The following is a 71546-nucleotide window of genomic DNA, read 5'->3' as shown; positions in this document are numbered from 1 at the left end:
CAAATTTACTGTAAAAAGTTGCTCTGTATTATTTAAGTGGACACCAACTAAAAACTGACTTATTGGTTACTAAAAAAAAAAAATAAATAAATAAAAAATTCGTTCTACATCATTGTTCCTGGTTATTGGTTACTAAAAATAGACTTAGGCCCTGTTCTTTTGATCTTTTGGGCAGAGCAGAGCAGATTTTATTATTATTATTATTATTATTATTATTATTATTATTATTATTATCTCAAAACACAGACAAAGTTATACAACCTACAATAACATAAATTAGTGGGAAGCCGAGATACAATCTGGGCCCCCACTCCTCTAGCTATAGCAAAGCCTACCCTAGTGAAGATATAAGCTGCAGCACGAGCCCCAATGTCTTGCGTCGTCGAGAACCTCTGAACCCGCTTCAGCAACACAACAACTTCCTTCTCTAATTCCCCAAGTGAAGAAAAGGAGAAGGGAATGAAGCCATATCCAATCACCCGACAACTAGCTTCATACTTCACCCGCTTCCGATGAGCCGCATCAGCCACAATCCGCCCAGGAACAAAGTCAGATAGCCTTGTCTGTGTCAAAGGAGAAGACCCTGTTAAGTCCACACAAACATCGCGACCACGATCCCGGGAATAAAGTAACACATCAGCAGGTCTGAGGGCCCCGTCATTCCCTCCAGACAACCCTATGTCAACCTCCTTTCTTGCCGAAATCCCAGATTTGTAGCAGATATCAACAAGGGTATCCCGGAAAACATTATGCCGATGTTTAATACCCATAATACCACCACACGACACCGCGTGATCACCGAAAAATATCCCCAGTAAAAACCCGAGAACAAGCAGAGCACGGCGTCGAGATAGAGAACAATGGAACACCCATCCTGTAGCACAACACACATCGGTAGGTCTTTGGGTTCATTGTCTGATCCAACCCAGAAATAGGGACTGCCCGAAGCCAAGCAGAGGTGTGATCTCCCTGCTGCGATTTCCACAATGCTGATTGCCGAGGAGACAAAGAATAGGCAGATTCTTCAGAAGCGGTAACCTTTGTGAAATATATATCTGCCAATTATTTCATGAGTTTAGGGAAGCGACCTCACTAGGATTACCCATAATGTCAGACTCCACTATTCCATTAAATAGACTCAACGCATCTCCAAAGGCTCGTTCAAGACCAACAATGCCAGCATGCCGTAAAAGCTTTGTCTGCAACCCAGCAGACTGCAACCGAGAAGCAAGAAAAGCATAATGACGAACATCACCTGCGGAATATACCCCAAGCCCTCCAAACACAAATGGTAAGGTGGCAAGTCGCCATTGCCAATCGCCAAACCCAGGCCCCGAAGCAGTAACAATACGCTCCAAGGAAGATCGAAGAGCCCCGTCGAATGTGCGCTGAGCCGTCTCAAAAGTACTAGGATTACAAGTACGCAATGCAGAGTAGAGTTTAGAAACTCCGGTACATGCCTTAAGTAATAATAGCTCACACTGAGGATCATCAAGCGGAGCAACCTTATCCATAAGCGCAGTGGTCTTGGTCACCCTCTACATCACAAGCTCTCCACCAAAACCGGAATCGGAACTAGCAGGACCACCAAGCAACTTAACACCGCGCAAAGGTCGAGCAATATTGGGCGGAAAAACACCCGCAAGCTTGCTTCGAGGGTCTTCTGTAGGCCAGAAAATTTCAGTTTTTTCCACATTAAGATGTAACCCAAAACGAGGCCCTTCCTCCATATTCAACTGCAGAACCTTCTCTACCACCAAAGTGTCACCAATAACAGTGCCGTCATCCAAATACCACGCATGAAGACATAAGTCAAAAGCATCTCTGATTTTACAAACCAGGGGCTGTAAAACCAAAGCAAAAAGTAGAGAACCAAGGGGATCACCCTGCTGCACTCTTTGACACGACCATAAGGATTGGTCCCCATAATACAATCTGGCTGGATTAGAATAGCAGAATTCAACCCATCGCGAAATGCCCGGACAACGACGATGAACTTCACGCAACATGACCGTACGATCAACAAGAATTGAAGGCATTTTGAAAATCCACCAGCCACATATAAAGACCAACATCAGAACCATGGTCCTCAATCAACTGATTCACAGCATGAAGAATTGCCTCACCACCTGAAGAAACCCCAATGCCAAATTGAAGACCATCAAAGTAACTTCCTAAAGATTAGCCAACCATAATAGCACCCACCTTCGAAACCAGACGCCGCCAAATAGTACCCACAGCTATAGGACGAATACCACCATCGGGCTTGACAAGTGGGGTAAGAGGAGCACTAGCAATATACTCTCCTAGTTCCATAGGACACTTTCCAGCTAGAGAGAGATTAACCACCGCGGAAATAGAGTCAACTAACTCATCTGATACAGCCACAGCAGCACCACTCAAGCAATCCAGAAGGTGCTGAGCACGTAAACCGTCCCTACCACATGATGTGCCACGTGGAAAACTTTTAATCCAATCCAAAACAACAGCAGAAGTAGTAACGAGATGAAGGCCATCAACAGGTATATCAGGTAAGGATGGAGCTGGACAAGTAGGGTGTTTAGACTGTAAATCCGCGAGAGTGGCGTCATTATAAGGAGCAACGCCTAAAGAAGAAATAACCCGGACTGCAGCAGTGTAATGGATGTCACAAATCTTCCTACGACACTGCTTGATATTACCTCCTCCAAATCAAGGTCCTCATCACCCACCACTGAAAAGTAGGAGAATCTTCTGCCAAAGTATCCCTCAGAAGCTGCAAATTACCACCTGGTGCACTCCAAGAACAAATAGCACGGGAAATACTCTCTTCTTAATGTTATTATTATTATTATTATTATTATTATTATTATTATTATTATTATTATCATTATTATTATCGTTAATGCTATTATTATTATTATTATTATTATTATTATTATTATTATCATCATCATCATCATTATTTTTTTTATTATCGTTATTATTATTTTTATTTTTATTATTATTTTATTTTAAGTATTATTAATATTATTATCGCATTATTTAATTATTATTATTATTGTTATTATTATTATTATTATTATTATTATTATTATAAGTATTATTATTATTATTAATGTTATTATTATTATTATTAGCAAAATTATTTTTATTATTGGCAAAATTATTATTATTATTATTATTATTATTATTGTTATTATTATTATTGTTGTTGTTGTTGTTGTTGTTGTTGTTGTTGTTGTTGTTATTATTATTATTATTATTATTATTATTAAACAGAGGAGATGATGGGCGTTAGAACGGTCGCACATTCCACACTCATTCAAACACATTTATAAGCAAACACCTCACAAACCAAGCACAATGATAAGTAAGGGTTCGGTCCACAAGGAACGGGGTATAATTGCAAAAGATCTTAACACTCAAGCTAATTCGAAGTCTTTTGTTGAAAGGGGTGTTCGTCAAGTGGACAACAAACTATTGTTCTAAATCAAGTAATTAAAAGCACTAGGGAATGGGATCCACTCAACCATGGCAATTAGGCATATTGGGAGTAAAAGTGACAAGAGATAGCAAGGACTATATGTAAGACCAACCTCATGCAATTAAGAAAACAACTCACACTCCTAAACTTAGGTCCCTCATTAGTTTAGCAATAGGAGATACATAATCAAATTGCAATAAGTAATGACATACTTAATCTACATTTCCATGTCAAACTAAGCATAACACGCCATCAAGCTCCAAATTCAAGGGTAGCTACTCCTATCATGAAGAATTAACAAGCAATCTCATACAATCAATTTAATCACAAATCAAACATCAATACTTCTCCCAAGTTTACTTAATTAACCATTAGGTTGAGTTTCACCCAACCCCTAGCAAAGAGGACTACACACAACTCATTTTGAGTGACATGCAAACCAAGATTAGGGTTCTAACTAGTTCAATAATTGGGGGAAAGTGAGTAACTAATGATAAAACTAACATTCAACAACAAACAATCAAAATCTAAAGAGATTAAGGTGACATGCAATAACAAAATAAAATAAGAAAATAAATAGAGAAAAGTGAAAGAAGTTACTAATTGAAGCTTCAAATGTTGAAAACAATTGCTGAAATGTGGAGAATAATCCTTGAAACTTGCTACTACAATGATTAATTTGAGGATTTCTAAGCTAAAATACCAAAGATGATTTTTTCAAACTAAGAGAAAGTTGCTAAGAACTATGCTACTGCTGCCTATTTTAAAATGAACTAAAGGGGTAGCATTTATACTCCCCGAATTACATAGGTTAATCCGTCAAAAGAAAACGGATTTGCAGCTAGGAGTGCCCCGCTCCTTATGCATGCACGCTCGCTCCCCTGCTCTTCAAAAGATTGGCCGATTCAAAACTCTAGGGAGGAGCGCCCGCTCCTCGCTCTTTCAACATAAGGCAGATTCGAGCAAATAGGCCAGGATGCGCGCCCGCTCCTCGCTCTTTCAACATGAGGCAGATTCGAGCAAATAGGGAGGAGCGCCTGCTCCTATCAGGATGCACGCCCGCTCCTCTTATCTCAGACTGAGGCAGATTCTAGCAGATCAACCAGCTAGGAGCGCTCGCTCCATTGTGACTACACGCCCGCTCCGTTGTGACTACACGCCCGCTGTAGCTGTTCTCATAATATAGGCATAATGTTGAAGCCTTGGAGGAGCGCCCGCTCCAGCTCAGGTGCACGCCCGCTCCTCACAGGTTCAGAAACATGGCAAAATTATGTAAACTTTGCAGGAGCGCCTGCTCCTGGGGAGGTGCATGCCCTCTCCACCAGGAGCGGCCTCTCCCTCCATCACTTTTTGCCTCTAATCTCGATCCATGAACTTCCTTGCTTTGCCTCACTTCACCATTACCTACAAATTAAGTACACAAACACACAAGGAGGGGGGCAAAGCTAAAACGTAACATTTATATACAAAAGGGGGATAGAAAGAGTGGAAAAGATTACAATATCGGGTTAAAATCACCACAATAAGTGGTCAAATAAATCACTTATCAAATCCCCCCAAGCTAGCCAATTGCTTGTCCTCAAGCAATTCACATAGCACAAAACAACCCGATAGATTAGTTTGCTCAAAGAAAAGCACATGCATAGATAAGAGAATCCTTAAGCAATAAAACTCGAGCATGAGGTATATGCCTAAGATCAACCACGGTCATGACTAGCCAAGGCCTAGCTAATCTTCCCGAAAATACTCATCTTAAGCCTATTTAACAAATCTTATCGCGTCCCCATCACAAAGTTCAAATCCCCCCTAATGGTAGTGTCTCATGACTCCTTGAAGGAGCCGGAAAAACATAACTATAGCGGGTAAAACACTCGACATCTCAATGAAAACGTACCATCTCCATATGCTTGTGAACCAACTCCCTCCATCGACGATGGCTTTAACTACTCTTTCTAACAATACACAAAAATATGAGGATCTCGACACCAAGTTAAGGCATAGAAGAAAACTAAAAGAGCTTGTATCTGATTTCAAGCTAAGATGTAATCCATTAGAAACAACCCTAAGTAGGGCTCTAACTTTGATCTCCAAATACAAGCTATGACCATACTCTAAGCAGAAATGCACCCCCAAGCTTGTTTATTTGCTAGGGCGGTGACTATTTTATCACATATTTTTTTTTTTCTTTTTTTTTACCCTTTTTTATTTTTGACAAGTGAAAGCTTCATATACAAAACCAACTATTATTTACAATAAAAAAGGAAAATACACTTAATAAAATGAAATTCGGATGCCTTAACTTGCATTATGCATATACATCGTATTAAACAACCTTCATTAATGACAAGAGTAGTTTAAGCCGCAATCTTAGGAGTTGGAGCTCAAGTTCTCGATCTAGGTACTAATTCAAGGAGGATCTTTGCCACTCATTCAAAATGTTGATGGCTTGAAAAATATAAAACCTCACTTTTTAGGACAAATGTGGGATCAAATACTACCTTTCGGGGTTCAAATTCCTTTGAGACAAGCGACACCATCTTACCACAAACCTAGACTTTAAGTCTCGTACATTCGGTAAGGTTATTCTCACGCTAGCCTAAACTAGCCAATTCTATGTTCAACCAAGGGCATCTAAACCATGCTCGAAATTTAATTACAAAAAGAAAGAAAGTATCTACCACATATAATCCAATATCATCATTGCAAACCAACCAAAGGCAAAACAAAATTCCGTTTTTCAAATCTCAATTTTCCATTTTTTTTTTGAAGTAGAAGAAAGGGGGATAAGAAAACTAGATAAAGAATTTGGATATTAGGGATAAGAAGATTTGAAGAAAGAAAGAAATTTGGATACTAGGGAAAAGAAAAGAGGAGATAGAAGAGAATTTGGATTTAGGGTTTTGGATTTTAGGGGAAGAAACAACCTCATAAATCATCAACATCATCATCAATAGAGACCAAATGCAAGCCAACCATACCATGCATTTAACCATCAAAATAACCAACCACAAATAGACCAAAGCTAATCATAGAAGAAAGACTCTCTAATGCACGCATATAGTAGAAAAGTGAGACAAAAACACCAATATGCAATCGTTCTAGCCTAGGCGTGCCATATCATCATGAATAGAACAACAATAAACCTAAAGTAGGCCCGCAATCTAGAACATAATACAATATGAATCCCACCACAAGTCCCAAAGGCTAAACCAAGGCTTACATGCCAAACATTCCACACACAAACTCAAACTTCTCAATACATGCACAAAATAGGGTCACGTATAAGCACATAACTTATCAAAACCAAGAACCACCCTATACACAAAGACCTCAAGACCTCCCCCCAAGCTAGACATTTGATTACCGTTCACGCATTTAAGTGTACACAATGAAAAACATCTCCCCCCAAGCTAGAACTCGACACCGGCCTCGGTGTTACAAATTATGGGAAAGAAGAGAAGGGAACGGTACATACAAATGTCTACATGCTACTCCCATCATCCTCTCTTGGAGGCGATGGAAAATAATTGTAGTTTGGGTCTACATCGCCGGTATAAGAGGATTGATCCACGTAGGGAGGAAGATCATAGTTGGGGCAACTTCGATAGTGACCGAAATCCGGTGCACTACCCGTGCCCTAACCACCATCATACCCGGGTGGAAACCCGAAGTATCCCCTTAAGGGGTGGTTATCGATCTCCTCGGGAGTCATATTACCACATGTCTCGGGGACGTGGTAATAAGAAGGGTCCCCCCTAAAATCACAACTCCCGGGTTGTGTATAATCATAGGGAGGATAGGATCGTAGCTCCGAAATGGAGCTACGAGGTCCTTGCCAATAAGAGTAGGTGGGTTGGTTGTTGTTCCACCTCGGAACCGACCCTTCTTGAACGGGGCGGTTAGGATAGTTGACATAGGGGAGAAAGTCTCCCCTCTCAACTTGCTCTAATAAGACATTTTTGCAACATAGCTTTGGTATTAATTTTCTTGAAGGATTCTTTGGTTGGTTAGATTGAGATGGTTGAAAGCCGACTCTAGGTCAAAAGAGGAAGAAGAAGAGCTGGAGCCACCCTTAAATCTAGGAACGGTGGAAATGCTATGGCGGCGGGGTTGGGATGGTTGGTCAAGATCGGGAACACCCGCGGTGTTCATCACCGCCGCATTGGGTAGCAAGCAACGGTGCTTACCCTTGACCAACCAAGAATATTTGGTCACACGACCACGGACTTCCACAAGCATGTGCATTGAAGAAAGTCCTTGAATGTCAAGGACATTGGAGTTGGTAAACCCCAATGCTTTGGCAATTATCGGGATCATTTCCCCACACTTTATCTCCCCCCTCAACTCCGTACTCCTCTTTATCTCTAAACACCTTTGGATAAACAAATATCCCATATTAACATTACCCTTGAGGTCCCCCTCAAATTATAAAGCTATAAAGAGGCATTTGATCTCCTCTTTAGTTAGCTTCCCTAGGTCTTGCTTCGAGAAGCAATCATACCCCATAATTCTCATGAATATACAGAGTATGGGGTGGACAATATGGCTCGTATGGCTAGACCGAGTGGTAAAGTTGGGATATTCCACGATAGTGTTCCACCAATTTTGCTCTTCATAGCTTGATAGGTAGAAACTATCGGGATGGTTAATTTGGTCAAAGACGGGCCACTCAAAGATTTCATTGAGGTGAGTTAAGGTTAGGGTCTTTTCTTGGTTGAAAAGCCTAAACTTAATCTCACACTCGAGAGGTTCTCCCTCACCGTTTATCCGGCGCATGGTAAGGGTTGAAAGGAATTTGAGTGTGATCGGTTCGTAGGTTAATTCCCTCTTCTTAAGCAAGTTTAACCATCTGAAATTGTCGGCCACACGCCGAACTCCTTCATCGACTCCTAAAAGTTGGCAAGCGTGCTGGTCATATAATCTCGTGGGAAGGATTTTTCGCTTTGAGAAAGCTCGGTATGGTATTTTCGGAATTTCTCGGGGATTCTAGTGGATGGAGGAGCATTATTTTGGTTTTGTTGATTTTGGCTTTCATTGGGTTGGTTTTCATTTATTTGGATTCCGTAAGTCTTTCTTTTCTTTCCTCCTACACCTCCAAATATCTTAGAACCATTTTGACAAAATTAAAGGTGGGAAAAAGGATAAAGGGGTTCACTCAAAAACACCTCACCACAAACACCAAAATCACCACACGACAACCTCCTTAACTTCAAACCCCCAATTAAAACCAAGTACCTGTTTCAACAATACCAAATATATATTCCAGCACAATCCACAAAGATTTCCAACACAAAATTCACAATCAACAACAGTTCCAACTAACACACAACTTCACACAATTCAAAATCACAAAGATCACAAAATTCAATCACTCATTAAGCAATCCAAGAATTACCACAAATATCAATCACCCTAACATATGAAGCACAAAAATTCTCCAATTTGCAACAAATCATGAAGTAAATTACACAATTCATAAAAAATAACCAAGAATAATGAAGTTTGAAGAAAAACCACTAGGGTTTAAGAGGGAAAGTGAATTAGGGAAGAAGGTTATACCAACTAGAGTATGAAAATACTCTAAATTCCTCGAAGACTATTCAAATTGCTCCCCTTTTGCTCCAATTTCTTCAATAAACCAAGCTTTCCAAACTTCAACAATGGTGATCTTCTAGGGTTTGAAAATTTTGTGCTTGAATTTGGACAAATTTGGTGTTGATAGATAGAGAATTGAGTGAAGAACAAGAATTTGTGAATTTTTAGTGAGAAATTTAATGAGAAAATGAAGATTTTGAAGATAAAAGTTGGGGGAAAATGGGGTTTTTAGAGAGAGAAGTAGATGGAAGGAAAAGAGAGAGTATGATAATGGTGAATGAATGGTGGGAAATGGGTGAAAAAGGGTGAAAAGTGATAAGAGAATCTTTTTTTTTTTTTTTTTTTTTATCCGGACTGGCAGGAGCGGGCGTGCAGTAAGGTTAGAGCGCCCGCTCCTGGCTTTTGAAATCTGTTCTGACTTCACCTAGCCGGTTAGGAGCGGACGTGCAATAGTGAAGGAGCGCCCGCTCCTTCCTTAGAGAAGTATTCTGACTTTGGCTTTATCAGTGAGGAGCAGGTGTGCAGTTGAGGGTGGAGCGCCCGCTCCTAACGTAGTAGAAGAATATGAAATTCCTTGCCAGAACGGAGCGGGCGTGCAGGTCACTAGGAACGCCCACTCCAAAATTGAATTTAGATTACTCTTCATAAATCTAATGAGCATTCTAAACTCTATCTCATTTATTGCTTTCTTTAATTCTTGCTTTGTTTAGTTATTTGCTTGATTAGTATAGTAGTTTTGGTAATTTGTTCTTCTTGTTGGGTTTTATTCTTAGTCTCTCTCTTGTTCCTCTTTGTTGGTTAATGTTTGTTGTTCTTGTTAGTTTAGTTTGTGTTAATGTCTTTGATTTTGTTAGTTTAATTATGTTAGAGTAGATTTTTAACTAGGGTTAGGGATGATTAGTGATTGATGAGCAAGATGAACACTTACTTGATGGTTTAATTGGAATTGTTGATGTATTGAACTAAAAATGAAGGTCTTAATGCTTGATGTCTTTCTAGCCCATTGATGTCATGATTTAATCGCTATTGTGCTAGTTGTGCGGGAGTGAGCTAGCTTAATAGAAGAATTTCATTGTTTAGTTGACCACGACCTCATAGGCAGGGTTGAGAGTTTAATGGCCTAGTGTGTGCGGAAGTGACCTAGGTTGTTAGGCAATTCTCCATATTATCGACTTGACCAATTAGATTATTGATGATTTTTTGCTTGCGATTGATTAGTGCTAGTATAGTGGTGTGTGCGGATTAAGTCTTAGTGATTTGGATGTGCTCATTGAGGTATGTGTAATGCTTGCTTTCGCTTTGGCCGGTTGAATGCATGATCTAATTGCTACCCATTTAGTTGCTTGGGAAAGAGCTAATTAGGTAGAAGTGAACCCTTTGAATTGATCACGAGCCCTTAGCCGGGATTGGGTTCTTGATTGTGTAGCATGCTCGGGAGAGACATAGATGATTGAGCTTCGCCCTTTTCAAGTTATTGAGAATGTTCGTGTTCATTGCTATGCTTGTGCTTGTCACATTGATTGCCTTGATTCCTCTTCCCTAGTGATTTAGTTTCTTAGTTCCTTTCCTTAGTTTTTAGTCTTCTATCCTTAGATTTAGTCCTCTCTTCCCCCATATCCTTTGACCTAGCTTAGTAGCGGTAGTGTATACAATAATTCGCCGTCTCTACGGATCGACCCTTTACTTATCACTAGACTTGTTTGGTGTAGGTTTAGGTATATAAATATTGTTTGGTAGAGGGTAGTTAGTCCAACGACCTAGCTATTCACCTCTCATCATGAGGGTGGAGCACTCGCTCCAAAAACTTCTGAACTTCCTGTTTCGATTTGCACTTCAGGGAGCGGGCGTGCAAGTACCTAGGAGTGCCTGCTCCAAGCTTTGACTCTTGATTCTGACTGCGAAACTTAGAATGGAGCGGGCGTGTAGATCCTTAGGAGCGCCCACTTTAAAACTTAGAGAACTTCCTGACTTGCATCTTCCACAATTGGAGCGGGCGTGCAATAGTGTTGGAGCGCCCGCTCCTTCCAAGACTTGATGAACCTGTTTTGGCTGAAGTAGTTTGGAGCGGACGTGCAAGTTCTTTGGAGTGCTCGCTCCTTATGATACCTGTAGCTTCTGATTTGTACGGAGCAGGTGGCTCGGGCGTACAGTGCACGAGGAGCGCCCGCTCCAGCCTGGCTTGAAGCATTCTGATTCTTTGCTTGAGCTTGGAGCGGACTTGCATAGTGGTAGGAGCGCCCGCTCCTAGCTGTTGACAGCTTTACTGTTTTTTTGTTTTTTTCGATTCTTTTTTGCTCCAAATTCCTACATCAAAAACCACAAGAACACATCTACAACCAAAATGTTAGCAAAATCAGTTCAAGCATGCTTTCTACACCATTTTTTTTTTCACTCACTTAATTAATTTTCTTATTCTCTCTCTCTTTTTTTTTCTTTTTTTTTTTATACTCGGGTTGCCTCCCAAAAGCGCTTCTTTAACGTCAATAGCTTGACGAACTCCACACTCAGGAGGTAAGATTACATTGTATCAACTCAACCAAACCAACATGAGCACCCTCAAAGTAATGCTTGAGGCGATGCCCATTGACTTTGAACGATCTTAATCCATCCAAATCTGAGATTTCAATGGCTCCGTGAGGGAACACTTCCTTGGCAATAAAAGGACCACTCCATCTTGACAAAAGTTTCCCGGAAAACAATTTCATTCGTGAGTTGTATAGGAGTACCTTTTCGCCGGCAAGAAATGCTTTCTCTTCTATCCTTCGACCGTGCCATTATTTTAAGCGAGCCTTGTAGTTGCTTGCACACTCATAGTCTTCCAATCGAAGCTCTTCAAGCTCATGTAAATCAAGCCATCTTTGTTCTCCCGCATTAGCCAAATCGAAATTAATCTTTTTAATAGCCCATTGTGTTCGGTGTTCAAGCTCCACCAGGAGATGACAAGATTTTCCATAAACAAGTCGATATGGAGTTGTGCCTATTAGGGTCTTGTATGCCGTTCTATATGCCCAAAGAGCGTCATCAAGCTTTCCTGACCAATCCTTTCTGTTTCTTGAAACCGTCTTCTCAAGGATTAACTTGAATTACCGATTGGACACTTCCACTTGTCCACTAGTTTGTGGATGGTAGGTAAGACCGAATCTTTGATGAACTCCATGTTTCCTTAGCATCTTTTGGAAAACACCATGCACGAAGTGTGAGCCATTATCATTTACCACCGCTCTAGGAATCCCAAATCTCAAAAATATGACTTTCTTGAACAATTTCATTACAACCTTGTGGTCATTAGTTGGGGAGGCAATGGCTTCACCCATTTTGAGACGTAGTCAACCGCCACAATGATGTATTGATTCCCATGAGAAGAAGGGAATGGTCCCATAAAGTCAATACCCCATACATCAAATACCCCTAGCTCAAGTATTGGTTGTTGAGGCATCTCATTTTGCTTGGATATGTTGTCGGTTTGTTGAAAACGGTCACAAGTCTTCAAAAACCCCCAAGCATCTTTAAAGATGTGAGGCCACCACAAACCGCTTTGTAAGATTTTCAAGGCTGTTTTGTTGGTTCCCATGTGGCCTCCAAAAGGGTCAGAATGACACATCTTTAACACATTTTGCACCTCCTCATCCAGAACATGTTTTTGGAGCAAACCATCCACTCCTCTTTTGTAAAGAATGGGGTCATCCCACACATAATGCCTTGCTTCTCTTTTGAGTTTCTTCCTTTGATTCTTGGAGAAATCGGGAGGAAACTCCCCACATGCCAAGTATTTCACCAAGTCGACGAACCAAGGAAGCTCTTTCTCATTCAATACATAAAGCACATCATCCCTTAATTCATCACAAATGAGGACCTAATCATCACTTGCTTACACATTTTTTAAACGGGAGATATGGTCCGCAACTAAATTCTCGGCCCTTTTCTTATCACGGATTTCAACATCAAATTGTTGAAGTAAAAGGAACTAACGAAGAAGACGAGGCTTAGACTCTTTCTTTGCCACAAGGTACCTAATAGCCGCATGATCGGTGTAGACAATAGTTTTTGGAACCAATGAGGTAGTTCCAAAACTTCTCAAAAGCATGTACCACGGCAAGAAACTTTTTCTCCGTTGTGGTGTAGTTCCGTTGAGCTTCATTCAAAGTCTTAGATATGTAGTAGATGACATGAAGCTTCTTTTCGATTCTTTGCCCCAACACACCTCCAATTGCAACATCACTAGCATCACTCATGAGCTCAAATGGCAAATCCCATCTTAGCCCTTGCACAATTGGAGAAGTGATCAAAGCCTCCTTTAATTTGTTGAAAGCATGAAGACACTTTTCATCAAAAATAAAGTCGGCTTCCTTTTGAAGAAGAGCATTGAGAGGTCTAGCAATGAGGGAGAAATCCTTGATGAATCTCATATAGAACCCGGCATGCCCTAAAAAGGACCTCACTCCTCTTACATTGATTGGAGGTGGCAATTTCTCAATTACTTCAACTTTTGCTTTATCAACTTCAATTCCCTTGCTTGAAATCTTGTGACCGAGGACGATTCCTTCTTCAACCATGAAGTGACATTTTTCCCAATTTAGGACCAAGTTGACCTTCTCACATCTTGCTAAACATTTGCCCAAATTGGACAAACAATCTTCAAATGAGAGGCCTCCTACCGAGAAATCATCCATGAACACTTTCATCTCGGCCTCAACCATATCTCCAAAGATACTCATCATGTACCTTTGAAAAGTTGCCGGTGCATTGCAAAGTCCGAACGACATCCTCCTATATGCAAAAGTACCATATGGACAAGTAAATGTTGTCTTCTCTTGGTCATCCGAGTTTATGGGGATTTGAAAGAAACCCGAATAACCATCAAGTAAACAATAATACTTATGCTTTGTTAGTCTTTCAAGCATTTGGTCAATAAAAGGGAGGGGAAAATGATCCTTGTTGGTGGATGCATTTAGACGTCTATAATCTATGCACATCCTCCAATCGGTCACTGTTCTAGTTGGAATGAGCTCACCATTCTCATTTTCAACTACGGTTATTCCCCCTGTTTAGGGACCACATGAACGGGGAAAACTCATCTAGAACTCGAAATGGGGAAGATGATGCCCGCATCAAGGAGTTTGGTGATTTCTTTCTTCACCACCTCCCCCATTTGAGGATTTAGTTTCCTTTGCCTTTCAATGGTAGGCTTAGCACCCTCCTTAAGTGTTATGTGGTGCATACATAAAGCGGGACTAATACCTTTGAGGTTATCAATGGATATCCTAAAGCACCTTGGTGGTTTCTTAAAACACCACATAACATTTGAGTTTGACACTCGTTCAAAGAAGAATTCACAATTACCGGATAAGTTGAGTTAGAACCTAAGAATACATACCTTAGGTGTGATGGTAGAGGTTGGAGTTCTACCATTGGAACACCCTTACTTCTCTTGTTGTAGCTATATCCAATGCATCATGGCTTGTGATTCCCATGCATACTAGCTCAATGCTTCCTTCCGTACTTCCTTCAAGCATTTCATCATACAATGTCATCTTCTTGCTTTGTTCCCCTATCTTTTCTTTGTTCAATAAAGCATTCTCAAGGGCATCGTTAGAAGTGAGCAAGTGCTCATGCATAGAATTCACAATAGAATCAACAGTAACAATCATCATAAAATTATCCAAAGTTGAGCTTGGATATTTCATGATTTCATTCAAATTAAATTCTATTACCTCATCTCCTACTTTAAATGTTATTTTAGCACTTTTAACATCAATCAAAGCACCCGAATTAGCAAGAAAAGGTCTACCAAGAATTATGGGAATGTTAACATCTTCATCCATCTCTAATACAACAAAGTCCACTGAAATGACAAACTTTCCCACCCTTAGAGGAACATCCTCTACCGTACCCTTTGGAAATTTAATGGATCAATCGGCCAATTGTAGGGTAATGTTAGTGGGTAAAATTTCCCCTATCTCAAGTCTTTGATATACCGAATATGGCATAAGGCTAACACTAGCCCCAAGGTCACACAAAGCATTATCAATTTGCATCTTATATATTGCACAAGGAATAGAAAAGTTACCGGGATCTTTCAACTTTGGTGGCATCTTGTTCATGATAATTGCACTACAATTCTCGGTGAGATTCACCGTTTCCACCAAATCACACTTTATCCTTCCACTCAAAATATCTTTTAAAACCTTGCATAGTTAGGCATTTTCTTGATAGCATCAGTAAAAAATGAAAGGTGAATTTGTTTCAATGTTTCAAGAAACTTTCCAAATTGCACATCTAATTTGTTTCTCACAAATTTATGGGGGATATGGTAGTGTTTGCAATTGTTTGGTTTCTCTTTCTTTTTCTCTTTATTCTTCACTCTCTTTCTCTATCTCCTTTTCACTTTCTTTTTCTTTTTCTTTCTCATGATCTTTCTCATTCTCAAAGGCTTTCTCTTCTTCATGCTCAAAATCACTCTTAAGAAGAGGCTCACTCATGTTCACTTTCTCATTGTTTTTCTTAGGGACACTCTCTTCCAACGCCTTCCCACTCCTAGTTGATATAGCATTAACGGGTCTCTTGGGATATAGTCCTTGGGGTGGAAGTTTGGAAGTGATAGCCCCTTCCTTTAAAGCATTGGACAATTGAAAATTTGTGTTTCAAGCATTTTATTATGAGTCATTACTTCACTAAATTTCTTATCACCAGAGGTCATGAAAGTGTTGAACATTTTAGTTTGGTTTTCCATCATTTCCTCTAAATTGGATCTATGTGGAGGTTCTTGTGCATAGTAGTTATCTTGAGGAGCTCTAGTACCTCTCACATTCGAATTGGAAGCATTTTGATTAGAAAAACCTATATTGTTATTGTTGCTCCAATTGTTCCTCTTATTAGAGTTCCCCCCTTGGTGATATTGGCCTTGATTCCTATAATAAATTCCCTTGGTTATTATAGTTATGGTTACCATAACCACCTTGTTGGTTGTATTTACCTTAGGGATTTTGATCCCTTTGGTTCCTATTCCCCCATTGATTTTGGTTATGGTAATCATAATCATTTCCTCTTTGGTTATAGGAATTTCCCCCTTGCCCTCTTTGATTGGGTGGTAAATATCTTTGGTTGTCATTCCTAGGTCTATTCTCGTAAGACAAAGCATTGACATGTTCGTTTTCAAGCTCATTACCCTCCTCATATTGGGGTTGGGGTTGGAAATCATAAGTGCAAGAAGAGGTGTCATGATCATATGATCCAGAATTTTCACAAAATAAGCACCCATTTGGCATGTTATTAGATGTAGAAGGGTTAGAACTCATACCTCTCCCCTTAGATTGGGAGGGATGCTCTTGGTGTGAAGAGGAGCACTCAAGCTTCGCCTTGATTAATGTCATCTCCTTGCCAAGGTTGGTGATTTGAGATGTCAAATTATTGATGGCATTGAGGTGATCAACGGAGTAAACCGCACTCCCTCCTTTGCTCGAAGACTCCATCTCTCCTTCTTGCCAATCCATGTGGTGTCTCAACACATCCTCTATGATTTCAATAACTTTCTCCTCTGTTTTGTTTATAATCGTGCCACCGGCTCCCACATCCAAACTAGTCTTCCCTTAGGGGCTCAAGCCTCCGTAGAAAATTTGAAGCACTTGGTATGTGGGAATGCCATGATGAGGACACTCCCTTTATTCTTTTTACCTCTCCCATGCCTCGTATATGGTTTCACTAGCTCTTTGAAGGAAACCTTAGATCAACACCCTTGCTTCGGCCATCTTCTTTTGAGAGTAAAATCTCCCTAAGAAAGCCGTGGTGACCTCATCCCAAGTTCTTATTGAATTGGGTCTCACCTCCTTTTCAAGCCATTTAAGAGCCCTTCCTATTAGGGAGAAAGGAAATAGCTTTAGTCTCACAAACTCTTGAGTGACCCCATTCACCTAGATCATGTTGCAATATTTCTCAAACTCGTTCAAGTAAGCAAGAGGGCTCTCGTGCTTTGCTCCACTAAATTGTCTCCTCTCAATTAAATTTATCATTGCGGGCCGAATCTCGAAATCATTGGCCGGGGTGATTGGGGGAGCAATCCCACTTGAAGCTCTATAAGCTCCCGGAGTTACCAACTCCTTCAAAGGTCTTTGAGGTGGTGGCTGTGGATCACCCATTTGATCTTGTTGTTCCTCGGAGTTGAAATCTCTAGTTAGGGAAGTAGTTAACGGCCTAGAACCGGCTCTCCTTCTCCTTCTATAAGTTTGTTCAATCTCGGAATCGTAAGGTACCAAAATCCTGTTATGGGTTCTGCGCATACACACTCAACAATTGCAATTAGTAACAAGGCTACAAGTGTAGCCAAAAAGAAACAAACTCTTTTTGTATTTTTCTTTTGATTGTGAACTCGACTCAAGTAATCAATTACCAATTAACAACACCGTTCCCCGGCAACGGCGCCATTTTGATGGGCGTTTGAACGGTCGCACATTCCACACTCATTCAAACACATTTATAAGCAAACACCTCACAAACCAAGCACAATGATAAGTAAGAGTTCGGTCCACAAGGAACGGGGTATAATTGCTAAAGATCTTAACACTCAAGCTAATTCGAGGTCTTTTGTTGAAAGGGGTGTTCGTCAAGTAGACAACAAACTATTATTCTAAATCAAGTAATTAAAAGCACTAGGGAATGGGATCCACTCAACCATGGCAATTAGGCATATTGGGAGTAAAAGAGACAAGAGATAGCAAGGACTATATGCAAGACCAACCTCATGCAATTAGGAAAACAACTCACATTCCTAAACTTAGATCCCTCATTAGTTTAGCAATAGGAGGTACATAATCAAATTGCAATAAGTAATGACATACTTAATCTACATTTTCATGTCAAACTAAGCATAACATGCCATCAAGCTCCAAATTCAAGGGTAGCTACTCCTATCATGAAGAACTAACAAGCAATCTCATACAATCAATTTAATCACAAATCAAACATCAATACTTCTCCCAAGTTTACTTAGTTAACCATTAGGTTGAGTTTCACCCAAGCCCTAGCAAAGAGGACTACTCACAACTCATTTTGAGTGACATGCAAACCAAGATTAGGGTTCTAACTAGTTCAATAATTAGGGGAAAGTGATTAACTAATGATAAAACTAACATTCAACAACAAACAATCAAGATCTAAAGAGATTAAGGTGACATGCAATAACAAAATAAAATCAGAAAATAAATAGAGAAAAGTGAAAGAAGTTACTAATTGAAGCTTCAAATGTTGAAAACAATTGCTGAAATGTTGAGAATAATCGGTGAAACTTGCTACTACAATGATTAATTTGAGGATTTCTAAGCTAAAATACCAAAGATGATTGTTTCAAACTAAGAGAAAGTTGCTAAGAACTATGCTACTGCTACCTGTTTTAAAATGAACTAAAGAGGTAGTATTTATACTCCCCGAATTACATAGGTTAATCCATCAAAAGAAAACGGATTTGCAGCTAGGAGTGCCCGCTCCAGAAAGAGGAGTGCCCGCTCCTTATACATGTGCGCCCGCTCCTCTACTCTTCATGAAGATTCAAAACTCCAGGGAGGAGCGCCCGCTCCTCGCTCTTTCAACATGAGGCAGATTTAAGCAAATAGGGAGGAGCGCCCGCTTCTATCAGGGTGCACGCCCGCTCCTCTTATCTCAGATTGAGGCAGATTCTAGCAGACCAGATAGGAGCGCCCGCTCTAGCTGTTCTCAAATTATAGGCAATATGTTGAAGTCTTGGAGGAGCGCCCGCTCCTCACAGGTTCAGAAACATGGCAGAATTATGTAAACTTTGCAGGAGCGCCCGCTCATGGGGAGGTGCACGCCCGCTCCACCAGGAGCGACCTCTCCCTCCATCACTTTTTGCCTCTAATCTCGATCCATGAACTTCCTTGCTTTGCCTCACTTCACCATTACCTGCCAATTAAGTATACAAACACACAAGGAGGAGGGCAAAGCCAAAACGCAACATTTATAAACAAAAGAGGGTTAGAAAGAGGGGAAAAGATTACAAAACTGGGTTAAAATCACCACAATAAGTGGTCAAATAAACCACTTATCAGCTGAGCAAATTTAGCAGAGCAGAGCAAAGCAGATCAAATTTCAACAGACCAGAGCAGCTCAAAAGAACAGGACCTTATTGGTTATTTAAAAAAAATCCCTTCTAAATCATTGTTATTAGTTTTAAATCCCTTCTACATGGTTTTTTTGAGCAAAAAAAAAAAAAAACTCTTCTACATCATTGTTTTTTACGGTCTCTAAAAAAAATTAAAAAAATAAATAAATAAATAAACAAAAAATTACTCCGTATATATAAAGAAAACAACCTACCTCATACTGGATATCACATCATTTTAAATGTTCTGATTTCTGACACACACTCGTGAGGCTAAGTTGGAGTTATAAATTCAAATCTAACTTATGCAAAGCTTGTAATAAATTTTAGCAAACCATCATTAATACGGAGTAATCTCTAAGAGTACTCAACTACAGTAGCTTTCAATGCCCTCCAATAGAAGATGTGAAAGCGAATATTATCAAAATAAATTCCTATGATTGAATGGAATCAACTGTGAAAGACCAACCATTCACAATCTTAATGAAGGTTTTCTTTCAAAATTTATTATCTCTATTGGTGCATTTTTCTTATTGTATTTTTAAAGGATCCAGGAGATAAAACTCTGGTTCCACCACTGACCTGTAACCTCTCATAGCGGTCGTAAGGAGGCAGTCCAACTTAATCTGTGGTTTATACACACGGGTGTACAGTGCTCATCATACACCCGGATAAATAAAAAAAAGGCGGAAAGAACATCCTGTGTTTCATAAAGAACATACATGTATTTGACAAAGAACATGGTTGTATTTGACAAAAACATGCATTACCAAAGAACATAAAGATATAATAAAAAGAACGAGATAAAAGCTTGATAAAATTTTCTGAAAAATTACACATTATTAACGGGAAAAATTTAGAAGTGATAAATAATCGAGTAGGGCCGGGCCATATCATAATTTCTCGTGCTCAAACCCGTAGAAAAGTAGCGGGTTTTCGGGCTTTTTTCGAACCCGGATCGAGTTTTAACTAAAAATGCATTTTTAGATTTGCCCAAACCCACCCTGTTTCGGGCCGGATCGGGTCGGGATGTGAGTCATGCCAATGTTGATCACCTCTTAAAAAATCCTTACCAAAGATATCATTTCCCCAAAAAATAGTTTTCTATTTCTCCAAAAAAAAATTCAACTTCCCATAATAATTTAGTTTTTTTTACTCTAACATTATTTTCAATTAAAAATAATTTAAGATTTCAATATCAAATTTCAAAATACCAAATGTTAAAAAGAACATAATTTATATTGTAAAGTACATATAGTTAATACCTAAATAACACACTAATCAAACTCAAAGAATGTGCGATAATAAAAGTAATTTAAATATGACATGATAATAAAAAATAGAATTTGGGCGTCACTACGACCTTAAAGAACATACACGCCAAATTCAAAGAACATACTTTGTATTATTAAACCCAAAAATAAATATGTTTATCAACATATGTTAAATAACATAAGTTATAATGTAAAGAACATATAATTTTACTCAAAGAACACACTGATCACACTCAAATAACATATTAAAGGTATGTTCTTTGTCAAACATAGGTATGTTCTTTATCAAACACTATATGTTCTTTCCGCCTTTTTTTGTTTACCCGGGTGCACCATGAGCATGGTGCACCCGGGTGTATTATCTAATTTTCAGTCCAGCTGTTTACCCTGCCCTCCAAAACACCACTATTCTCATCTAAAGTTTCTTACCTTACCTTACTGTATTACTCGTGCTTTGTAGTATTCTGTACACCATTTGTTTTCAACTTTGTCCATGAAAAGTAACCATATCTGCTATTTACGTTGAATTCAGAGTTTCTGGAGCTCAAAGAGATTATGTATTAGTGTATACTTACAAACGCTTATAGGTTATATAACCTACAGTATAATGGAAAGAAAAACGATGTAAAAGAAGCGTCACCTGAAAAAGGGAAAAAAAAAAAAAAGAAAGAAAAAAAATGTTCAACACTCCAATCAGTCAGTATAAGACACATATCCTATCAGTATAGTTCATAGTCCTCAAGGTATGTACAGGTAAAAGAAAATTGTGGGCAGTAGCAGTACTCAATTACTCATAGAGGCTTCAAGAGGGGGTAATCTTCAAGTAATTCTCTCTCTGACAATGTATCATTTTCATTCTGAGGAGTCCAAAGAACCTCCACTGCCTGCAAGGGTTTTAACATCTTTTAAAGATACGCCAAAGACGATGTAACAATAAATCAGATAAGCAGAATTTGTTCCCCCAGAACTTGCTCTTACTTCCTTTTTTGCAAATTATCTACTTGTCTTCAAATTTGAACAGATTGAAAGAAAATTAAGCAGGATTACTTACCATAGTTTTACTTGACGGGATGGATCCAAGCTTTTGCAGGGCTTCTTTCAAATCCAAGCTCCCATTAATGGTAGGCATTTTAACTACTCCTTCAGCAGCCACCAAAATGGTAATCTGAACAAATATTGACATTGGCATTACAGAAATAAAATCTCGAGTAATAAAGTACAAGATTAAATCAAAATGAAGATTCATTAGACTCCAGCAAGTACCCTTTCAATTTGCAGTGGCGAAAGGGAACTAAGTAAAACAAAGTTCAAAATCAAATGACAAGAATGTAGCAATAGCCAGCCATGCTATGAATAGGATGCCATACTTACCAGCAGAGCCGAAATAGACTTAAAGCTGCAGAAAACTAGAATAAGGGAAAGATCTCCTCTGTTGGTGATTGCTAAATCAAAGTTAAATGACAGTTTTTACCAAACTTTAGTCACTGTACAAACCACCGACAAATTGTTTTATCAAACATCTTTATTAACTCAAACAAAAAAACTGCCCACTAACATGATGGCAATCAATTGTAGGCTAGTTCACTTGGCTTATTTGGCAACGGTTTGAATCAGCTATTGATACAAACAACCCATGACCATAGTGGCAATCAATTGTACAATGCCGGTCAACTATTTGCATTAGCCATTAATAAAAATGTTTCGTAGAAAATCAATTGCTGGTTGTTAGATCTTAGATGTTACTATGTAGTAGTAAGCAACTTGTACACTTTTAGCTAAAAAAAGTGCCAAAGAGCTGCTCTTGACAGCTTATTCATCTTGGCTCATTGAAAAACCATTTACCAAACATTTTTTTTTAATTGATGGACCAAAATATCACACTAATAACCAACGAAAAAGCCACATCAGAAACAAAAGTAAGAGAAAATGCTAATCCATCCCCCCGGGGCAGAGTTACTCAATCAACAAGAGCAAGCAATTACTATATTCAGCATAAGAAGTTATCTAATGATTACCACTATGTACTCGTTGCTATATCCACTGGCTCTCGTGCTTTTGGTGCTCTGCCTCTTTAAGTTATTCACATTTACGAGTGTTTCTTCATCAAATTTACCACGTTCCTCAATGGAAAGTTGATTGAACCTCTTTTCTCCCTCCTCGATACTCTTTTTGATGTCAACCTGGTGATTGTCAAATTGAACATATCAATTACCCATTTTATAAAAAATAAGCAAAGTAGCATCAATAGGTGAGGTCACGAAAAATGCTGCATTAAGGGAAACATAAAGCAAAAAAAGTGCTAAAAAAGTAATACCTTGTCATTAATCTGAATAACAAAATAATAATCAGTTATAATATACTAAGGGCAAACCGGCAAAGTAATCCAAATCCCATCCAATCCCAGCCCCAACAAAACCACGAAAAGGAAAAAGAAAAAGAGAAAGGGAGAGCTTACTCCTCTTTTTACCTCTATCACAAACACCTCCCTACAGTTTATGGGCCTATGAGACCCACAGCAGTTTGGATCAATTATTATTATTAAAATCCCGATTTAAATCTTAGAATCTTACGATTTTACGATTCATGTATGTCACACGATTCGATTTACGATGCTATCCGATTTTACATATTTCTCTTAACTAGCAAAATCCTTACAAGTTTAAAACAGGCCTATATAGCTATTTATAAATATATATTGTCAATTATTGGTTGCTTAATGTGTAAACAACTATTTTCTATCAATAATTAGGTTTCAAACTCATAATTTAAATATATTTAACTAAATTTAGATATCACGTCTTGATTATGCATGTCGGTAGAATCTTACGATTCTACGATTCAATTTTACGATTCAATTTTGATAGCTCCTTCCGATTCAAAGTAGAATCCCGATTTTAATAACTTTGTCATCAAAGGAAAGCCTTAAATAGGTGCTTCAACAAATTTTGAAGTTGTATATCATAAGCAAATTGGAAGAAACCATGAGCCATCAGGAAATCATTTTAGGGGTAATAGACTAATTTCCTGTCAGATATCCTTTGTTGACAGAAGAGAAGCTCTGGATGCTGATGGTTGTGAATTAAGTCATACACCTACATCCAAAATGGCTTTAACATATCATCATCCAACAACTCTAGATAATAACATCTATTTACTCTCCCTTTTCAATTAATCAGGGTCAATGAAAGGGGTATGAATAGCCAGCAAGCAGGATCACCTTTCCCATGGTCAGGAAGGCCTTAGGATGAACGGTTAAATAAGAAGTTCAGAACAAATCTTCATCCCAGGGGCCAATATTTCAAAGTAGTAATTCATAGCATGGAAAATTTCTGAGCATATACGACTAAGCGATAAGATATAGTTGTGCGCACAGAGTCAACTTGGTGGGAATGTAATTCTGATTGTCTTCCTGCTCTAGAGAGTTTCTCTAATATTGAACCAATTACCATATTAAAGCTCCTCATGAAGATACATTTCAGTGATTTCACCAAAAGTCTTTGATGAAAATTGAACAACAATGAACAATGTTAAAGTCTTATTCCTGATATGATGGGGCTACCCACATGAGCCAAGAAATTTAGCTTCAGTGATTGACAACATCAATACTCCCCCTTCATTTATCAAGTGCTATACACTTCTCTAAACCTAATTTCCTCAAATCATTCTTAACTCTCACCAATTAAGTCATCTTTGGTCTCCCTCAGCTGGTTTAAAATCCCCATAACCCAACTGTCCATTTTCTTAGTTTCTTATCGGTGCATCTTCTTGGTAAATGCTACACAAGCTCAAATCCACATGGATGACTCTCTCTTATTTTAGCCTCAAAGCCCTCAATGGTAACAACTCCAACCTTTTCCCATAAGTCTAAATTATATCCGTTAAGTTGTTCACACAAATTATTTGAACAAACAAATCTCAAATATTCCTAATGGCCAACATTCCAACACATAGAACTACAATGGTCTAATAGCCGGCCTATAGAACTTTCCTTATAACCTCAGAGGTGCTACCATCACGCAATATCCCAATTGTTGCTCTCAAATTGATCCATCCAGACTTAATTCAGTTAGTGGCATCTGGTTTAAAACTGAAACTCACTTTTGGTGAGCTACATACAGCTAACAAACTTATTATCTTGAAAGTTTCCATGAGATGAAATTGTGCAGTAGTGTACTAGTATAAAGCAACCCAAGTCTATGGCTTATGCACTTAAGCATTGTTCATTACCTCAAAAAATATTTTCAGGAGTCATAAATTTGAGTAAGTTCAGACTTCAGGTAAAAAACCAATTTATAACAAGTTCAGGGTAAGTTCAAAAGGCTTTGAGTTGGGGAAAAAAAAAACCCCCAAAGCCTTATATCCTTGTAATTGATCAAGATACTAGTGCATACCCACCTTAATGATGATCTCTAATCCCATTCCCTAAGAAAAAAGGGATACAAGACAGTGGAAGTAATCACCAGTCTTTCTCTTTTTCAGACACATTAGCAGGACTTGCATATCAATTCAATGGTATTCAGCTTCAGCTATCAAATTTAGGGTGAAAGAACTGTAGGCCAAAGGAAGCATAAACAAGAAAGATAAGCTGAGTAACCAGCCAGCCTAAATAAAGAGTGAAAGTAGAAAGATGTCTCTCAACTTACAAAATCTTTTGATCAACAGTCAGATATCTATTCAAAGCAGTAACTAAAGCAAAATACCCTTCCTGTCACACTCCTTTGATTTCACACCGGAATGACTAAACTTTATTCTATGGAAACATACCATATGATGCAGTATTCCCACTGCTCCCTCTCTTTTTACTAATTCTAGCCTCATATAACCAGGTCTGACATGTAACATCCACTCACCAACTAGTAATTAAAAGATGGTGACCCACAAGCTTCTACAATATACGAATTAGTCAGCCATTCTTGATACCAATTCTGGTCCTTTCTATCTACTCCCTTGGTCCCTGTTCATGAAGAAGTGGGAAGCTGATTTCACTATCATCAACGAACCTTACAAGGACATTAGTGATGGAATGGTGTATGAATTATAGAGTATCTGGCAGCTGATATATAGGAATGCTAGTAGCCAGTCCAATCACTAGCATTATCATATGACAAGTGTCTCCACAATGTGACCAGCACAACATCAAAGTAGGGGGACACTGTCTATTTTCTTTTTCCCAATCAATAGGTTTCTATTATTTTGCAGAAAACAAAATATTAAGATACTCGGTACTCAACAAAAAAGCATTTAGCAAAAAACATGAATGTCACAGCTTAAACTCTTCAACTATGAGAACAGAATTATAGGGAGTAAATATGAAACTAATTCTTATTATATCATATAGAAAAAATGATATCAGATATTAAATACATAAATTCTTTCAATAAATGATGTCATGACAGCATATATCAATTAAAAATAAATAACTCATCTGAGTGTAATAATTAATAATAAATAATAACGATAATAGGTTTTAATATCTGAACAGAAAATAGTTCCCAATCCAAAAGTAAATCAACTCACAGATGAATAAGCTGAGATGCAATAATCAGGATGACGAAGCAAGGCCAGCATTGTTTCTGCAAACATCAAAATTAAACAATCTTGCACGCGTAAGACAGAGTTGATATAGAAGAATAGGCTTTCAACAAAACACCCCCCCCCTCTCCACCCAAAAGAAAGAAACAAAGAACCTCCAGCTAAGTATCAGCTAAGACCTTAGATAACATGCCGCGAAGAACATAAAAGGAGAAAGCAAATACAGTAAAGCCTCCCAAGATATAGGAAGATGAAGCAAGAAGTGAACTCGATGACAGATATGATAAGCTGAAAAAAGCAAATATCTAGCAAATATATCACAAAACAAAAAGATCATTGTATTTGTTCTTTTCAAAACGGGCAAAAAGATCACAGAGTGAGCAAAGGTTTGCAGATTATTAAACTAACATGATAATATTCTGAATCATTAGAGCACTCAATAAATCCAAAATAAGTGATTCATAGTGAAAATTATATAAAATTTAACTCAATTCCATTATAACCATAGTTAAAGACTCTAGTCATTCCTCCTACTCTCCCCCCCCCCCCCCACACACACACCCAAAAAAAAAAAAAGAAAAAAGGAAAGAGAGCAAAGTAAAGAACACAATAAAAAGCTACTTATTCTATAAAGTATTCACACAAATATAATTGGAAAAAAAAAAAAAAAATTAAGAAGCTGCTAGTAAGCTGCAAATCTGAGGAATTAGTAAATATTCACAACCCACATTAGTCTACACTTATCGGCAATCATAGTTGCAACCCCTAAAGCCAGCAGTAGCTAGTTGCTATTACAAAAAAAAAAAAAAATATAATCTTCACCGCCACTGACTTAAAAAGACAATCAGGCACCCTTACCATTGCTATTCTAATCAAGCCGAAACCATTTAAACACTACACAAGTGTTGTCCTCTCAACTGCCAATAAATGAATCAACAAGGGCTATAAATTGCAAGAAGATTATACAGCAATTTCAAACCAATCCTAAGAAGGTCTAGGCAATATCATGGCTTCAAGTACCCACAGATAGGAGGCATTTACCCCCTGCTAGCTTCACTCCCTAATTTCATCTTAATAGACAACAATCACATCCCAGGCACACCATAGCAATACTAAGAAGTTATATATAATTACATGCCACAGAAGCTATACACTGCCATGGAATGAAAAATCACAATGGGACATAGTACTTTAAGCAGAGAAAGATTAATGTCAAATGAACAATAGAATGCAAGACCCACCTGTTAAAACAAAGTTTAGACCCTCTGGGGTTGATGTATCAGCAACTTCAGCAATCCGGTTGAGATCACTTTGAAGCGATCGTGCCATGCCCAACAGTCCAACCTATAAAAAATCAAAACTAATGAATAAGTAACAGCAATAATATGGACCAGAAAATTAAAATTACACATTCAATAAAGGGCTAAAGGCTATATTACAATACTTATAAACATGGTTCAATACTTCCAAAAATAGTTGAGCCAATTTTCTGCAAATAACGCATGCAAGGAGGGCCCTGTTACAATACTTAGAAACATACTTGAACACTTCAACAAATGGACATGGTGGATTCAAAAAAGGTCCAGATGCACAGTAGAGTTTTACCCCTAGCCAACTAAACCAGTAAAAAGGTTGTTTCAGGTACAAGTGAACCACAAACAACCATTTTTGAAGAATAATGATAAGCAACACAGGAATCCTATGAGCACTAAAATTAAGGTGTAATCCTATATAAGTTACATGATTTTCCAGCTCACTTCCAAAATCATAATGCTCTTGTTCTCAACTTCTCATCCCAATTACCAAGTGAAAGTATCTCAAAATTTTCAGCACTATTTGAAGAAAGCAAAAGTGCTAATCCCTCAAGCTGTACTTCAAGCCCTCCTAATCCAATTTCCAAGTTATTGAACTAAAAGATAGCAATAAACTAGTCAAGGCTACTACTCCCTGTATCCCACTTTAACAATGCCACATTCTACTTTGGGACATCCGAAAACAATAGGCCACTATTCATATGTAGTAAGCAAAACCATAATTTTTCCCATATTACTCTTACTATTATTAGGTTTAAATCTGCAGTATCTTAATAAGATGATTGTTCTCAATAGTCACAAAAGTTGTCAAGGGGATTTATGGTATATCAAGCCAATTTCATACACTGGCGGAGCCAGCGTGGGACAAGGGGGGACAGTTGTCCCCCCACTTCCAAAAAAAAAATAGTATAAATACAATATTTTGTGCATAATGTAATAGACAAAAGGAGTTAGCGCAATGGTTAAAGTAAGTTGCATGAGTTTGTACTTGTAGTCTTAGGAACTGGGTTCGATTCTTCCTGTGCGCTTTTTCTTTCCTTTATTATGACAGTACTACATTTAAATAACTATATTATTAATTGTTTGAAATCTTCAAAAATTATGAACCCCTAAACAAATAGTTTATGGAGAAAAGTGGTATACGATGTTGATTTTTTGACTAAGTACTCCGTATTTTATATTTTGAGCTGTAAAACTTTAACTATTCAAGCATATTTTTGCTCCAATATTAAACTAAGTGATGATGTTTATTTGTCCCCCCGGTTTGAAATTCCTGGCTCCGCCACTGATTTCATAAAAAGACATCGTACCAACTGGGACGGAAATAGAGTAATAAGTTAAGCATCCCAATACACCCTTGTCTAACACTAAAATGAAAATCAGGGAAATGGTACACAAAGTAAAACTCTTTACGCATTTCCTAACATCCGTAGTTGAAATTTAAATGAGTTATTTCCAAATTAGAACATAAAAAGCTATCACTAAAATATTGATCAACCTAAAAACCAAAGTAGAAACATAAATGAGTTGTTTCCAAATTAGCACGTAAAAAACTACCACTAAAATATTGATCAAACTAAAAACCAAAGTACAAAAAACACATTACCTGAAGCTTGATCACAGTAGTTCTCTCAGTAGCAGTCAAAACCCCACCATCAGACCGATCAGAAAGGAACCCAGAAACCAAAATAAATGCAGCAAATCCCATCATAATAAAAAACAAACTAGAACCAGCTCCAACCCCAAACGCCGGCCCAACATACAACCCTGCACCCCCAAATGGCGAGGGTGCGAAATACGGTACCGATTGCGAAAACCCAGGACTTGAGGGCCGAACAGAGTAGCTCTGAGATCCTGACATCGACGATCTTGAAGAAAATGATCGCCCTCCCATTCTCCCACCGGAAGCTGCAAAAGCAGAATTTGGGTCATACATTAACAAAGCACCCACTAATAAAGCTGCAATTGCAGGCTTCTTGAGCGCCTTTAAGGCCTCAGAAATCTTATCAAGAACAAACCCAATTGAATTTAGGGTCTTCTCTTTGATACCCAGCTCGGAATCGGGCGAATTCGGGTTTTTGGCGTCGCATTTGGGGGTGAATTTGAAGGGTTTTGGTGAAAATTTAGGGTTTATAGAAGGGGAAGAAAAGGGGGCTAATGAGGTTAATCGAATTGGGTAAGGACGCAAAAGAGGGGTGGATTGAGGAGAGAGAAAAGTAGGGTGTTTAGTGGTGGTTAAAGCGGAAGGTTCGAGAAGTAAGGCGGTTGCCATTGATGAAAGTTTGGATTTTGAAGGTGAAAATTTTCAATTTTTTTAAGTGTTTTAAAGGGAAAGATATTTAAAGGTGTGTTGAAGAAGATGAACCAGAGAACTGAAGTAAAGGTATTTAAAGGTGTGTTGAATAACTGAACCAGAGAATGGAAGAGTGGTGGGCTGCTGGTCATGCAAGCACCAAAAATGAAAAACCTCATCCTATTTTGGATTTTAGATTATACTTGTAAAAGTAATTATAATTTAATTTAAAATTAATTTGATAGCCTAATTGCAGGTGACTTTTCTGAGGAGCACGTGGGATGTGGTGTGATCTTGAAATTAGAAATTGGAGTAACAACTGCTGTATTATTGTTTATAGATTAATGGTAATTTATGGTCAAATTTTTCAAAGTTTGACCCAAAAAATGGCAATGGAGCAAAAATAAAGGGACGGAGGGAATAACAACTAACAAGTAATTGCGTTACTCACTAGTCTAATTTATCGAGGGTCTAAATTCTCTAAGAAAAACTTTGTAGTAGTGATAGTGAAATTCTACTCATCATAATAAATATTTTTTTATGCTTCTATTAGTAGTGGGTAATCTATCCAGTGGGTTGATATAGCTATGCCTGCTTTTCAAAATGCTTATTTAGGAAATTGAGCTTCGTCCTTGAATTTTGTAATTTAAGCCTTATTCTATTCACTTTAAAATAATACTCCATAATATTCAATAAAAATAATTTTAATTCAATAAAAATATAATTTTCTTTTGACATGTAGTAAAAATAATTTTATTTCACTTAAGTATAAATAAATTTTATTTAGTAATATTCGGTAACTTCAAAGAACAAATATAATTGAGAATCAGTAAAAAATTTGTAAGTTTTAATCAGCAAAAATAATTTCATTCAACAAGAATAATGGTTCGAGATTTGACAAACTATATTTTTGTATGCTATTGAACTCAATAGACTTGGTCAAATACAAATCTGCTAGAAAGGGTCGAGCTTTGTTTAAAAATTACCAATTCATGTCAAGTACAGCCATAGCATATTAGCATTGGTAATGGTTGGTTCTTTAAAATACTACATAGGGGAGAGAGGGGGAGGGGGATAATTTTATTGCAATTTTTGAAACACGATTATAGAACTACTAGATAGCGGATTTCTATAAATAAAGAGAAATATATACTTCGTACAAAGTAAATTAAAAATGTCTAGTTGTACATGAAGCGGGTAACGGATGAAGCGAATGATGAGTCGAATCGGATGTGGATGATACTCTACTTCACCCACTAATCATCCACCCACCCGTTTAACATATATATTTAATTTTTTATCTAAGAGTTTTAATAATGAAATATGTTGTTATTGTTTCCTTTTTTATTAATATATAAAAAACTATTGTATAAATCACCGAAAATTAGAATTATGTGGATTTTTTTTTTCAATTTCAATACTTATCTATTAGTCATCCGCTCCACCTGTTTCATCCGCGGATGACGGACGGACGGATATGAATGATGAGTAAAGCGGGTGACCGATGGATATGGATGGAGTGATTGGAATAATGGATGGATGCAAGTGAGGCTCCATCTGATCCGAATCCGATCCATTGCCATCCGTCTCATCATGGATAGCTAACTTTTCAATTCATCTCTCCAAGATAGCATTTCACATCGACATACAGAAATATTAAGCGTCTTCAAGAATCATTAATGGTGATAGCAGAGTTTTCTTCATTCTCCTCCATATGTCCTGCTCCCCAAAAACGAGCAACAGTGACGTTCACAAATCTTTTATTATGATCAACGTGGATAAAATTCCAGTCAAAAGCCATCTAGATTAGCTTTCCAAATTTCAACAGAAGGATACATATTTTCTGCCAAAAAATGCTTATACTCAAGAAAACTCGCTCCTATAGCTTCTACGGACTTACAAAAGAAAACGTATTGCCTTAGTGAGTTGGCATGATTGGCATGATAGTATTCCATCTGTCTTCTTCATCAGGTAGCCATCTTGTAGTTGGTACAAGTAATCATCTTCAAGACTGCTTCATCCTCACTTGTGACAATAAAGGTCAAGTGTGCTGATGGTTGATGAACAATGCAGGCTTAATAACCCATATCACCAAAATTCAAATGGCAGGATGACACACATTTTTGCATTTTGCTTGTCAAAATACACTAGAACTGCAGGATGTCATTCACACCCTAATTCTATACCAATTTCATGTATAATTTAGATCTCTTGAAGTTTGACACAATTTGAAGCACACATCCTGCACTTGACATGCAGAAAACAAATTGAGTTGCTTAAATTGCTTAGGACATAGGAATAAGAGACTAATTACAACAGGATAGATGGGTAAAGATCTGCAAAAACTGCTGTCCAGAAATTGTATTGGAGAGAGAGAGATCTTGCTAAATTACCAGAAGGTTATAAGAAGTTGCTCAAAAGTATCACATTTATGGACAGGAAGACTCCCAAATGCAGCTACCCTTGCGAAGTCTGACTGTGTGAAACTTTTTTTTAGCTGATAATCATCTCTACTCAGCAAGGGATCCTGGTCAGTCTTTTCTGGGAATTGTCAGAAGATGGCCTATTTCCCCCTGATGCCTGTTGCCTTTTGATCTTGGTTATTGTCCTCCATGCCAGAAAAGTCTTTGGCAAGATCTGTCTGAAAGTCTTAAAGCTCTGCGTGTAAACGATCATTTATATTATTTAAAACTTTCATATAGTGATCAAGACTAAAAAAAACAGTTCTTTAAAAAAAAAATAAGCAGCAGCCTGAAGTAAAAGTAGGTGATCAGCGTAGATCTGATAGCTATGATGTCCATTGATGTGATAACTACGAAACTATGATGTACATATAAAAAAGTAGGCATAAAGGAGAAAATGGTTGAATTCGTTTAGGCTATCAAATGATTATTCTTGGGTTCACACACAAAGTCAGTGAGGTAGTGGTCATGCATAACAATGCAACACTCAGGTAGGATATATTCTACAAACAATCTGCGTCACACAATCAGATTGACAAGTTGGAGTAAATAATTATAACGTAAGATAAGAAAATTCTGCATATGGCAGGCTGTGGTTCCAGTTGTAAGGATATTTTAAACATACCTTGTTTGCTTCCAAATCCTGTTTGATGAAGATTTTCTGATCAACGTTGCTGACATCGATCAATGAATCAACTCGAGAGAACTATTTGATAGGTGTGGGTCCTGTTTTTCAAACCAGAGAAAGCAAAGCTATTAGGGTTATCCTTGCTGCTCCATTCCCAATCTTTCAATTCAGGATAATGCTCTATATTGTGCAATAAAGGATCTCACATGTCCTTGTGAAGCAAGAAGAAAATAGAGGAAGAGAGTATATCCCACTCCTACAGCAAGAAATGGATGCACTTGGGTGCGAGGCCAATAAGGACGCTTGATGTTGAGGCAGTACTGCCAGCTGAAGTCAAGGCTTCGTTGCAACTTAGGACAATGGATTTCCATGGTAGAGATTAACAGTCTCTTGTACCCTTTCCTTTAATAAGTTCATAAGCTTACAGGCTCTAGTATTTGAAGAGCATAGCTACATGTTACAATTTCCTCTGACGAAGAAACAAGAGGTATGACAATCTTACTTTCTATTGCTTCCAAGACCTTGATTGAACCCTAAAATTGGCACCAATTGTATATCAAGAAAAGGTACATCTCATTTACACTTAAATCAAATATACAAATCTGTATGTATCATCAGACAAGAGTCAACTGCAGAACATGCAGCACCATCTACATTGAGGATCAGCTTGGTGAAAGGTGTGAAGCTATCATACAGCAATGTCAGATACATCCAATGGTAGATGCATCAAACTAACAATCAAAGAACTTTTAGAAGTTTGATATCCTCTGTAATTAAGCACACATCCTTCATACAGAGCCCACTACCATAATATTGAAGACTCCAGTAAATAGCAGCAGAAGACTGGAATTAACAAAATTGATCAAGCTTTCCTTTCGAGTATCATCGTGGTGTAATAATTAAGTAGTAGCAATTATTTCCTTTGAACCATTTCCTCAGAAGGTAGCCACTTTAAACCCTGGATAAGTCATTAGAATCAACAATTGTCACAAACAAGGTCCAATGAGCTATACACCAAAAGAAAAAAAGCAAAAACACACACACACACACACACACACATCTGAAAAATAAGGACCAGAGGTAAATATTATGAAGCTGCAACTCTACATGGACAAAAATTATCCACAGATACAGAATTACTAGGTCTCAGACTGGTCATTTTTTAGAAATTATGCATCTCTGACCAAAGTTGAAAGATCCAGGTGGCCAAACACTTCTTGGAGTATTAAGTTTTTGAGTATCTGACATGGGCACTTAAGTTGATCAAAAGGTATGTAAAATATGCCATCAAAGGGTACGACAGACAACTAGAGCTGTCTCTGCATTGTCAGATGTCACTCTAAATTGACAAATCAGCTACTAAGCAATCAGTAACAATTTAAAATTCATCATAGAAAAACGACCTTGAATACAAATTTGTAAGGTCAACTATAGAATTGAGGTGCCTTGAAGTTCAGGGATATTTGGAAAAGTTGCCATATACCAGCAATTAAGGGCTCATTTGGCATAATTATCAGTTTAAAATTTTTGGTTTTATGATTTTGAAAGTCACAAGATCTAAATAGAATTATGAACTAAAATAAGTTAACCTACAATAATCATATTGAATATAAAATCTGACAAAAAAATGATAAAGAACGGGCCCTAAGATTCACATTTGAAAAGATCCACCTTTAAAAACAGGAAAATTTGTCATAAAAGACCTTTTATGTCTTTTGTGAGAAAGGATTTTTTAAAAAAAGGTGGCCAAAAAGGACCTTTTATGTGTTTTTGGTTGTGAAATGGGACCTTACACTAAAAACATATATGCCTCTGTGGTTTTGTCCATAAGTGTCTTTCTTCTTAATAGTAAGGTTCAGGCAATAACTTCAAAAAATAAATATTTAAAAGATGTAAAAAAAATTAGATACTTAAGAAGTCTAACCAATCAAGCCACTTTAGCAAGTGGAACCAAAAAGTAGCAACTTCTCAACATTCTTTAAGCACAAAGAGATAATTACAAATGCACCAAAAAGGGTAAGAAAAGGAGAGAAGATACAAACCATCAGGCATGTGCTATGCGAAATTTGAAGAGCTTCTTCCCAGCGATTTAATTTGATGAGCCCAATGATAAGGTGGAAAAATACACTTGGCTCTGGAACCCCTCTATTCCTTGTCATGTCAGCAAACAACTCAAAACCTTCATCAACTTTGGATGCAAGACACAAACTCTCAATCAGTGAGGAATAAACATGAGCCACTGTATGAATGGGGGCAAATGATGATATCTCTTTACACAATTGTACTGCTATATCCAGTCTTCCTGCCTTACAAAAGCTATCAATTAGAACTTTGTAAACAGGAGCAATAGGCACGGGCTCATTATCACTTAAAACGTCTAGGAGGCCTAGGGAGACAATGAATTCTTGGCTGAATCCCTCAATAACTTTCTGATAGCTTGCAACATGCATAGGCCAATATGTCTGCTTCATGTCCTCCAGAAGGTCGTGAGCCTTATCTAGAAGGCCAAAAGAGCAACAGTGATTTATCAAAACCCTATAGGTCACATAATTTGGAGCACATCCCTTCTCATGCATCAAGTTGAATAGCTCAAGGCATCTCTCAATTTTACCAGCTTTCCCAAACCCATCAATCATTGCAGTATAAGTAACAACATTCGGACTGCAACCCTTTTCATCCATCATCTGCATAAGCTTATAAGCCTCACCAGTCTTTAGTAATTTACACAACCCATCAATCATCTCAGTGTAAATCACAACATTAGGGGCGCAATCACTTTCCAGCATTTTCGATAAGATCGTTAAAGCAAGATCCATCCTTTTATCTTTTAACATCTTGTCAATAAAAGAGGCATAAGTGTATATGTCAGGACTGTATCCACGTTCAGACATTTTAGTTAATATCTCTTGCGCTTTATCAAGCTCCCCCACCTTGCAAAATCCATCAATCAAGGCGTCATAGACAATGTTATTTGGTTCACAACCATCAGCAAACATTGCATCCAGTAAGTTGTGAGCATCTTTTACCTTGTGTGCTTTGCACAACCCATCTACCAAGGCTCCGTAAGTGAAAACATTAGGTGCATTTACCTCAGAAAAATTTACCTTAAAATACATGTCTACATCTGGCAAATTTTCTTGTCCTCTCATCCTAGCATATATTTGGCTAGCTTTGTCAATGTTTCCAGATTTGCAGTAGCCATCTATTAAAGCAGTATAAGTCACAACATTTGGTACACATCCATCTGATAACATCATTTCAAAAAGCTCATTGGCTTCACCTATCTTGCATGCTTTAAGGTACGCATGAATTAATGTGGTGTAGGTCACCACATTAGGAGAACAACCATCTAAAACCATTTCGTTGAACCACTTACGTGCTTGGGCAATAAGACCAGCCTTACAGAACCCATCAATCAGAATAGTGTAAGTATATACATCTGGAGTAATACCTGATCTTTTCATTTCTTCAAATAGCAGAAAAGCCTTCTGAACCTGTGAATTATTGCAGAGGAATTCAATAACCTTTGAGTATGAACTGTTATCAGGCACAAAACCCTTACTCGTCATTTCTTGAATAACATTATATGCTTTGTCAAATTTCCCAGCCTCACAAAGGCATCTGGAAAAGCTGCTTACATTAACTTTGTTTAACACCAATCCCCGGTCAATCATTTCAGCATAAACTTGCTCTGCCAATTCTAAATCATATGAACTAGGTAGCTCCTCCTTACAACAAATTCCACCGATTAATATGTTATATACCAGATAGCCAGGTTGGCAACCACAATTTGCCATATTCTCAAGCAACTTGTATGCATAAAAATAGTCACTTGAAGCGCAATATGCATGAATAAGTGAATTAAATATTCTACGATTAGGGTAACATCCTTCAGCAATCATCATGCTTAATATTTTCTTACACCTACCCAGCTTCTTTTTCTTCAAACACCCACAAAGCAAAACCCTGTATGTTACTACATTGGGCAATGAAGAGCTGCATCTCATTTTGTTCAAAATATCTATGGCTTCATCAAAAAGAGAAGCTTCACATAAACCAGATATCATTGTTGTATAAAGCTTTGTGTCGGGGACAAAGTCTTCCTTCTCTACCAAGTCCAGGGCTTCACCCCACTTTCCAGCCTTGCACAGAGCATATGCAAAAGAATTCAACGTAGAGATATCCATTTTAAACCCAACATTTGACATCTCTAAATGAAGTAGACAGGCAGTGTCTAACCTACCAGCTTCTACAAATACCTGAACAAGAGCATTATATGTTGACCTAGATGGTCTGTGACCAAAATCCTTCAGCCTTCCAAGCTCCTCCAAGGCCACATTCCACCTCCCATCACGGCAACACTTCCTGACCAGAACATTAAGCAACTTTTCCAGAACCCCCCTATCTTCGTCCTGAATATCTTGAAGAAAATGCTTGGGTATCCTATCATCCTGATCACACCCCATTACCTCCAACAATGCATCATAAACAGGAGTAGTATGACTATACCCAACTTGCTGACCAGCCCATAAGAAAAACTGAACACTCAGCTTAGGGTTTTTAATAAGCTTCATCACATCAATTAATAAAGGTTCACTCAATTTGTCCCTAAACTTCCGAAGAAAGTTTTGGGTTTTGAACTCAAATACATTGTTACTCTCATTTATTGCACCGGAAATCAATGCAGCATCAGCTGAGAAATTACCTTGCTCTGTTTCCAGCAATGAAGAATCCGAAGAACCCACAATGCAGTCACGCAATTGTGAGAATTCTTTGCTGGAAAATGTATCTTCATAATAGCTGCTTGATGTAGAGAGAGCATTAGAATCAATCAATCCTCCAGGGGTATCTGTGGAAGAATGGTTGGTGGTGCTCAAGAACTTGATGTGGGCGTAGGATAATCGAATGATACGAAAATGGCCGAAGATGAATGAATAAGGGTTTGAAGAAAACGTCAAAAGCAGTGAAGATGACTTGTTTAGAGTCAATCCCAGCAATATTTTGCTCATTCTTTGGAGGATAAGGGGCATAGAGTCATGATCACCACAATTCTGCTCAAAATTATTTCTTGGGAGCTTTGATTACACCTAAAAATTTCACAGAACTGATAAATCAAGGGGAAGAACTGAAAAATCAAATATAAATTATAAAATTCCAAAGCATATAGCATGTTACATCACTAATGTAATGAACTTAGATTCTTCCATCGTCATCGAAACCCCATTAACAATGAATTAACCTTATATGCAAAACTCCAATTCTCAACAAGATAACATTGAACAAAGCCTACTTACATGGAAATTAGAATATCACCAACAACATTTCAAAGCATATAGTAAGTATTTCGTAGCTTTGAACTTGTTACATACTACTACATGTATTCATTTCATTACCAAATTTATTATATCCTATTTTCTTCATAATTACGAAGCTATGTTAATGTCAAGCAAATTCTTCCCTCAAATGTACAAGAAACCATAAAATGTAGCAAATTTGTGGGCATTTTGAAATTTGCAAGTTACCCAGTACAAATTATAAGCTAAAAAAACAAAATCAAAACCGCAGTACACCCATTATTCCCAAAAATTTACAAGTTATTAGGAATTGAAGGAAATCTAACCTGGATTTGAAGGTCACTGGTTGAGATATATTGCAGGTTGGTTGTGGAGATGGTGGCACCGCTAAGAAGACGGAGGAACTGACGGTGATGTTGTTGTTGGAGGAAGAATCGATGGCGGCGTTGGTGGGGAAGCCGGGAGGGTTTAGTATGATTTTCAATGCGAATGAACCCATGACATTTCGGTAAATAAATCAACCACTTTACGTATTGAGGGGGTGTCTATTATTCGAATTAAATTGAAATTCAAATCCATTCAAACCGAAATATTAATTTGGGTCGGATCTGAATTTTAAATTGAATTCGAATCGACCGGATTGAATTTCTTTGGATAAAAAATTTAGATATGAAATCGTTATTTTATAAATAAGGATTGTTAATATCAATTATGTTAAAAATTAGGTTTATGATTACATCCATTCAAAAAAAAGTTTATAATTACACTAATATTAATCAACTAAAAATATGTTTTCAATACTCGTATTAATCGTGTAAAACTATGCTTTCAAAAATTGAATTTTTTATAATTGCAACGTATTTTAATTCAGATTTTCGGATCGGATTCAAATATCTAGATTCTAATTCAGATTGGATTGGATTGGATTTAGTTAGAAATTCGGATCGGATTGGATTTAATAATTGAAAACCGAAATTTATTTCGATCAGATTAGATTTGGCCTAAATCTAAATCGAAAACCGAATGGACGCTCCTATATGTAGTCATGATCAACTGTGGGGCTCGATTTTAATGAAAAATTAATTGATTTAATAACGAAAATATCATATGATAAATATAAATTGTTTATCTCAGTGATAAACTTGTATAATTGTATTTCTTGATTTTCAATTTAAAAGGTCACTTATAGGATTAAGGCGTTTAAGCATAAGCATAAGCAAAAGCTGGTTATTGTTAAGATTTTTCAATAAATTTTTTTTTTAATACAAAAGGTAAGAAAAATAAATTAGTAGAATAGTGGAATAACAGGAGTGTTGAGATGTTGTGTTGAGTTTTTTAAATGTAAACATAACATGTTATTCCACTATAATAAATTAATACATATTATTCCACATTTCCACTATAAAAAAGAAAAAAGAGGTAACAAACATGTGTTGAGTTATTTTTTAAAATAACATGTTATTCCACTATAAAAAAGAAAAAAGAGTAACAACTAACAACACAAGCATTTTAATCAATTATCCTTGCAAACAAACAGGCTGTAAAAGATGTTTGGGGCATAACTATCCTTCAATTCAACACTTTTTCTATAATTATATTCCAATTTCTGAATACTCATCTGGGAATTCTGTTCATTGTTGATCTGCATTCAAATCATGGAGTATCCTAATGGTATGTCTCTAAATTTCTTACTCTTGTTATTTTTCTTCCTCTTTTTTTTGTTTCTTTTCTTATTCTACTCATTTAAAATCCTGTTTTCCTGAAATTCAATTGGACCTAATTATTGATCAACTTTTTATTGAATTTTAGTGGGTAATGATTCTGATGTTTTATGTCAATCATATTTGACTGATTTAGTAGTCATTTGTATTTACCTGCTTTAATCAGTGATTGAAATAGCTGATTTGAGTTGATTGTTTGCTTGTCCACTCCATCTAGAAATAATCTTGAGATTCTCCCAACCTATGTGACTATCTCTATTACCCGTGTCGGATCCTCGATACTCCAACATGCATATCTCTATTGCCCGTGTTGGATCCTCAACACTCCAACATATATATTACATTTTGATATTTATTACAAGGCCAAAACCATGAAATGTTTTCACAATATAGCCCAAGTCAAACACTTAGGCACTTAGTCCAACACGAGTACTTGAGTCCGAGTAACAATGGATTCAACCTATCTTAATTAAAAGTGAGACATGTTTAATAATAGGTGGGATAATCAATTATTCTATAAAGTAGCAAAAGGATAAATCTAGATCTTGATAGTACTTGCTATACATATATACGTAGTATATAGTATTCACTATATAATTCTTGTGATCTTGTTAGTATGAAGGTTAAAATTGAGTTGAAAATTTGTATGATGATATGTATGAAGTATAATGGTAAATGTAATGTTTTCTTGTCCAATTTGGACTGTCTAAGCAGTTGTACAGGATAGAGACGAGAAATTCTTGACAAAAGCAATAGAGGAAGCTTACAAGGGGGTGGAATGCGGACATGGGCGCCCCTTTGGTGCTGTTATTGTTTGTAACGACGAAGTTGTGGTCAGCTGTCATAACATGGTGTCGATATACAAAGACCCAACTGCACACGCAGAGACCACGGCTATAAGAGAGGTTAGATTATTAGCTCTGCTACGTAATGGACCTCATCGCTTAGGACATTGACTAAAGCAAATTAGTGATATTTGTTTCTGACAGGTTTTATGGATTCGTATAATCAATGTGTGTCTATCTTCTGTGAATTCGTTCAACTGCATATCTTGTGCTATATCCACTCACGGGGCGTTTGACAACAGGGATAGGGATAACGAGGATAAGAAGGTAGGATAAGAATAGGAAACTATTAGGTGGGATAAGGATAAAAATTATTATGGTATCCATTGTTTGGAATGAGTTGTGAATTAAATTGGAATAAGTAGCAAATTTACGTAAATATCTTTACTAACTTATCTCTTCTCTTCCTTCCCTTTCAAAAAGGGTAAAGTTGTCTTTTACCTTTTAATTTTTATCCCCAAACCTTATACTTGCCCCCTTGTTATAGAAATAGAGGGATAAGCCTCTATCTTGTCCCCATCCCTTTCATATGGGGGAACTTGTATCCCCTTAAACAAACAAGGGATAATGGAACATGAGAGATTTTAAATCCTTATCCCATGAATAATCACCACAAACAAACATGCTATCAGTGTTTAAATAGAGTGGATAATTTAAAGGTTGTTGATTGCTACCATTCATCTTGAGTGTCATGACTGAGGTTCATCTTAATAGGGCTAAGAAAATACTGCAGAGTACACGATTTGATGTTTGTGGTTACTTAATTCTGCTACGTTTTTTGTCCTCATGAACTGTCCATTGCTCCAACAAGCAAACATGCCTTAAATTGACTTCTAAACAAGTTTTGGCTTTATCACATTTGTTGCTCTTGTGCTATTTCTATCATTAGAAACTTCGCGAATTTAGTTGGTAATACAAGGGGTTGATGTGCTATATAATTCTGAAGCTGTTATCCTGTAACTGTATGCTAATTTATTGAAATTTGATCATGAATATATTATTGTTCATTAGATTTTCTACACATCTTAAGTTTCAAGACATGCAATAAGTTATCTTCCCAGTGATAGGATTTGCAAGTTATCATATACTTCATTTTTTTAATTGGATTGATTATTTCAGGCATGCAATAAGTTGGATCGAATTGAGCTGTCAGATTGCGAAATGTATGCATCTTGTGAGCCATGCTCAATGTGCTTTGGCGCTATAGAGCTTTCAAGAATTAAGGTTTGTTTTAATGCCTATGAACATTACATAGTTCTGATGACTATGCCCAGATTGCTCATCTGGTCATCTTTGTAGCCTGTCATATTTCAACAATCTTATTAAGTTATTATACTAAAACAGAGGTTAATGTATGGCGCTAAAGCTGAAGCTGCCATAGCAATGGGCTATAAAGCTGCCATTTCTGATGCATTGAGGGGCACTGGAGTTAACCAAACGACTGAGATCGAGATCAAACAAGCTGATGGCAATCTAGCCATCGTTGCTGAACAAGTATTCGAAAAATTTCCTAAATCCAGTGCTTAATAATAAGTACAGCAGTCAGTCAATTTTCGAGTTTTGTAAAATGACTCCATTCCTCCACCAATGGGGAGATCGGGAGGTTTTATTTATCTTCAATGGAGATGCACAAGAATTATATAAAAGGAGTCTTTAATGGCTTTAGTTGAACAAATAAAATCAATTTCTTTATGTAAGCTTAGGCCTTTGATTAGTTTGCCTCCTCCTCCTACTAGAGATATAATTGAAATGAATGAAACTGAATGGAGCTGAACTAAACTTGACTTATTGAACAGAATTTAATGGAGCTAAATTGAATTTGATCGAGCTTAACAGAGTTGAATTGAAATGAAATTTTGAAATATACCTCCAAAAGAACATGGACTAATTTGTTTGGGAGTCTTGTTAATAACACCCTCCGTCCCAAAATAAGTGTTACATTCGACTTTTTATTATTTCCTTGGTATGATTTTGACCATTAATATGTTTAATTGCTTACTAATAAAAACTACTCACTTCGCATTATTAATATCCCATTTTTATAATTTTTGCTAGTGTGATATTAAAAAAAAAATATACGGTCAAAGATTTGCATCAATATACGTAAATGAAAATTTATAGAACAAGTCTAAACAAACCTAAAAATATCACATCTAACAATATTTTTTTAAAATTTTATTTCACTAAGTTGATTGTGATCAATAATTGAACTTTTTCCCTCAATAATGCTCAAATTTCACAAATATTGCCCTTTTTCTACATTTTACCTTAGTAGAAGAAACCAATTTTTATTGGTACACGAAAATTGAAGTAGCATTTTTTCATACTTGAAAACCTTTACTTGAAGTAATGGTTATCTGGTTTATATACTGCTACTTCAAGTAGCGGTTATTGCTGTAAATTTTTCTGTATTTTCATTTCGTTTTCAACAGATTGAGCAAGAGAATTAAAACGCGTTATCTTTCAAAAAAAAAAAATTATATATATATGGCTTGAAAATTATGAAAAAAAATCTCCTCGGACCCATGAATAGTAGAGTGGAAAAAGGAAAAAAGAGATTGTATTTGTGGAATAGGATAATTTATCAGCATTATTAAGGATAACATTCCCAATAAATTAAGGTCCAGCAAATTGTTTGACAAATGCTCCATTCGGGAAATAATTGTGTCAATTCCATTCCACACTTTCTCCAACAATTCTGGACACACATCTTGGAATTTTTTTTTTTTTTTTTTCAGCTCATCTTGGAATTTTACTCATTCTTAATCTCAATTCAATTCATGGTGGATGCTAATGGTATGTCTCTATTATTCTTCTCCTATGATCCCATTTTGCCTGAATTAATTTCAATTTGACCTGGTTGACTATATTTTAATTGATTAAGTTATTTGTATTCACTTAATTACTTGCACTAGTATTTTATTTTTTCATGATCCAAAGTTAGTTGTTACTCAGACTCTATACTTTGTTTCAAGTACGTGCGTCAGTGCGTATACAATTAGTATTGAACATATTATATGTTAAGATTCTTACTGCAAATTACATAATTCATGTACTAATGTCAAAATAATCTTGATTTGAATATTTATTCATTGTGATTTAACCCAGTCTAATGGCAGTGGTCTTTTTCCCCTCTTACTATTTGCTCAACTTTAGGAATTTCCCCTGTCCATCACCGATTTTAGCTTCTACGCATCACTTAGGTCCCGTTTGATTTGATGTAAAATGTTTTCATGGAAAATGATTTTCCCATTATGTTACATTTTCCTATGTTTGGTTTGTGAAGGAGCGTAAAATAGTTTTCCCAATGGTGGAAAATTGCATCCATAGTGAAAAACATTTTCCTTTCCAAAACAAGAGAAGCCATATTTTCCTCCCTTCTCCTTATTTCCATTTCACTTTCCTCTCATCCATCCCCACATTTTTACTCCTATTTTAATTTCTCTTTAACTTTTCTTGTAAAAACCAAACAAAAGAAAACTATCTTGCAAATGTGGTTTTCCTTGAATATATGTTTGTCATTAACACCGATTGGTTTGTTGTAAAACATTTTCAATGAAAAATTAGTTTTCACGGAAAATATATTTTCAAGAATAAGCACAATTGCAAATTAGTTTTTCTTTGTTTGGTTGCATACAAGAAAGTTCAAGAAAAATAAAAGATAGGAGAGGGAATGTGAGGAAGGATGAAAGGGAAGTGAAAAAAAGGAGGTAAGGAGGAGGGAGGAAATTGTGGTTTTTCTTGTTATGTAAAGGAAATAGTTTTCCATCATTAAGGATGTGAAAATTGTTTACCACCCCTTCACAAACCAAACAAAGGAAAATGGGAAAATCATTATTTATGAAAACATTTTACATCAAACCAAACGGGGCCTTAATGAAATACTGGAGTAATAGCATAAAGAAGAAATCTAATTATAAACCATTAATATATTTTGGGCGGAAGGAGTACAAGTCATTTTGCTTACATTCAAATAAGCAACAAGCCCTTTATGTTATAGTACCTACATACTATATACTCCCTTTGTCCCTAATTGTTTGCTCTTTAAACATAGTTTACTTTATCATGTGCAGGTTGAGTGGAACTGATGAAAAAGAAAAGTTTTGGGACCTAAATAATTTTTATGAGAGAAAAGTGGTGGTCCCTATGTACATTTGTTGTATGGAGCAATTTTTATAATAAGAGAAGTCTTAGAAAGGAAAATAGAGCAAACAAATAGGGACGGATGTAGTAATGCTGCTAATTATAAGGTTCCCTTCTAGTATTTGGACTGTACTCACAGCAATTCTGTTTTCATCTTATAGCATCACTTAATTGAATAGTAACATAAGAGGAAATCAAATCATAAACCGTTACTATGATATAATTGTATTTTTGGACGAAGGGAGTTAAGTTATTCTGCCTTTTGTGTAATAGTACCCACTATATGACTTACTGCTATTTATATTGTTTCCTTCTCATATTTGGACTGTCTAAACAGCTATACAAGATAGAGATGACAAACTGTTGACAAAAGCAATTGAAGAAGCTTATAAGGGAGTTCAATGTGGACATGGGGCTCCTTTTGGTGCTGTTATTGTTTGTAATGATCAAGTAATTAACAGCTGTCACAACATGTCGCGGAAGTACAATGACCCAACTGCACACGCAGAGGTCATAGCCATAAGAGAGGTTAGATTACTAGATTCGTAGTTATTTGTGTTTGCATTAATTTGCTACATACAGAATGGAACTCATTGCTTAGGATATTGATTTACTGCAACAAGTACTATATGTTTAGGAGAAGTTTTGATATAAAACATAATTTTTTTAGCTTTGTTATACGGTCTCTTAATATTTGTTTAGGAAAAGTTTCGATTTATTTCTTTGTGAATAAGATCAACTGCATCTCTTGTACTTCAATTCTTACATTTCTTCCAGGGTTGTTGAATAGAGTTGACAGTTTCGAGTTTGCTATGCATGAAGTTGTTTACTGTATCTTGAATGACAAGCTAGGGCATGCTCAGGTTCCTTTTGCCTTAGAATTTGATATTATTTGAGCTTAATTTATCTCTATCTTTCTGTTTAGTTAAAGAAGCTTTAGTTACACCTGACACTTCTCAAATTTAGTTGCTGATTCTGTGATTAATGTGTTATTTCATTCGGCAGTTGTTAGCCTAAATGCTATCTTATTGCAATTTGATCAAGAAATTATAGTTTTCCTCTGCACTTTCTACTTATCTTTAAAATATACTTGTATAAGTCTAAAACAACCTTATGGTTATATTATAATTCTTATCATTCTTCCATCTTGGTTGGCTAATGCTGTAATAGTTTAAAACTGAAGTTTTGTGATAAGGGAATTCATAAACCATATTGGGCAATCCATTTTGGTTGGCTAATGCTGTAATACTCAGGGTTCTTTTTCTGAGTAGTTTGGAAATGTGTAACCATATGGTTGTACAAAGTAGTGAAACGGAGACTAGTAGTTGATTATAATCCAGAGTTCAGATGATTCTTTGAGGCCTCGTTTGGAATAGTTTTGGTTATCAGTTCCTGGTTTAAGTTTCTGTCATCTATATTAAGCCTTGTTTCAGGTTTTTTTTTCTTAAATCATTTCCGGTTGACTGTATATCTTATTAGGAGGCAATCTGTAATGTTTTTTCATTATGGGAATTCTATGAGTCAGTCTCTTCACTTTGTTGCTAGTCTGCTTCAAATAAGTGTAACCAAGTGAATCCTCTGCTAGTTGTATTTGTTTTCAGTTGTGACCTCCCTTTTTGGCATCTCTTTGTCCTCTGACAAACCCGGAAAAAATATCAGTGAGCTGTTCTGACTAAAAGATGCCACAGTCGAAAATTTCTTTGGTGTTCTATTAGTCAGTCTGTAGCAGGGATATCAGTCCATTTTAAGAAATCACTTAGAAAAAAGCATGTGTGGTGAAGCACCTACATCCATTGGGGCGGTCTCAAATACTTTACGTCGAGTATATACCTTTCAATTAGGACTAGACAGACAATGTTTAGGTAGGACACTAGATAATGATTGTGATTTGAGGCCAAAAATCAAGTTTGCTTCAATTTTTCCAGCAGTATAAGTGTACTTAATGGTCTTTGAGGCTGAGACGTTTTATTTTCGATGATACCAAATTTTGCACATTATAGGTGTCACGTAAAATATATCATCAGACTATGTAGATATATTAGTCACATCCAACTACAATATATATTCCTTGATCATCAAATACTTTATTGGTTTTTTTTTTTCACAAGATTGGTTTTTTCAGGCATGTAATAAACTCAATCGAACTGAGTTGTCAGATTGTAACATGTATGCATCTTGTGAGCCATGTTCAATGTGCTTTAGCGCAATACAGATTTCAGGAATTAAGGTTTGTAATGATGTTTATGAATACTACTTATTTCTTATCTTTGTACTTGATTATAATGTTTCAAACACTTACATTTTATTAACAGAGAGTAATGTATGGAGCTAAAGCTGACACTGCTAGAGCTATGGGTTATAGATCTCCCATTTCTGATGCATTGAGGGGCACCGGAGTTTATCAAACAGCAGCTGATCTCGAGATCAAACAAGCTAACCATAATCTGGTTATAATCGCCGAGGAAATATTTGAGAAATTTCCTAAATCTAGTGCTTAAGAAAATAAAAATACATCAATCAATCAATGCTTGGATTTGTGGATTTGTACAAATTATTCCAAACCACCTGATCCCATGAAAACACATTTATGTAGGAAGGCATAACCATGGAATGATTTGTAATATATTAGATTAGTGGTGCAATGTTATATTTAAAGGTTGGTGATCTTCATAGCCGTTACTGTTATGTCAATTTTGATGATCCTTCCCCGCGCTCTCCTATTCCGCTAATTCTTAACTTCTATTTCAATTTGTTGTTATTGATTGGGGTTCGATTATATTGAATTTTTTGTAAAATGATATTGGTGGATAATGTTGCGTGTGGTCACTCAAATTGGTGGCTGCTGTCGGTGTGAGAATTGGTGGAGAGGTGATTGCGACAGTTCGCAGCCTTGGTGGAAGGGCAGCGATTTAGGAGGGGGAAATTGCTGCTGTGCGCGGCGGGTGGAGCAGCGATTTTAGAAAGAACTGGGTGGGCTTTATGGAGTTGGTCCGAGTATCTTTGGAGATTTTAAACATTACTTCGTATGTGGTTTGAGAATGAACTAGATGCTTTCTGTTATGAGCAATTATAATACTGGTTTAGTTGTACATGCAACATTATGCCCACCCCAAAATTGGTGCGTGAGGGAGGTGTTGAGAAACCGCTAAGCGGTTGCGGTTAGGTGGTGATGGAGTAGTGGTGGAGATTGAGAGGTGGCTAGTTGGCTACTGTGATTGTTAATGTCATATATTAGAATATTATTGTCATATATTAGAATATTAGATTATTTATGTCATATATTATATTATTAATGTCTTATATTAGAATATTATTGTTAGATATTATAATATTAGTGTAAGATATTACTCATATTAGAATATTATTGTCAGATATTAAAATATTATTGTCAGACATATTGAACTTACGGTGAGTCCGGTCTCACGCAAAACTTTCTCTAGTGTAAAAGACACTTAAATTGGCATTGTTTGTGTTAATTTATCTTCCTTCCTACATTTACCTCTAAATATCTTAAATTGCTTATAGACATTATCATACTAGCATTAGATTCATACATTCTCACAAAGACACAAAATCTACCTTTAACTTAATTATTAGAAAATACGAAGTGCAAGTTTATCACCTTTATAAACAATATGTGTTTATCAAGTAGCAAAAGTGAAATAAAAAAAAACCTAATTACTTTTTATGAAAAACAGGCCTATAAATATTGATATAATTAAAAAATGTCATGCTGTGTAGACTTTTTTGTTGATTTATTTACCATTTTGCCATTTTAGGTGATAAATAAGGGATTCATCCTTTAACAATCTGATTATCTTTAAGGTTAGGGCTCGTTTAGTTTACCTTATTTTTGCTTATCTGAACTTATCTAATCTGGTCTGATCTGATTTGATTGTCTGATTTGACCAAACTTTGACCTTAAGTGTACGATAATCTGTAAGGAAAAAAATATCAAGTGGGGTTTTGCTAGATTCGTAATAATGTATAGTTTATTAATATGTAATTTTCATGCTTTTTTTCATTGCAAAATTAAAGATCCTTCACACTCAAAATTTCCTTGACCAACAAAGCATAGCTAATAGATTTCCTATCATCAAATTTCTCTTATTGTCAATCGATGTAAGTATGTAACACATGATTCCAAACATAAAGCCTTTGGTATTAATTTATTTTCAAATTAAAAACTGAGATTATTTTACCACAACACTACCATTCATTCAAAAAAAAAAAAAAAAAAAAAAAAAAAAAACTTCCATTCATAATGTAGTATTAAAATAACACTAACTCGCTAAAAAAATCATTCATCTCCACTGTTGCTTTCCTAAGAAGTAAAAATACATCTAACTTCAATGCACACAAATGGACTCACAAACACAATAAGTACCAAAAGTGATTATAGCTAGTATACCATGAAAAAAAAAAGTTCTTATGCAAAATAAGAATGAAAGTCGATCATTATAGAACACATCTTAGGTAAAACTTAAAATCAAAAAAAAAAAAAAAAAAAAAAAAAAAAAAAAAAAAAAAAAAACAATAATAAAAAATAAAAAGAGAGAGAGAGAGATAGACAAAGAGAAAACACTATTTCTCTTTTATCCAAATTCTCAAATGCAACAAAATGGAACAATATTGTAGAAACCAAAGCTAAAATTTGTAGCCTATGGTGGTCCACCATCAAAAGTTGTGCCAACGATACTAGGATTTGCATTGGCGATATTGTCATCTTCTTTCCAGATTTACCATCTCTAGATTGGTCTTTTTTCCTTAACTTCCAACACGTAAATTTGATATGTCCTTTGGCATGACAATAGTTACAAATATTATGCCTATTAACATTCTTGCCACTATTAGTTGATTCATTTTACAAAAATCTATCTTTGACAACCAAAACATCATTTTGAGGAGAACCTGACTTAACAATGTGACTTTCAATCATGTCTCTTTGAATTGGGGCATGGATAACATCCTTCACGCTCAAAATGTTTTTGCTACGTATCATAGTATCACGAAATTGTTTGTATGATGGTGGTAAAGAGCACAACAGCTTAACAGCTAAATCTTCATCATCCATCGATATATTGATTATTTGTAAATCCGTTAATATAGAAGTGGACGGGGATAAGGAATGTGAGAAGAAGGAAGTGGACGGGGATGAAAAATTAGAAGTTGTTTACCAATACGGACCATGGATGAGAGCTTCTCCACTGATATTATCTCAAGCGTCACAAGTCACTAGAGATATGGAGAAGAGGTTTCTTGATAAGATGTGCTCTGGCAGGAGGGGACGCAATGTCTCATATAACGACCCAGGTTCCATAAAATTGGGCCCTGTGGGGGCTGCTAGAAAGCTCAAATTTATGTCACCATCCTCTGAGGAGATTGATAGCAGCCTATGCAAAAGAGAAGCTCGATTGATGTTGGAGACTGATTCACAAACCCAGAAACTTGTCCTGCGAACAAGAAGTGTGAGTGGCGATTCTTGTGCTGATGTTGTCAAGGAGTGTGGGAAGGAAGGGGATGTTACTAGTGGTGAGATAGTGAGTGTGGTGAATAAGGAGACAACTTTGGACAATAACCTTGTTGTGCAAGATGTGAGTGAGTGGTGTGACTCTAACCAGATAGGGAAAGAGGGGGCAGGGACTCTTTCTCAATCAAAAACTGATGCTAGGAAAAAGGTTTGGAAGAGGGTGGGGAGGAAGGCTGATGGGGACCTTTGGACGAATAGGATATGTGTGAGTAGTAGAGGTAACTCTGGGGGAATGGGGTTTTGGTGGAGGGATATCAATGTGAAGGTTAGCTCCTATTCGATTCATCATTTCATTGTGGATGTATGTGATCATGAAAATAATCCTAAATGGAGAGTGGTAGGGGTGTATGGATGGCCGGAGTAAGAAAACAAACATCTTACATGGGCGATGCTACGAAGAATTAAATCGAGTAGTACTCTTCCGTCTGTGATGTTTGGGGATTTTAATGAGATTTTGAGTAATGGGGAAAAGAGGGGGGTGTCCTAGAAGTGAGAGTCTTATGGATGCCTTCTGGAATACAATGGATGATTGTAAATTAAGAGACTTGGGGTACAAGGGTAGCATCTTCACTTGGAAGAAAGGAAACTCCCTTGCAACTTTGAAAAGAGAAAGACTTGATCGTTTTATGGCGGATGTTGCGTGGTGTAATATGTACCCCAATTTTGTGGTTCGACATTTTCCAATTTATAGATCAGATCATGCCCCTATCCTCCTTGATACGATTAATTACTACGAGAGGGGTAGTGTAAAGAAGGCCTTTAAATTCGAGTCATGGTGGTGTCTAATGAGGACTGTGGGAAGGTGGTTGAGGAAGCCTGGTTGAGTAGCGTGGGATTGCAAACTGTTGGCCATATTGAGAGTTATGCTGAGAATTTGACTTCGTGGGCAAATCGCTGCTTTGGTGATCTAAAGAAAGAAAAAAAAAAACAGAAGATAAGCTCAAAGAAGTCCAGAGAAGGGATCCTGATGCTGATATGATAGCGCAATGCAATTCACTTACGAGCCAGCTTAATGAATTACATCGTATGGGTTTGCTCGTGCTAGAGCAAATGAGCTCAAGGACAGGGACAAAAATACCACATATTTTCATCAAAAGGCAAGTACCCGGCGCCACATTAACAACATCGGTGGTTTGTATGACGATGGTGAAGTGTGGAGAAGCACGAAAGAGGAGCTGGAAGGTACTACTGAAGCGTATTTTGCTGGCTTGTTCCAGACCTGCAATCCAACAGAATTTGATTTTTCTTTGGAGGGGATTGGGTATGTCATGACAGCGGAAATGAATGAGCGACTATGTGCTGAACCTACTACAAAAGAAATCAAATTTTCTCTTTTCCAGATACATTTGAACAAAGCCCCAGGGCCCGATGGTATGCATGCACTATTTTTCCAAAAATTTTGGCATATTATTGGGAATGATATTACTACTTTTGTGAAGAATTGGTGGTGTGGTGATTTGAATTTGAATGATGTTAATAAAACTTGTGTGGTTTTGATTCCGAAATGTGAAGACCCTAAACGTATAACGGAATTCAGACCCATAAGTTGCTGTAATGTAGTGTATAAAATAATCTCAAAAGTTATGTCGAACAAATTAAAACCTCTTTTGGAACAAATTATTTCCATCAATCAAAGTGTTTTTATTCCGAAATGGTTAATTACCGATAATGCATTAGTAGTTTTTGAGATTTTCCATTCCATGAAGAAAGGGGGTGGGGGAAAAGATGGGACGATTGCCTTAAAACTTGATATGTGCAAGGCATATGATAAAGTGGAATGGAGTTTTCTGGAGAGGGTAATGTATAAAATGGGGTTTTGTGATAGTTGGGTTTGGAGAATTTTGGATTGTCTTTCGAGTGTCTCTTTTACTTTCAAGATAAATGGGAGGATTTCAGGGTCGGTTGTTCCTACCAGGGGTCTTAGACAAGGTGACTCGATCTCTCCTTATTTGTTTCTTATTGTTGTTGATGCTTTCTCTACTTTATTGTCAAAAGTGGCGTCTGATAAGTTGATCCATGGACCGAGAATTTGTAGGGGTGCCCCCAGAGTGTCACATTTATTTTTTGCCGATGATAGCCTGCTTTTTGCTAAAGGTACTGTTAGTGAGTGCTCGGTGATAGTTGATATAATCAGCAAGTATGAAAGAGCATCCGGCCAAAGTGTTAATCTGACAAAAATAGATGTTGTGTTTAGCAAAAATGTGAGTGAGTCTCATCGATTGGAAATTGTTGATATTTTGGGGGGTGAGAGAAGTAGAAAAACATGAAAAATATTTGGGCTTACCTACGATTATTGGGAAGTCTAAGAAAGCTATCTTTGTTAGTCTAAAATAGAGAATTTGGTGGAAAATACAAGGGTGGAAAGAGAAGCTCTTATCGAGGCCCGGGAAGGAGGTGTTGATCAAAGCTGTTGCACAAGCGATCCCGACATATATATGAGTATCTTTAGAATTCCAGATAGTCTGATTGATGAGATTCATGAACTATTGGCTCAATTTTGGTAGGGCTCAACGAAAACATCTAGGAAGATGCATTGGCACAGTTAGGACTCAATGAGCAAGCCGAAGTCTCAAGGTGGCCTTGGTTTCCGTGATCTCAAAGTATTTAATCAGGCTTTGTTAGCAAAACAAGTGTGGAGACTCTACAACAACCCAAACCCACTTCTTTACGCTATCCTCAAAGCTTGGTATTTTAAACATAGTTCAATTTTAGAGGCTTACCATGGATACGATCCAAGTTACTCTTGGAGGAGTTTGTGGGGGGAAAAATCGCTGCTATTAGAAGGGCTTAACTGGAGAATTGGGAATGGAAAAGATATTCGGGTTTGGCTTGATTCTTGGATCCTTGGTAACGTTATTCCACCGCACACCACAATTTTTTATCCCGAGCTTCGTGTTGCTGATATAATTGATCAACATTGTGGTTATTGGAAGGTTGACATGCTGCGTTAGTTGTTCACTCCTGAGGTGCAAGCGCTTGTGCTGCAAATCCCCCTATCATTGGCTTTACTAAATGATAGAAAATTCTAGGGGCATACAAAAGATGGGGAATTTAGTGTGAAATCGGCATATTGGCTAGGGAAGTTGGGAAGAAATCATGCGGGAAACAATGTGGGTACTGCTACTGATCAGAGGGTGTGAAGCATTACATGGAGTATTGATGGTCCACCTAAATTGGGTCACTTTGTGTGGAATGCCTGTAAAGGAAGTATGGCAATAAAGAAGGTGTTGTATCGAAGGCATGTTGCTTTAGATGAGATGTGTGGTGGTTGCGGGTTGGAGGTTGAATCAATCTCACATACGCTCTTTGATTTCAGGGAGGTACAACATGTATGGAGGAGTAATGATCTTGCTGCCATTATTATTAGTGATTCGCCTAGGCATACCCCTTTCCCAAATTGGCTATTGTGGATGGCTGACAAAGTCAGTAAAGTAATGCGACGAAAAGTCTTGATAATTACGTGGGTCGTATGGTTTTGCAGGAACAAAAGAGTGCATGAAAATGCTGCTCTTGATGTTGAGTTTATTGCTGCAGGTTTTCTTTGAATGGTCCATGAGTACAATAGCTATGCAATAAAAGTCTTCAAGCCACCTGAGAGATCTCCAAGAGCTGCTGTGTCAACATGGAAGAGACCCTCACCTGATGTGATTAAACTAAACGTTGATGCCCACGTTGGTAATGGTGCTGCTAGGGATTTGGGTGTTGTGGCTAGGGACTGCTGTGGCTCCATTTTGTGGGCTGCTGTTAAGCGCTTCCCTGCTTTATGGGATGTTGAGGCTGCGGAGGTGGCTGCAATGCACTACGGGTGTCAAGTAGCATTACGTTTGGGTCATACAAATGTATGGGTGGAGAGCGATGCGGAGTTGGTGGTCAACAATATCAGACAAGCAAAGTGTGGTATTTCTTCTATTTGGCTAATCTATGACGACATAGATCGTCTTGCCAAGTCTTTTCATGTTTTTAATATTTCTCATGTTCGTAGAGCAGGCAATACAGTAGCCCATCTTGTAGCTCGATGGGATACTAGTAGTTGTGATGAACTAGTTTGTATGGGTAACTTTTCGCAAAGCATTTTAGCTCTTGCGGAGCTTGATTGGGAATAAATGTCTGCTAACGTCTTCCCTAAAAAAAACCCAATTCAAACAAATAAAAGTTTTATTTTACCACAAAAAAAAAAAAAAAAAAAAAAGTAATTGGATTTTGCCATCACTTAACAATATAGAATGAATCCACTTACTTGGGCTTCTCGATCAGTCGCAAGTGTGAGATTAAATTAAACCAGGTCCATCATTAATGCACTAAGCTTCCTTTCATAAAGTTTATGTACACCAACCTTAATTAAGAATTTTGTGAAGAGAAAAAAAAAAAAAAAAAGTAGTGTAAGGTTCTGTTCACTTCACCTTAAAATTAATAATGTTCAGTTAGGTTAAAATAAATTCGGTTCAATAAAAATAAGTTCTGTTTCGGGGTTTTTTATGTGTCCTACGGGAGAGTTACGTCACCAAGACAGGGTCCTCGCTGGTTGTACCTGCAAACAAACGGAAGCTCCGATTGTTCGGACTTCTGCCTCCGACGATCAAGTTAGTACATATTCGGAGTAAAAAGAAGAAAGTAAAAGTGGATCTTCTCGGATCCCGAGATCAGGTGTTTTCTCTATTGTAAGAGAATTGATTGTGATGTAATGAATAAATGTCCCCCCAAAATGGGGTAAATCTCCATATTTATAGGGTCATTGGTAAATGTGCCCTTACCTAGGTCATTCTGACCTAGATTTGGTGGGCTGCGCCATTTTGCGGCTTCCTCGGGAATTGGGCCCTGAAGGCCGTCTTTTTCCCTGTGTCAGCTGGTGATTGGTCCTTTTTAGACCTCTCCTAGGGTGACAAGATTGGACCACGTGGCCTAGGTATTTTTACCTAAATCATTTGCCCCTCACTGGGGTGTGGCGCTTGTGACACTTGTCACTCTGTCATTGGTGAACAGTTTTTTAACTATTCACCTTCTGGGGAAATTATAGGGGAGTCCCTGGTTTTACCCCTCCTCATTTTTGACCTTTTTGCAAAGTCTAGAGAGAGAAAGCAAAGTTTTTGGAGAGAGAGACTCTGATAATCGCCTGTGTTTTTTCGAACAAAATTACCGTCTGCTATTCCCGTTTAGCATAGTCGATCAACGCTTGACATCGATCTTTCTTTTCCAGAAAACTCATAAAGGTAACCGTCTCTCCCCTTCTCAGCTCTTTTATCCTTTTTACCATTTGTGTATATTGCATTGAATATATAAATGGATTCACCAACAACACACACAGCACAGCTTAGGACAGTAGTCAGCCGGTCTCCTGGTACGGCTGAGTCCAGGACTGGGGGTGCCGTCTCTGGGTGTTTGGACCACCCTCGTTCTTCCTCAAATTTGACTGTCTCTGTGTCTGTGCAGGATACTATGGCTCGGACAAAGTGGACGTCACCTGACTCGGAATATAGGGAGGAAGGCACACTAGAAGTGTCGTCTGACGAAGTTAGTCCGGTTGAGGAAGGAGTGAATTCTCCACCGGGTGCCCCTAGTACCCCAATCGATGGCATCTTGGAGGAGTCCGATCATGGAGACGGCAAAGAGGCCGGCCCAAGATCAAGCTCCAAGGAGTCAAGCTCACTGTAGGCGGATGCTGATAGTGAGGAGGATGAGGCATCCTCATGGCCAGCACAATCAGATCCGTTTGGGGCTCATGTGTCTGCTAGGAATAGAGTGGCAATGGAGACGGGTCTTCCCGCCTTCCTAGATAAGCGACCCCTAGGGAAAAATTGGGAAATGATACTGCCGCCTACGGAGGGCAAAATTGCTTGGGATGATGATCAGCAAAATGCTAACAATTACTTTGGTTGCTATGAGGCGGCATTCAAAGATGGCCTTCGCTTCCCCCTTTACGACGCAATAAAGGCCATATTGATGGGATATGACCTAGGCGTATGGCAACTCACCCCCAACTCGTGGGTGAACATTCTCAGCTATATCGCCGCCTGTGAGATGCAAAACATAAAGCCCAGCTAGGAGGCTTTAGCTTACATGCACTACTTAAGCCGTGCCCCAGGCGGCTGGATGGCGTGGTACACTTTGACCACTCACCCGGAGTACTTGATAACGCTTGACAAGTCATCAAAATGGACCAATTAGAGGAGCAAGTTTTATTTGGTCTCCTATCCCAGCCAGCGTCAAAATCATTTTCTCCGCCGGTATAATAAGAAACCAGATCTCTTAGGGAAAAAGTATGCCCTGCCGCATGTCCCTGAGGAAGGCTGGACACAAATACTAGAGCCGGGATTCTTTGGGACGACTACTATGCCCTTAGATGATGGCACAAAAATCATTGTCCCCATGAACTGGGTACCTCATCCGGATTAGTTGAATTGAAGGATGAGGCGTTCCTTTCCGCCTGTGGTCTTAGTACCGTGTTTGAGAGACGTACATAGACTACCATCCAGCACTTTAGTGCCGCTTATACTGTTTCTATGTAATTTGTTGAAAGTTTGTCTAACCAGCCAATAACTTTTTGCAGAAGAAGCTCTAAGCATGGTGGATGCTGGGAAGACGCCTACCAGGTCTGCAGCCAAGATCAGAAAGGGAAACTTGGAGAAAAGGAGGGCCCAGCTTGTGGCAAAAAATGATGGGGTAAGCTCCGTCTGCCCCCCTCCCCCCCCCCCCTTGACTTGTAGTTTACTCATCATTGTTTTGAGACGACATATTACCAGCTGTAACCCATGTGTTCCATTTTCAGGATGGGAGCAAGAATGCTTAAGCGAAAGCCGGGGGACTTTGCAAAATTCTCCTCCAAAACCAAAAAAGTGTTTCCTACTCAGACAACATTTTCTCTACCGTCTGGAGAAGACCAACCCACTTCTGCATGCAAAAGCCTTAAAAGCTTTGGCCTGGGTATTGACTTGGTTGGCAAAGAGCCAGAAGCCCCAAGGGCGTCGAAGAGTGGCGTGCCACTTCATGCTGCATCCGGTTCTGCAGCGGCTGGGGGTGACCTGGTCCTTTAGCCAAATCCCCAAGGTACGGATGATCCTTTCGACCTCCCATGGCCCCTTGGGGCCCTACGGGTTAAATCTCAATCTCAGCAGTCAGGAGATTCGTCCAGCAGCCGGCGGTCTATTGGTGCCGCTTATGATGCTATCTCACAATCTTTTCCTATTGGTGCATATGCTTCTCCTTGATGGCCGGACCTCCAGCAATACTCCAAACGGATGCTGAGGTCCATCACCCGGTCAGAGAAAGAGTTGGTTCCTGGGTTGCATCAGGTCAACCTGGAACGTATTACCGCCTTACTAGCTGAGGTAACTTTTCTTCAATATTTCAAATGCCTGTTTTTTAAAGATACTAGCTAAGTCGCTGTTTTGCCATTTGTATTATTGCAGGCAATGCTTAGGGTGGATGGGCTCAAATTTCCTTTTAAAAAGAAATAGGAGGAGGTAAGAGATGCCAACATCTGGGCGGTTTGAAGACCTTAACTCTGCTCAATATCGAATTACAATGCATGATATTAGGTTTAAAGCGAAGGAGATGACATAGGAGATTAAGGAGCTGATGGCTGCACTGGAGACAACCAATAAAAAGGTGTATGATCAGGAGCTTGAGCTTTAATACGCTCAGTCGGACCTCAAAGCTTTAGAGGGAGCCGATAAAGAGAACACTGAGCTCCGTTCAAACATCAACTAGCTTGGGATGAGATGGTCAAGGTGCGGAGCGAGCACAAGGCCGCTCTAAAGTTTTGTTTTCGAACTTCCCTCGATGAGAAAAAATTTTGAAAAAGTTTTTTGAACTTCCCCAAAAGAAAAGATCGACATGAAAAAAGGACGAAGTTTTGAGCTTCCTCATTGAGCAAAGCGAGATAAATCGCATGGATTTTCTTCTTGTCAACTTGAATTTCTTGTCTTGATAATAATGTATGCATGATTAATGTTCGTAGGCTAGGAGGCTAAGGACAATTACATTATGTGACACAATCAATGAATGCACTTAGGTCATGAAGCTAAGCACAATAGATTGTTGTCAATGTATGTTGCTTAGGTTAGGAAGCTAAGCATCGTATAGTGTATGAAAAACAATCTTGATGAACGTTGCTTAGGTTTGGAAGCTAAGCATGTATATAGATGAAGTGATTGCTGAGTATTGCATGAAATAATGAATCTTGATGAGTATTGCTTAGTTCAGGAATCTAAGCACAACATGTAATGTATGAAACAACGAATATTTCTTAGGTCTGGAAGCTAAGCAGGTATGCCATGTTTCTTTTAATGAATGTTTTCCTAAAAGATTATAAAGCACGCGCATTGTTGAAGTAAGATTTCATGATAAAGGGTTCCTAAGGGAAGGATGATATGGTTATGTATGTGCGAATGAAGTTTGTGAAAGTGATACTAAGGCTGGCTGCAAAGGCTATGGCGATGGGAATAGATGTGAGAAGAGGCAAAGATGATGACTCTTTATGCTAGGTAAGATAGATGTGGGTTTAAGCCCCCACGTTTAGCTCTAGATGGATACTTTGACTCGATCATGCATATGAATGTGAATATGAATGTGGCCGCACCTCGATGTGAGGTTGCCTACGTATCCCTTAGGAATCAGGTCGAACGTAGCTCTAACCAAACTTTGCACAAGTGTATGTCACCTCAAAGAGATCTTTCAAGGGTTGTAATGTGGTTAAGTTGAAGGTTTAAAGAAGAATAGGGTAAAAGGCTAAAGACTTGAGAGAATTCCCCCCAAGATGTGTAATTGTGTATTTGAAATTTGAACTTGCAAGTTTTATTTTTCACACATTTTTTTTTAATGTTTGTTCTTTTTTATTTTTTTGAATCAATGTGGGTAATCTCGAATCATGCGGTCCATCACTCACTTAGCATTCATGTTTCTCAGGCACGGTACCAAGCACTCGATGAGAGACGCAATTTGAGACGTGTTCATATCAAAGACATTGGAACACTTGCCCTTAGACATTGTTTTATTTTTGTCATTTTTTTTTTTGAACTTGCTTTTGAATGTTACACAAACTGCACACTTTCCCATCCCAGGGTTAGGTGAATGTGGGTTGAAGAAATGAAGGCCAAACCTTAGATGAGGCTCAAAGTGGTTAATGAAGAAATGGATATGTGATTGAATGGTTAATGGGGAATGAATGGGTTGCAAAGGTGCCTCAAGTCATTGGTGTACCTTGTGTTTGGTTCAGTAATTGAATTTTTTATTTTTTATGCAAAGAAACAAGACCTGATCGAGATGTAAAGGAATAATGCTCATTTTATTGATGGAAATGGTGAATAAACTAACAAAATGATCAAATTATAGAAATGGAAATCTATGCTAGACTTGAATTGGGGAAAGGGAAGAAAACATCATGAAATCTTGGATAAAGGGCTCGTCGTGCGCCTTGTCTTCATTGCTGCTTATCACTTCTTACCGCCTTGAGGGACAGGAAGTTTGTTGGCATCCACTAGATCTTGAATAGCGTCTTTTAAGTTCCAACACTGCTCGGTGTAGTGACCCCTTCCTTGATGGTACTTACAGTGAGCATTGGGGTCCCACCTGACACTCCTTTGTTCAGGTTTAGGCTCTAGAAATGGCCCAATTGGTGTAATCAAACCTTGACCGTAAAGACGATCAAAGGCAGTGTCATATGTCATTCCTAAAGGAGTGTAAGTTCTCCTTTTCTTTTGAAGGGGAGCATCAAGAGCTAAAACTTCATTGAGATCTACTTGGCTAATATTGTTGGTAGCATTTTCGGGCTTAAAAGACGAAGAATAAGGAAGGTTGTTCTTCTTGTTTTTCCAAGTGTTATTATTGTTACTACCCGCAGTCTTTATTAGCCCGTCCTCGATATTGATGCAGATATCATACACAGCTTCGAAAGTGTTCAAAGGCAAGAACCTAAGATGTTGCTTGTACTTGTAAGTTAGGTTCTGGATGAAGAGGCAAACCATCTCTCTTTCTTTTGGGGGATCTACCAAGAGTGCAGCTGTTTCCCTCCACTTGTTCAGGTAAGCAGTAAAGCCTTCAATCTCTTTCTGTATGAGAATGGAGAATTCACGTTCAGAAGTTCTGGCTTGAATGTTACACTTGTAACGATTCATGAAACTTTTGGTGACATCTTGCCAAGTTGCAGTATGCTTGGCATCTAGAGAATAAAACCATTGTTGGCCGGCATGCTCTAAGGAGAGAGGGAACACCGTAGGGAAGAGTGTTACATCCAATCCCTTGAGAACCATGGTTGCAGATCGAAAAAGCCTTCAAGTGGAATATTGGATTGTCAGTGGGTTTGAACTTAGGTATGTCAGAAGTGGAGAACTTTTCAGGGAGCTTATCCTTTACATCTAAAGGAGTGGAAGGTTGTTCTATGTAGGTGAACTCTTCAGAAATCTTGCTCACTTGCTCTTTGATCCTATCAACTGCAGCAACTGTGACCTTAGTTTGCTCTATGGTATTAACTTGGGTAGTGAGCTTTTGCATCATGGCAGTAAGAGCCTCAATGGACTTGTGGATTCCTTAATATCTTCCTTAGTGGCCATGAGTTGAAAATAAACTAGAGATGGAGATGAGCTTTGTGGAGACGTTTGTGGTGATTTCCTTGTACGCCTCTTAAGTATAAGAGGTTGTTGTGGCAGCGACTCAAATCGTACCAATCTACCCTTGCTTCTTATCCAAGTACTGCGATATAAACCAAATTCACTTAATGGTTTGACTCACTGTTCAAAAGAGGGACGGAAGAGGGAAAGATAGACATTTGAAAACATGTAAGAAAAAACTCCACTCTTTTTTTTGTGACGGAAAAAGGAGACACGTGCATGAACCTAGTGTACGATCATAAACGACATGGTGCACGACTCGAGTCAAAAATAAAAAAAGTGTGTGGACTATACTTGACTCGTGAGTGATTAGGTGATGTTATAATTAAGACTCGTGGTATGATCGCATGGCTAGACGTGTAAAGAGTGTCGAAATGTCTGACGCATGGACCAAAATTAGCACGGAAAACCAACATACGGACCGACTAGACCTTAAACCTGTGTACCGTGGCACGGCATTACTGTCGTGACACAGCAAACTATACCGTGGTGCGATAAAAGTCGCCAAATTGTAGACGTCGTTCGAAGCGCGCCTACGTTAAGCATGTTGTGAATATGCTTGGCACTCATAGGAAGTGGGAATTGACATATATACGATTAGGGACACGATTAGGGACAAAGCAAATTAGGGAGCCGCCAACAAGTTTTTAAGGAACTTGTAAATCATTCACGGATCATAAAAGGCAACCACGATTAAGGGACAACGAAAGGTAACAACGATAGATTGACCCGTGAAGGTTACACCCCATTCATAATCCATGAGATTACTAACTCCATATGGTTCGAAACCACGAAAGGAGGATCGGGAATGATGGTACGAAGTGAGTCGTGGAGTCACATTCGCCCGTATTGGCCTCTACTCGATTATTATTGCGAAAAGTATTTCCTGTGATCTCAAAGGCATGCAAACAAAGATCTAATTTGCTCCAAACTAATATTAAGCTAAATTGGTTGGATATTAATGCAACACATAATTCTAATTATTAGTGATCACTTCGATTAAACAACAAGATTAAAAAGGAACCTAAACTGGTCGTCCAAATTATCTTATTAGGTGTTATCTTCGATTACATATTCCCTTTAAACATTCAATATAGTGATCAATATAATATAATCAACATCAACATTTGAAGAAATTTTACCATAATAACGTTAGTCAAATCAAATCCTAATAATAACCCTAATCATGATACTAGCAATAAGAATAATAAAAATAGTAATTAAGTGAATTAACTACTCACGTTCCGCGTTTCCTTGAATTGCTACATCATGAATAAACTGTTCGAAATTTAGAGTGTGTTGGGAGAGCCCTCTCCCAATTTAGGAGAGGCCGCGGCTGGGGAGCAATGGAAAGCCGCGCCCGCGACATGGTGTGTCCCGCCCGTGCCTAGGGCGCGACTAGCCATCTCCAGAATCTGAGGGTGAGTTTTAATTCACCCTGTCCGTGCCCGCGACATGGGTCCCCGCGCCCGCGGCCCTAGCAGTTGCAGTTTCGTTTGTTCTTTCAATTGCGAAATTAAAAGAATGAAAGGGTTCTGGTTTTTTTGGCTATCTCTGTTTTTTCGTCTCTAAGAATTCCTCTTCTTCAATAGTTTCTCTAAGAAACTTGCAATCTCTTTTAGAAAACTCTATCAATTAAGTTAATTTTGAGAATTTAGTCATCATACTACGATTCTTAGTGCAAAGATTGTAGTGTTGTCTATTGTATCTCAAAGTGATTTTCCAATTTCAACCCAAGCACCGTGGTGGGGGAAATAATCACTTTAGGAAAGTGTTTACACGCCTTAGACAAGTATTCGGTATTGAAGACTCACGTGGTCCTTGGTAGAGATGTACAAAAACTGGACCGGACCTGAAACCGGACCTTAACCGACCTGATCCGGACCGGACCTGACCCGGACCCGTTGATTTAGGTCCTGTCCCGGTCCTTGAAAATCAAGGTTCCCGGTTCCGGTCCGGACCCGGTCTAAAACCGGGGGTTTCAGGTCCGGACCTGAAACCCGGTCTTTTTTAAAAAAAAAAAAAAACACAAAAACTCAAAAAATCAGAAACGCTGCTCAGTGCTCTACTTCAATTTTTATTTTATTTTCTAACCCTAACTCGCTGCTCACCCTGCTCTGCCTCTGCGCTGCACTCCTCCATCATTCTCACACTCTCCTTGCCTCTGCCTCTGCACTGCGACACCTCCCTTGCTTCCTCACTCTCAGGCGACGCCCACCCAAGGCTTGCTACATCAGCCACCGCAAATCTCCGGTAAGTTTTTTTTGCATATTTAATTATTCTTTATTCTTTTGTTCTTGTTTGAAATTCCGAATTATGGTGTATTGGTGTTCATGTTCAGTGTTCTTGTTTTTATATACATAATTCGATTTTATATATGTTTAATATTATTTATAATACATAATTCGAATTCATATATATTTAATTCGTATAAGATATACATAATTCGAATTTATATATGTTTAATTCGAATAAGATATACATAATTCGAATTTATATATGTTTAATTTTTGGAAGTATGCTTAAATTTATATATGTTTAATTTGATTTATGTGGGTCGAATTTTTATTCATTTTGGCCGAATTTTATTTATGTTCAGAATATATATTCGAATTTATATACGTATTCGAATTTATATATGTTTAATTTTATTTATGTGGGTAAGCTCTTATGTTTAATTTTATTTATATATGTTTAATTTTGGCTGTTAAGCAGGTTTGATGATTAGGGTTTCTTGTTTTTGAATTTATGAATTTGAATTTGTGTTGGGTAATTTGTGGAAGTTTGATTTTGTGAATTGGGTTTTAATTTGCAGGTTTCGATTGCTTCTGATGGTGCTTCTAGAGAGAAAACTCAGGTTAGGGAATCAATTCAGGGTTTTGTGATGAATTTGAAATTAGGGATTGGTTTGTCTTGATCTATTAATTTTAGTTGAATTTGAAATGGAATTATTCAATTGAGACTTGTTTGAGCATGCAATTCACAATTTTTCCTGTCTTGGATGGTTAATTGTGTGAATTTGCCGTGTTTTCGGATCATTAATTTTGATTTATTAGTTAGATTCTTATTGTTACCTGCTTTAAAGATACAAGATTATCTACATTCTGCTCCTATAAGTTGATTGTTTGATTTATTTTTGTTTCGAAATGAGAGTAGGCTCACATAAGGGAGCTGGAAGAGGAAGTGAACCTGCTTAGGAATCTATCACACACAAATATAGTTGTAAGTATTTTATCTTTTCATGTACCAAAATACGATCCGATATTGCTGGATTCTGAGCTTAATTTCCATGCTAGAGATATTTGGGGACTGCAAGAGAGGAGGAGGCTTTAAATATCTTATTGGAATTGGTTCTGGGTGGATCCATTTCCTCACTTCTTGGCAAGTTTGGATCATTTCCTCACTTCTTGGCAAGTTTGGATCATTTCCGGGTGGATCTTAAGAGACTTTATGTAATGTTATGAGTTTTCGTGGACTCATTTGTATTTTCGGTGGACTCATTTGTATTTTTGGTGTTTGGAAATTGGGACTTTAGAGACGTTATATAGTTTTGTGATTGATAATTTTGGTTTGTATGTAATTATTAAATTATGCAACAGGTCTAAAAATCACAAAACAGGTCCATATGCAGGTCCAACAGGTTATTTATTAAAAAGAAAAAGAAAAAAACCATAAAACAGGTCCATTCAGGTCCAAACCCGGACCGGACCTGATTTTTCAGGTCTGGCCCTGAACCGGACCTGTTAAATCAGGTTCGGTCCCCGGTCCTCAAAATTACCCAATTCAGGTCCCCGGTCCAAACAGGTCCGGTCCAGGTCCGGTCCGGTTTTGGACCGGTGTACACCCCTAGTCCTTGGTATTCTCATGTTCTTGGTGATTTGTTTGGCTTGGAGTTGAGGCAAGTTTTAGTATCTTTCATATTAGTGTTTTCTTTGTAATTTCTGAATTACTTTGACATTGGTGTTTGGCTTGTAATACTTTGATTAGTATTGATTGTTGTATACTTAGATTGAAATTATACACCGTTTAGGTTTTGTTCCACCATCTTTAAGTAATTCTTGTTTTGTTGAATTGCTGAAAACCTAACAATCTAAAGTGATTATTGAATCATGTCTAGTGTGAAAGAACTTACCACTAATTTTGTCAAACTTAAGAAGTTTGATGGTGTGGAATTTCGACGTTGGAAGAAGAAAATGTATTTTCTTCTTACTTCGTTGAAGGTTGCCTATGTCATTAGTACTCCTAGGCCTGTAGAACATGAGAATGAGACCATGGAAGATGTTCGTGAGAAATCAAAGTGGGATAATGATGACTTTATTTGTCGGGGTCATATTCTCAATGGGATGGAGGATGATTTGTTTGATGTGTATCAACATGTTGAGTCTGCTAAAGAATTATGGGAGTCTTTGGGAGAGCAAATATATGGCGGAGGATGCTTCTAGCAAGAAGTTCCTTGTTAGTAATTTTAATAATTTCAAATTTGTTGATAGTAGGTCCATCATGGATCAATTTCATGAGATACAACGTATTTATGGTAATTTAAAACAACATGGAATTAGTGTTGATGAACTATTTGTTGTTTCAAGTATCATTGATAAGCTACCTACTAGTTGGAAAGATGTGAAACATGAACTGAAACACAAAAAGGAGGACATATCATTGTCTGATTTTGCTACCCATCTTCAAGTTGAAGAAGGGATTAGGGCCATGGAAAATGCTAAGGATGGGAATCCTAGCACTTCCACCATTAATGTGGTGGAAGAAGGTAAATCTAGTGCTTCAATTAGTGGAAAGAGGAAGAATGTTAATTCTTCCAAAGGAAAGTCCAAGAAGAAAAAGGACAATAATAAGTTTGCTTGTTGGGAATGTGGTAAAACTGGACACCGCAAGAAGGACTGCTACATTTTCAAGAAGAAAATGGAGAAATCCAAGGAGGGCCATTCTTCCAGTAGCAAGGACCCAACTGTCAAAGGTAATCCTTTACATGAGGTTGAATTTAATTCCGGTATGGATTTAAATGCAACGGATCCTAACATTTTTATGGTACAGGATGATGACTCATGGTGGATGGATTCGGGGGCTTCAAGACATGTATGCAAGGTGAAGCATTGGTTCAAAACCTTTCACAAGGTTGTTGATGGTGAAGATCTCTATATGGGGAACAACTCTTCCATCATGGTCCAAGGAAGAGGACAAGTTGAGCTAATGTTCAGTTCGGGCAATGGTATCATTCTTAGGGATGTATTATATGCTCCGGATATCTGTAGAAATCTTGTATCAGGCCCTACCCTGAATCGAATTGGATATAAACTAGTATTTGAAGCAGATAGATGTATTATTACTAGAGGTAGCACTTTTGTTGGACGTTGTTATTGAACTCATGGATTATTTAAACTCTCGTTAAGAGAGAAGTTTGTAATGATGGATGATGTTTGTTTTAATGTTGATAATGACAATGGTGTGAATTTATTTTATTTATGACATTCTATATTAGGTCATGTTAATTTCAATTAGTTGAATTTCATGTCTAAACTAGAGTTAATTCCACCTTGTGATATTTCTTCTAATAAATGTTCTACTTGTATGTTGAACAAGATCACTAGAACTCTTTTTAAGAGAGTTGAGATAAGTTCTAATATTTTAGAACTGATCCATAGTGACTTGTGTGATTTTCATAGTACTCCTTCTTTGGGGAACAAAAGATACATGATTTCTTTTATAGATGATTTTTCTAGGTTTTGTTATGTGTATCTTTTGCATTCCAAAGATGAAGCTTTGACAAAGTTTGATATTTATAAAAGAGAAGTAGAACTACAAGTAGAATAATTTATTAAGAAGATTCGAACTGATAAGGGAGGGGAATATTATGATCCTGCTTATTTCCAATCATTGGGTATAATTCATGAGACTACAGCTGGTTATGCACCACAATCAAATGATGTAGCTGAAAGGAAAAACAAAACTCTTGAAGAAATGGTTAATTCCATGCTATCTTACTCTGATTTGAGGAAAGGTTCTGGGGTGAAGCAATGTTGACAGCTTGTCACATTCTTAACCGGGTTCCCGCTAAGGGAAAAAAATCTACTCCTTATGAACTTTGGTACAAAAGAAAGCCAAACTTGAAGTATATCAAGGTTTGAGGTTGTAGGGTAATCGAAAGAGTGCCTGGAAACAAGAAGAGAAAGCTCGATGAAAGGGGATTGGATTGCATTTTTATAGGTTATGCTGAGCATAGCAAAACCTATAGGTTCTATGTAATAGAACAAAATGACTATATATCGATTCATTCGGCTATTGAGTCAAGAGATGCAATTTTTTATGAAAACCGTTTTTCATCAATGAGTAGACCTAAGGATCTACAGGTTAGTGCCAAAGAAAAGGAGATTGTTGATTTTGATGATCAACTTGAATCTCCTGAATGTTCTCCTAATAATGAGGTTGAGACTCCTCATGTTAGAAGAAGTAAGAGACAAAGGAAAATTAGGAATCCTCTAGATCACTTCTTAATATATTTAGTTGAAGGGTATAGGGATGTCCTTAGTTCCACTACTCCATATTGTTTCAATGTGGAGAGTGACCCGAAGACTTATAGCGAGGCTATATCTTCCCATGATAGTGCATTTTGGAAGGAAGCTATAAATGATGAGAAGGATTCCATCATGGGAAATAATACATGGGTCATAGAGGATTTACCTCCCGGTTGCAAACCTCTTGGTTGCAAGTGGATTTTCACTAGGAAAAGGAGAGCGGATGGCTGCATAGTGAAATTTAAAGCTAAATTGGTTATCTAAGGCTTTAAGCAAAAGCTTGGTATTGATTATTTCGATACCTATGCACCAGTTGCAAGAATTACCTCCATAAGGTTATTGATTGCAATGGCTTCGGTATATAATCTAGTGATTCATCAAATGGATGTCAAAACTGCATTCCTTTATTGAGATCTAGAGGAGGAAGTGTACATGAAACAACCTGAAGGGTTTTTTTTGGAAGGACAGGAAAATAAGGTGTGTAAATTGGTTAAGTCATTGTATGGACTTAAACAAGCACCAAAGCAGTGGCATCGGAAATTTGATGACACGATTTTGTCCTTTGGATTCAAAGTGAATCAAGCTAATAAGTGTATATATAGAAAATTTGATACAAAGGTCATGGTGTCATCATTTGTCTATATGTTGATGATATGCTTATCTTTGGTACAAGTCTACAACAAGTAGAATTGACCAAGGAATTCTTAACCTCATCTTTTAAGATAAAGGATTTGGGGGAGGCGGATGTCATTTTGGGAATCAAGATCATTAAGGACAATGGAAGACTTATTCTAAGTCAATCTCATTACATTGAGAAGATGATCAAACGGTTTAATATGTTTGATAAGTGTCCTGTAAACACCCCCATGGAACCTAATGTTAAATTAGTTAAGAATTCGGGGAAAACAATTTCCCAATTGGAATATTCAAGGATAATTGGATCCTTGATGTATGCCATGACAAGTACAAGACCTGATATTGCATTGGCTGTGGGAAAACTTAGTAGACTTACTAGTAACCCGGGTGCACAACATTGGTTTGCAGTTGGGAAAATCTTGAGGTACCTTAAGGGTACGTTGGATTATGGTTTGTCTTATAGTGGATTTCCTTTGATTTTAGAAGGATATTCTGATGCAAGCTGGATCACTTACAAAGAGGATGACTCTTCTGTAAGTGGTTGGGTATTTATGTTTGGGGGAGGTGCCATTTCATGGTCTTCCAAGAAACAAACTTGCATTGCCGATTCCACTATGGCAGCGGAGTTTATTGCTCTTGCCTCAGCTAGTAAGGAAGCTGAGTGGTTAAGGAATCTCATGTTAGAGTTGCCTTTATTGCCTAAGCCAATGTCACCGGTGGTAATCCATTGTGATTCGAATTCAGCTTTAATAAAGGCATATAGTCAAGTGTATAATGGTAAGTCTCGGCATATTTCACTTAGGCATAGCCTAGTGAAAGAGCTTATCAATGATGGGGTCATAAGTCTTGACTATGTTCCTACAAAATTGAATTTGGCGGATTTCTTTACTAAAGCAATGCCAAGGCATTCCATCATATTTGCTTTGAATGGAATGGGTTTATGTCCAAAAACACAAATTTGTGAAACCCAATCTAACACTTGAAGAAAAATCAAGTCTTAGATTCAATGTGGTTGAATCGCATTTTTTATGTTTGTTAGCATTGTTGTGTGACCCATGTTGCTATGTTACTTGTGATGTGTAAGGTAGCGTCTATTCAAAGTTCTCAAAGATCTAGAGTTGAGAAGCTCTAGATGACGGTGTCTTGTCACAAGGACACTATTACGTATATGATAACCTACCTATATAAGTTCGAAGTTTAGCCGCTTCAAGAAGTCTAGATGGACATATAGACTTTGATGAACTTATGAAAGATACGGACACATGGTTGTTTAAAAGTGTCAAGTGATGATAAATTCGATTTGTCTTGTGTGTACTTCACCTTCGAATGGTTAGATATATTCGTATGATTCAATCCATATGGAAATCACGTAATATGATCATCGTTAAGTGTGCTGTACTAGGTGTCAATTCAATCCGAAGGGACATTGGAATTGATCCATAATATGTGGCTTAATTGTTAGAAGTGGAGAAAGTTTTAAATTACACACTCTAAATGGAGGAGGATTGTTAGAAATTTAGAGTGTGTTGGGAGAGCCCTCTCCAAATTTAGGAGAGGCCGCGGCTGGGAAGCAACGGAAAGCCGTGCCCACGGCATGGTGTGTCGCGCCCGTGCCTAGGGCGCGGCTAGCCATCTCCAGAATCTGAGGGTGAGTTTTAATTCACCCTATCCGCGCCCGCGGCATGGGTCCCCGCGCCCGCGGCCCTGGCAGTTGCAGTTTCGTTTGTTCTTTCAATTGCGAAATTAAAAGAATGAAAGGGTTCTGGTTTTTTTGGCTCTCTCTATTTTTTCCTCTCTAAGAATTCCTCTTCTTCAATATTTTCTCTAAGAAACTTGCAATCTCTTTTAGAAAACTCTATCAATTAAGTTAATTTTGAGAATTTAATCATCATACGACGATTCTTAGTGCAAAGATTGTAGTGTTGTCTATTATATCTCAAAGTGATTTTTCAATTTCAACCCAAGCACCGTGGTGGGGGAAATAATCACTTTAGGAAAGTGTTTACACGCCTTAGACAAGTATCTGGTATTGAAGACTCACGTGGTCCTTGGTATTCTCATGTTCTTGGTGATTTCTTTGGCTTGGAGTAGAGGCAAGTTTTAGTATATTTCATATTAGTGTTTTCTTTGTAATTTCTGAATTACTTTGACATTGGTGTTTGGTTTGTAATACTTTGATTAGTATTGATTGTTGTATAATTAGATTGAAATTATACACCGTTTAGGTTTTGTTCCACCATCTTTAAGTAATTCTTGTTTTGTTGAATTGCTGAAAACCTAACAATCTAAAGTAAAAGGAGACACGTGCATGAACCTAGTGTACGATCATAAACGACATGGTGCACGACTCGAGTCAAAAATAAAAAAAGTGTGTGGACTATACTTGACTCGTGAGTGATTAGGTGATGTTATAATTAAGACTCGTGGTATGATCGCATGGCTAGACGTGTAAAGAGTGTCGAAATGTCTGACGCATGGACCAAAATTAGCACGAAAAACCAACATACGGACCGACTAGACCTTAAACCTGTGTACCGTGGCACGGCATTACTGTCGTGACACAGCAAACTATACCGTGGTGCGATAAAAGTCGCCAAATTGTAGACGTCGTTCGAAGCGCGCCTACGTTAAGCATGTTGTGAATATGCTTGGCACTCATAGGAAGTGGGAATTGACATATATACGATTAGGGACACGATTAGGGACAAAGCAAATTAGGGAGCCGCCAACAAGTTTTTAAGGAACTTGTAAATCATTCACGGATCATAAAAGGCAACCACGATTAAGGGACAACGAAAGGTAACAACGATAGATTGACCCGTGAAGGTTACACCCCATTCATAATCCATGAGATTACTAACTCCATATGGTTCGAAACCACGAAAGGAGGATCGGGAATGATGGTACGAAGTGAGTCGTGGAGTCACATTCGCCCGTATTGGCCTCTACTCGATTATTATTGCGAAAAGTATTTCCTGTGATCTCAAAGGCATGCAAACAAAGATCCAATTTGCTCCAAACTAATATTAAGCTAAACTGGTTGGATATTAATGCAACACATAATTCTAATTATTAGTGATCACTTCGATTAAACAACAAGATTAAAAAGGAACCTAAAATGGTCGTCCAAATTATCTTATTAGGTGTTATCTTCGATTACATATTCCCTTTAAACATCCAATATAGTGATCAATATAATAAAATCAACATCAATATTGGAAGAAATTTTACCATAATAACGTTAGTCAAATCAAATCCTAATAATAACCCTAATCATAATACTAGCAACAAGAATAATAAAAACAGTAATTAAGTGAATTAACTACTCACGTTCCGCGTTTCCTTGAATTGCTACATCATGAATAAACTGTTAGAAATTTATAGTGTGTTGGGAGAGTCCTCTCCCAATTTAGGAGAGGCCGCGGCTGGGAAGCAATGGAAAACCGCGACCGCGGCATGGTGTGTCACGCCCGCGGCTAGCCATCTCCAGAATCTGAGGGTGTTTTTTAATTCACCCTGTCCGCGCCCACGGCACAGGCATCTGAGCCCGCGGCCCTAGATGCCGCGGGCGCGGCCCT

At 37.7% G+C, this 71546-nt stretch overlaps 5 protein-coding genes across 9 annotated transcripts; 3 read left to right on the top strand and 2 right to left on the bottom strand.

The window, feature by feature from the left end:
* Window positions 1-20790: 20790 nt before the first annotated feature.
* LOC110737053 lies at window positions 20791-29764 on the bottom strand. Of its 2 annotated transcripts, XM_021917415.1 has the most exons (7): window positions 28895-29764; window positions 27217-27319; window positions 25961-26016; window positions 22459-22623; window positions 21495-21608; window positions 21227-21327; window positions 20791-21083 (listed from the first exon to the last, which is right to left on the bottom strand). In XM_021917415.1, exons 1-6 carry the CDS (start codon window positions 29558-29560, stop codon window positions 21235-21237), a joined length of 1197 nt encoding a protein of 398 aa, XP_021773107.1. In that variant the 5' UTR covers window positions 29561-29764; the 3' UTR covers window positions 20791-21083; window positions 21227-21234. The 2 variants fall into 2 exon arrangements, with proteins under 2 accessions (XP_021773107.1, XP_021773106.1); XM_021917414.1 differs by having other exon boundaries at window positions 20791-21327.
* A 1532-nt stretch (window positions 29765-31296) lies between these two features.
* On the bottom strand, window positions 31297-38494 carry LOC110737052 (pentatricopeptide repeat-containing protein At1g06710, mitochondrial-like). Of its 2 annotated transcripts, XM_021917413.1 has the most exons (6): window positions 38292-38494; window positions 34714-37758; window positions 32878-33629; window positions 32669-32769; window positions 31975-32239; window positions 31297-31823 (listed from the first exon to the last, which is right to left on the bottom strand). In XM_021917413.1, exons 2-3 carry the CDS (start codon window positions 37699-37701, stop codon window positions 33585-33587), a joined length of 3033 nt encoding a protein of 1010 aa, XP_021773105.1. In that variant the 5' UTR covers window positions 37702-37758; window positions 38292-38494; the 3' UTR covers window positions 31297-31823; window positions 31975-32239; window positions 32669-32769; window positions 32878-33584. The 2 variants fall into 2 exon arrangements, with proteins under 2 accessions (XP_021773105.1, XP_021773104.1); XM_021917412.1 differs by having other exon boundaries at window positions 32669-33629.
* Window positions 38495-39346: 852 nt separating this feature from the next.
* LOC110737051 (guanine deaminase-like) lies at window positions 39347-42225 on the top strand. Of its 2 annotated transcripts, XM_021917410.1 has the most exons (5): window positions 39347-39636; window positions 40401-40591; window positions 40676-40798; window positions 41651-41755; window positions 41876-42225. In XM_021917410.1, the coding sequence occupies exons 1-5, from the start codon at window positions 39621-39623 to the stop codon at window positions 42056-42058; spliced, it is 618 nt and encodes a 205-aa protein (XP_021773102.1). In that variant the 5' UTR covers window positions 39347-39620; the 3' UTR covers window positions 42059-42225. The 2 variants fall into 2 exon arrangements, with proteins under 2 accessions (XP_021773102.1, XP_021773103.1); XM_021917411.1 differs by lacking the exon at window positions 40676-40798 and having other exon boundaries at window positions 39382-39636.
* A 671-nt stretch (window positions 42226-42896) lies between these two features.
* On the top strand, window positions 42897-47344 carry LOC110737050 (guanine deaminase-like). Of its 2 annotated transcripts, XM_021917408.1 has the most exons (4): window positions 42910-43327; window positions 45012-45202; window positions 46797-46901; window positions 46987-47344. In XM_021917408.1, the coding sequence occupies exons 1-4, from the start codon at window positions 43174-43176 to the stop codon at window positions 47170-47172; spliced, it is 636 nt and encodes a 211-aa protein (XP_021773100.1). In that variant the 5' UTR covers window positions 42910-43173; the 3' UTR covers window positions 47173-47344. The 2 variants fall into 2 exon arrangements, with proteins under 2 accessions (XP_021773101.1, XP_021773100.1); XM_021917409.1 differs by lacking the exon at window positions 46797-46901 and having other exon boundaries at window positions 42897-43327.
* A 5412-nt stretch (window positions 47345-52756) lies between these two features.
* On the top strand, window positions 52757-53155 carry LOC110735961 (uncharacterized mitochondrial protein AtMg00310-like). Its single transcript, XM_021916132.1, has one exon. The coding sequence runs from the start codon at window positions 52757-52759 to the stop codon at window positions 53153-53155; it is 399 nt and encodes a 132-aa protein (XP_021771824.1).
* The last annotated feature ends 18391 nt before the right edge of the window (window positions 53156-71546 follow it).

This window comes from Chenopodium quinoa, unplaced genomic scaffold (genome assembly GCF_001683475.1).
Source record: "Chenopodium quinoa cultivar QQ74 unplaced genomic scaffold, ASM168347v1, whole genome shotgun sequence".
NCBI lineage: Eukaryota > Viridiplantae > Streptophyta > Magnoliopsida > Caryophyllales > Amaranthaceae > Chenopodium > Chenopodium quinoa.
The sequence above is the reverse complement of the archived record's forward strand: the minus strand, read 5'-3'. Positions and strand labels throughout refer to the sequence as shown.

Excerpts from the sequence above, each read along its gene's own strand:
- LOC110737053 (XM_021917414.1), bottom strand. The coding sequence starts at position 29,560 with ATGGCAACCGCCTTACTTCTCGAACCTTCCGCTTTAACCACCACTAAA. Across the intron at positions 22,624-25,960 it reads GCATCTCAGCTTATTCATCT|GTTGACATCAAAAAGAGTAT; the intron begins GTGAGTTGATTT and ends GACAATCACCAG. Across the intron at positions 21,609-22,458 it reads ATAGCAACGAGTACATAGTG|ATTACCATTTTGGTGGCTGC; the intron begins GTAATCATTAGA and ends ATATTTGTTCAG.
- LOC110737052 (XM_021917412.1), bottom strand. The coding sequence starts at position 37,701 with ATGCCCCTTATCCTCCAAAGAATGAGCAAAATATTGCTGGGATTGACT. Across the intron at positions 33,630-34,713 it reads CGCATAGCACATGCCTGATG|GGTTTAAAGTGGCTACCTTC; the intron begins GTTTGTATCTTC and ends TGACTTATCCAG.
- LOC110737051 (XM_021917410.1), top strand. Across the intron at positions 40,592-40,675 it reads AGACCACGGCTATAAGAGAG|GTTTTATGGATTCGTATAAT; the intron begins GTTAGATTATTA and ends TGTTTCTGACAG. Across the intron at positions 40,799-41,650 it reads GGGATAACGAGGATAAGAAG|GCATGCAATAAGTTGGATCG; the intron begins GTAGGATAAGAA and ends TGATTATTTCAG.
- LOC110737050 (XM_021917408.1), top strand. The coding sequence starts at position 43,174 with ATGCTCCATTCGGGAAATAATTGTGTCAATTCCATTCCACACTTTCTC. Across the intron at positions 43,328-45,011 it reads ATTCATGGTGGATGCTAATG|CTATACAAGATAGAGATGAC; the intron begins GTATGTCTCTAT and ends CTGTCTAAACAG. Across the intron at positions 45,203-46,796 it reads AGGTCATAGCCATAAGAGAG|GCATGTAATAAACTCAATCG; the intron begins GTTAGATTACTA and ends TGGTTTTTTCAG.
- LOC110735961 (XM_021916132.1), top strand. The coding sequence starts at position 52,757 with ATGAGCAAGCCGAAGTCTCAAGGTGGCCTTGGTTTCCGTGATCTCAAA.